The sequence below is a fragment of the Pteronotus mesoamericanus genome, unplaced genomic scaffold (assembly GCF_021234165.1).
Source record: "Pteronotus mesoamericanus isolate MK-2021 breed Mesoamerican mustached bat unplaced genomic scaffold, CSHL_Meso_final contig_20, whole genome shotgun sequence".
Taxonomy (NCBI): Eukaryota; Metazoa; Chordata; class Mammalia; order Chiroptera; family Mormoopidae; genus Pteronotus; species Pteronotus mesoamericanus.
In genome coordinates this window covers 82,400,701-82,469,442 of record NW_026555085.1, presented here as the reverse complement: position 1 = coordinate 82,469,442, position 68,742 = coordinate 82,400,701, and the positions used below count along the sequence as shown (strand labels likewise).

The 68,742-nt window shown below is 39.0% G+C and overlaps 1 protein-coding gene and 1 long non-coding RNA gene across 3 annotated transcripts; one reads left to right on the top strand and one right to left on the bottom strand.

Moving 5' to 3' along the window:
* Positions 1-32,248: 32,248 nt before the first annotated feature.
* TCF21 (transcription factor 21) lies at positions 32,249-35,058 on the bottom strand. Its single transcript, XM_054569996.1, has 2 exons — positions 34,356-35,058; positions 32,249-32,632 (listed from the first exon to the last, which is right to left on the bottom strand). The coding sequence occupies exons 1-2, from the start codon at positions 34,803-34,805 to the stop codon at positions 32,543-32,545; spliced, it is 540 nt and encodes a 179-aa protein (XP_054425971.1). The 5' UTR covers positions 34,806-35,058; the 3' UTR covers positions 32,249-32,542.
* LOC129067789 (uncharacterized) lies at positions 32,531-68,384 on the top strand. Of its 2 annotated transcripts, none has more exons than XR_008528777.1 (4): positions 32,531-32,658; positions 67,527-67,741; positions 67,859-67,891; positions 68,285-68,384. It is a non-coding gene; the product is annotated as an uncharacterized LOC129067789 (long non-coding RNA). The 2 variants fall into 2 exon arrangements; XR_008528776.1 differs by having other exon boundaries at positions 67,828-67,891.
* Positions 68,385-68,742: the final 358 nt, after the last annotated feature.

Here is a 68,742-nt window from a genome sequence, read left to right as displayed (position 1 = left end):
CAGAGTTGCCAGGCCAGTTTCTAAGAGAAATCAGAAGGGCAGAGTCCATATTCAAAGCTTATGTCACAGTGAGATTTCTGATAACAAGTTAATTGATTTCCCCCAAATGACATTGACTGGCAGCCAAGTAACTTTTAAGGTATTGCCAGAAGTTCTCAACCTGGCAAAAGGCATCTGCTGATTTGCTGTCTCAAAGACAATACCCCAGTCTCAGTATCTGGAGAAAGATGAATCCGGTTATCAGGGTAGTCCTTCTCACTATTCCTCTATGGCAGTCTTTGCGGCTAATAGACAAAGGAAGTCTTGGCACTTTGACCAAAGACTTCATTTTTCTGCTGCAGAAGCAATGTCCTTGCCCTTATTATTCTTGTCCAACAGGATATGATATGTGTTCACAACCATTGCACATTGAACCTCCTTTTTGTCCTTTCTTATTAGTTTTTATTATTTCAGTCTTCCCTCCTCCCTTATAATATATTTGTGCATTGGGGAAAATCTCATTACCCATCATTTAGCTACCTGGTTGAGAATGACTACACTCAAAGATCTGAATTTTGGCTGGATGCAACATTGAGTTTCTCCTCCTTCTGGGTACAGATTGAATACATTTTCAATTACAGATGTGACAGTTGCTTTATGTTAAGAGAAACTATGGATAATAGCAAATGCACAAACACACAGGACACTGAACAGCCAAAAACTGATGTGTAGGGAACATTTATTGTATTGTTAGCCTAGACTTGTCTTTTGGAAATAGTATTCTTCTCTCTGGTTTGGGGGAAATACTTCTACTCTTTGCCTACCTCCAAGGTCATGTGGGACCACATGGGAGGCGATTGATAGGAAGGTGTGTTTCTGAGCTAAGCTGGGACAACTACATAGCATTTGCACTGTAACTGAATTACTGCTGTGAGTCCCAAATTCCCTCTTTATGCCTGCTCTGTGAAGGTGAATCTTGACCTTTTAAATATGGCTCTTTTGCTAGCTATTGTAGTGTTAGACTTCTTCATTAAAAGTACTGTAGAGGTATTGAAGAAGGATAGGGGTTTGCCTCTTGGTTTCAGCCTCCTGAAGCATGGAGGTTTCTTTAGAATCCAACTCGTGCAGCACATGTGGCTTCCCCAGCCCCATTCAGAGGTGAAGAAAAATCTTCCAAGCGGGCATAATTCAAACAGTGTATTTCTTTGTCTACCATGTCTGGAGTGGGGAATGACCAGAATCGGCAGTTGCTAATGGTTTTTCTAGATGGATAGGGGCTTGGAAGGAATAGGATTAGAAGAGTGGTGACAAGAACGCGTGAGGAAGAGGTGTATGGATAGACGGATTTCTCTGAGTAAGCAGAGCACAAACTGTGAAGATAATGGTGACCTTTTTGAATGTACACTAAAGGTATCCAGTACAAAGGAGGCTGCTACTATTCAGGGGAACAAAATGGTACACTCTGTGGATGTCAGCTAGCCTCTTTCTCCAGCCACCGCAGTTCTTGTTCAGTAGTCCCATGAACAAAGTGGCCATGGAGGTAGAGGTGCACGCAGGGAATTCACGCAACAACCTGGATTTCTCCTTACCAAGGCTCCCTGTGCTGACACCCTGCCAAGTGCCTAGCTTGTCAAGAGCAAAGAACAACATCGACTCCCTGATGTGGCCCTGTTCCCCAAGGTGATGAACCTCTTTCATCATTGAAGGGGCAAAGATTCATCCTTATTTAAATAATCACATATTCTGGAAGTGGATTGGTCTGTACTGTTCACGTTTCTGCCGGCTGCGAACTCACGCAATGGTTTCTCCACCGCAGGTGCTCCTGCGCAACACCGAATCTGATCACGGAACTCATTTCACAGCAAAAGAAGCGTAGCGGTGAGGTCATGTCTATGGAGTTCACTGATCTTACCACATACACCATTGCTTGGAAGCAGCTGGCTTAACTGAACGGTGAAATGACTTACTGAAGACTCAGTTATGACCCAGTTTGGAGGCAACGACCTGGAAAAATGGGATTCTTTCTTATAGGATATATTTTGATCAGACCACGATGAGGTAGTCTCTCTGCCATAGCCAGAATACGTTTGAATCAGGGTCGGGCCGTCGGAGTGGCTCTTCCCCCAATTTCACCTACTAATCCATTCTCAGTATTTTTCCTTCCTGACCTGCAAACTCGGGCTGCTATTGGTGGGGGAACTTTAGTTCCCATGGAGAGAATGCTGCTTTCTCAGGAGATGCAACTGTGGTTTCACTAAATGGGAAGATGAGACTACCACCTGGCCATTTTGGGTTCCTTATACCCCTGAAACAAAATGTAAAAACAAGGGGTGATTTACTGGCTGGAGTGATTTTTTTTCTCTTCTACAGGTATTTACTGCGTAAGTACCTCATACAAATTAATAAAGAAACCATTAATACATTTATATAAATGAAGAAAGTATACAGAAAAGTTATAAGAAAATTATAGCAATTTTGAACTTTCCCATACTTACTAAATTAATAACAAACAAATCTCCCACTGAAAGGTGTAAACTTTTAGTGAACTGATGCACTCACATGGCGGCACTAACAGGGGAATTGGCTGGTGTTCACACGGAGGAAAGGGGGACAGGCTGAAACCCAGGAGACTCTCTGGGGAGCCTCCTGGTACTTCATGTCTAATAGTAAGGCTGATGAAAATTATAGCAACCAAAAATAAGAGGTAGGGTGCTGGGGGACTCAGACCCTTTGGAAATGAAGGTTTGGGTTACTCCACTAACCAAAGCAACAAGCTGAGGTTCCAGCTGAGGGTAGGGAAAATGCACATTGGGTGGTGGAACAGGAAAGCCGTAGATATTAATTACAGTCTAGATTATTAATATTAATTACAGAAAAGGGGACTTCAGCATCTTTGCATATTTTCTCTTGGCTTATATCATTTTCTTCCTCTCATTTTTATTTTATATTCAAGTTGTTGAAAGTTCTATTAGTTTGTCAGAGCTGCTGTAACAAAGTACCACAAACTTGGTGGCTTAAAACAACAGAAATTTATTGTCCCACAGTCCTGGAAGCCAGAACTCAGAAATCAAGGTGTTGTCAGCATTGGTTGCTTTTGGATTCTCTAGGGGAGAATGTGCTCTGTGACTTTCGACTGGTTTCTGGTGGCTGCCTGGTAATCCTTGGCATTCCTTGGCTTGTGACACATCAGTCCAATCTCTGCCTCCATCCTCATGTTGTCTTCTCCGTGTGTCTCTGTGTTTCAAACTCCCCTCTTCTTTCTCTTAGAAGGACACCAGTTGTTGATTTAGGGCTTACTCTAAATCCAAGATGATCTCGTCTCAAGATCCTTAATTTAATAACATCTGCAAAAACCCTATTTCCAAATAAGGTCACAGTTACTGGGGGCTAGGACTTAGACATGTTTCTAAGATCACAATGCAACTCACTACAGAAGTTAACTTTATAATTAATCTTTAGGCAATACAATATTTAGAATTGTGATTGAATTTGAGGATTAACTAATATCGCCAGCAATGGATACAACGACTCCTAGTACTCCCTATCTCTTTATTTTGGGGGAAAGGTGAGAACTTCACTTGTAAGGCGATAAGAGCATCTTACAATGTAGAAATACAGCATTGTTTTGTTGTGGAAAGGTACGCAGGGAAGCTGGGCAGTCAGGCAGGTTTCTGTAATGCATGGCGCTCCTACAATGCCAGCAATGCGAGCAGCTTCTCAAATGTCTGCCTCTGGCAACACATGCAGCTCCCTGTGCCCCACTCCTGCAGCTCATCCCCCAAACCTTCCCACTTTGTGGTTTTGTAGGAGTGTGCCTCCAGGGAGACATCACCCTTTGAATTGCTTTTCTCACACCCAGAGGACTGGTTTCTAGTGACTTCTGTCTGTCAAGCATCATGGCAATCTCTTCGTTATTCAGAGAGCTATGGCCGTGACCCTCCAGCAAAGTCTGGAGCTCAGCCTTGTTCCAGGGGCAGAGCTCCATCTCAGCTCTAGGGGTAGTGGCTGCTCCTTACATGTGCTCTTTCTATGTATTTTTTAGAATCTTCTTTATTTCTTTCTAGCCAATCCCTCAACAATCCCCTGTTATGGTTAAAACATTTTTATATTGTACTGTCTCTGCTCAAATCACTCTGTGGTTTCTCTCTTTTGATTGGACTCACTACCCCCATTTTCTTACCTCCTATGATTGGTTGGGAAGAGGGTATATGGCCAAGGAGTGTCCTACCCAAGGATTTATTGAATTGCATCTGGTAAAAAACAATTTCCCTTTCTGTTAGTGAAGCTGGGAAGATGTGACTTGACGCCAACAGGCTGACATATCCTCCTCTGTAAGGAAGAGGATGATACCAGGGGGTAACAAAGCTGACATGGAGAGGGACGCAGAGACAGAAGATGGAGAGAAAAGAGAAGCAAGTGTAAAGCTGCCTGGATGAAAAGGATCAATGATATATATATATATATATGTCAATTTTCCTCAGGTGTATCTATAAATTTAATATTAACCAATCAATAGCTAATGATAATTTTAATGAAATTAATCAGATTCTAAATTTCACCTGGAAAAACCCCCCACAAGCGCAAATAACATAGACAATTTTGCAAAAGAAGAATATTAAACTGCCAGATATAAACATATTAAAATCAGTAATAATATAGTATAGAATTGGGCAGGGACGGACAAAAATATGGGTAAAAAATAGAAAATATAGATCTTGTACTTAAAGGAATCCAGTAATGATAAAGGTGGCATTTCAACTATGTTGGAAGAGGATGAACAATCAATACATGGTATTGAGATGGTTGGCTATCCACTTGAGATATACACACACATACACACACACGCACATACACACACAGTCAGCTCTTTATTTCATAAGAAAAATCCATACAAGTTAAAGATCTTTACTGTCTCCCCACTTAATTTTGGGAGAGCACTATGACATTTGTCACATGTATGGGTTTCAAAGATCCTTGGATCTGGTAGGCTATGTCATCCATCTGTCCATCTATCTATCTATCTATCTATCTATCTATCTATCTATCTATATAGTGTAAACTTTTTTCTACACAAATAATACATGAGTACATTTTTTGTGGGAACTCAGCCAATACAAGTATACACAAAGTAAAATTTCCTCTAATCCCCCTGCTTGTGCATCCCACTCCCCTCATCACAGTTAACATTATAGGGTGATACCTAGTTTATGGGATTCAGAAATTCTCCACTGTTCTGCTACTCTGATAGCATCCTAATTTGTTTTTAGTGCTGTAGTGAATTAATTTTTATGTTTATATGTCTCCTGTTAATTGAATTTGAAAAGTTAAAGAAGTATATATGTGTCTTTTAGGCTACCTTCTTGAAACAAAATTTCAACCAGTCATTTAATAAATAATTCAATTCCCAACTAAGATATATAATATTTTTGGGAAATTTATACAACAAAAATTACTTTGAAAGTGCATCTCATTCTTTAGTGGTGGGGAACTTCTTTATTTTTACTCTGGAAATTTTAACATGCATACTTAGCAACCCAGTTAAGTTTGGGTTGTGGGGTAGAGGTTGATGCAAGAAGAGTATTCTTAGACTTGTATTGTTTGAAGGAGTCAAGGTGATTAATTTTAGATCTTGCTGAGTTCAATAAGATTACTGAAAGACCACTACTATTATAAAGAGAATATAAAAATATATAAATTCCCACCTGGCAGAAGGCAAAAATTAAATAATAAATAAACAATTCAACAAATATAAAGAAAGCCAAGAAATGGAAAAATACACAGAAAAAGTGGAACAAAAGAAAACAAAGTGAGATAGTGGAAACAACTTCTAAATTTCAAGTAAACATAATACATGCAACAGATTAAGCTTGCATGCAAAAACTCCCCCAGAACATATAATAATGGATTAAAAATAACTTTACTCTGTGTATAAATATATTCAGTTCACCAAAGAGATTATTCAGATAGATTAGAAGAACAAACAAACACAACATATATTGTCTCCAAAAGATTTTTTATATTTTAAGAACAGAGAGCATGAAAGTTAAGAAACTGCAAAAGTTTCCAGAGAATATTAACCATAAGTCCTAGTAGCTATATTAACATCAGGAAAATAAAAGCAAAAATTAATATTTGATAAGAAATTGACCATATATCAGAGTAGACATGCCAATAAATCTTCTGAATTATTGATAGATAAAGCAAATAAAAATTAGTGTAGCTATAGAGGATTTAGCTAACACAATTAAGCTTTTTATTTGCTTTAGAGGAAAAAGCCTGAAAATTCATAAACTCATCCAATTTAAGAAGTTAGAGAAAGAATCAGAAGAAATGCCAAGAAAGTAGAAAAATAGATGATTAAGATAAAGACATGAATTAATGAAATTGAGAACACAGAGAAAATAAGAGGATTCTGTTGATTTTTCAAAAGAGTAGGTAACACTTGCATGATTCTGACCAGAAAAACAAGAGATAAAGCCTTAATATAAATAATCGGGAACAAAAAAGGGACTCTTCATTTCAGGTATGGCAAAGACCGAAATGATAAAAAGGGAACACTATGGACAACTTTATGTCAGTAAGTTTGAACATTTTGAATAAATGTGCAACTTATTTAAAAATAACAGGAAAAATGACTCAGGAAGAAAGGACTGGACATTGGGATCTAGTAACTGACCAGTTCTCTTGCTGGAAACTAAAAATGCTGGGAGGAAAAAAAACCCTAGGAGCCTTTCTGAAAAGCAAAAACTGAAGAGAAAATAAGAAATGATGGGATCAAATTTAAGGACAAAGAAGAACAAAGAAAGGTATATGAGTATTAGGAGGTGTTTTTGCTCTGTGAGCATTGGCCAATCTTGAGAATTGTGATGTCCTCTCTAGGTGAAAGGTGCAGCAATAGCCCAGGGGCTGCATAGAGTAGAAGATTAAAGAGAAGATTTTCCTGACAGTAAGTAGAGGCGCAAAAGGACTCTATCCTGAGCGTGGGAATGTACCTGAACTAAACAAGTTCTCCTGTGGTTGGCTCCCTCACCTCAGTAGTCTAGGGAACGTCAAACTTTGAATTTATATCAAGATGTTGTCAGATTATTAGTATCTCTATGTGCCTAGAAGAAACACAGACAGCAGTAAGGAGGTAAATTTCTGTCAGGTTTCAAATTATTTCTACAAATAAATTTTCAAATACTATTACCAGCACATATATAAACTTAAACAGGCATTTAAGGAAAGAAGACAACATGAGCAAGAACCAACAGACAACAGAAATAGAGCCACAAATACTTAATATTTGAATTCAGAAAGTTACCATACAGGTAATACAACAATTATGCTTACTATTTAATAAAATAAAAGATACATTTGAAATATCTATAGGAAAAAGCTACATAGCAGATATTAAAAAGGATGAGATGGAATGTCTAGAAATGAAAAATATGTTATTGTCATTGATGGCTTTAACAGCAGTGTAGACACAGCTGAAAAGAGAATTGGTTAATCATAAGCCTGAAAAAAATGTTAAAAATGAAACAGACAAAAGAGAATACAGGAAAGGTTAAGAGACATAAATGACAGAGGAGAAAGGATAAATGTATATTTAGTCAGAATCCAGAAAGTAGAGGAGAGAGAAAATGGGGCAGAATGAAAATGGCAAATCCACTTTAGAAAAACATTTGGCAGCATGTTGAAAGTTTAATATCTATCTGCTATACGATCCAGCTATTCTACTCTTAGAAATGAAAGCATCTATTTATAGAGACTTGAACACATATGTTCATGGCAGCTTTACTTCTAACAGCCCAAAACAAAAAGCAATGCAGATATCCACTAAAAGGAGGATGGCTAAACAAATGGTGGTACCTCCATAAAATGGAGTACTCAAAAATAAAAATAAATAAACTATTGATACAGGCAATAACAACATTAAGGAATCATAGACTAGTTATGCTAAGTAAAAAAAGGCAAAAACTGAGTACATACTGTATGATTTTATTTATATAAAATGCCAGGTAATACAACTAATGTATAGTGGTAAAAATCAGGTCAGTGGTTCCCTAGGGGTGAGGTAGAGGGGTGAGAAGTATCTGCCATTTGTTGGGTATCTAGCATGTGCCAGAAACTTCTCAACTTGCTACATTCATTACCTCAGTTAGCCCCCAGAAGCAACACTCTGAGGTGTGTCGGTATATCTCTACAGTGATGAGGAACATGTTTAGATTGTGTAACAGGATGGTCTGAACTTGCTTTGTCTGATTTCAAAGCTTGTACCCTGAATCATTTTGTTACATGGTTTCCAAATAAATATTAAAAATAAGATATTTCCTCTATAACAGAGATAGCAAGTGATAAGAAAATTAGTTCAAAAAAATTCCTTAGATACTTCTTAAATGGCAAGTGTTATCAAACTAGGATAGATCTCTTATTTAAAAGTGCATTCACCCGAGGTAGACCAAATATATATGCAATAAGATCAAGACTCTCTCCAGAACAGTGCTGGAGAAGACATTTTAAATTCTTTGTATCTTCTTTTTCAGACACTGTAGATAAAAGCAGGTGGCAGACTGCTGTCTCTCTGTTAAATTATTTTTTCTTCAGAGGAGTTACAATATTATTGATCAGGTATTGTTTTTTTCCCCCCTTACTGAAACCATGCCTTGATTGGATTGTGTGGTTTTGCATTTCTCCTCCAAGAAGCTGTTAGAGTTACTTTCATTAGGAATTGTTTTTACCTAGTTTTCCTCTGAGATGGTAATTTTGTACATAGCACTTGATTTTAGCACATTTTCTAGGTTATGGAAATTAAATGCTTATCACAAGTGTGCTCCCCCCCCCCCCCAATCTATAACTTCCATCACAATCTTTCTTAATTAATTTTGTCCTGGCGACCCTAAACCTTCAGGAGGTTTGCTGGGCTTCTTGTCCTGCCTTTCATTTGGAAAATGCTGGGAAACCCTCAGTTGGAGCCCTCCCTCACTGCTAGTCCTACCGCCCTCTTCCCACAATCTTAGTAGATTCAGGTTCGGTGTCAAGTCAGAGCTAGAAGGGACTGTGGAGATCAAATCAGCTTTCTAAATAAGGAAATAAAGACCACGCTACTTTTCCACCCGGTTTCCTCCAGAACAGGATTCTGCACGCGTCGGTTTCTTCTGAAACCTAACACCTATTCGGTAATGGGAATCCCTGCCTTGAAAATACGGAAGAGGGAACGAAAAGCAAGGCTGCCACCCTGTGGTGTGATAATAGAACAGAAAGGAGCGGTTTACACAGAGAAGTGGGAGAACTGCGGAAAGCCTGCGAGGTGAATTCCTGTGAATTAGAACAGCCATTACCAACGTGTGTAACTGTCACTGTGACCCACTTAGTGAGATTGACATTAATGCGCTATCTTCTTTGGACTACACGAGGGGCTCCCCGCACAGCCATTGGGCCTAGCCCTGGGGCCGCCGGAACTCCCAGGAAGGTGGAACTGACATCTGTCCAGGGTTGAGCCATCTGTAAAAGGCCCTTCCGAATATCTTAAAAATTTGTCTAGGTATGCACAATTTTATTTTATAAAATATAATTAAGCAAAATACTACATCATGGGCTATTAAATTCTTAAAATTCTCTTTGTTCCTACTTTCACAATCAGATACCTCTGGTGTGATAGTCATGTTCTGTAAAGGACATTAAATAGAGTTTAATGAATGGTAAATGAAGCAAATATTTAAATATTAAGTCCATTTTCTTTCAGTAGTTATGTAATTTCTGCTCTAGTTTGAGAGTCACAGAATTGTGCACAGAAATCTATTTTTAGTGGACATCCCAGGGGACACACTGCTTGGGTTCCAGAGAGACTTCCCTCTGTGGGTGTCATGCTTCCAACGAGCACACTCAGCGTAAGACACAGGACCATGAACAGTAAGACTTCTGAAAACAGTTACTGTATCAGCCACTGTCCTCATTCGAGACAATTGCAAATTGCTCACATCAGGTCTGCGGTACTGCACTTGGAACTAATGAGAATGGGCAAGGGCTACTGTATCAGTAACTCTTCCCCTATTAATCTAATACGGTTAAAAACAGGCTGCACCATGTAAGACAGCTTAGCATCCTTAAAGGAGCCTAATCATCTCAAAGGAGAAATCTCACTTAGTAAGTGAAAGAAGCTGAGAAGTATACTAACTTTGTTTTATATTTTAAAACTGAAAAATCTAAAACATTTGAAATAAAGAAGGGGTACAACAGACGGCATCCGGATGGCATGACGGTGTGGTCATGGACTGGAGCTCTGAATCAGACTTGTTTGGATTCAAATTCCAGTGCCATCTCCGGGGTGATGACTTTGGTCACCGAATTCAACCTCTCCAGTCTTCAGTTTCTTCATCCAAAAAATGGAGTAGTAATACCTGCCCACTTCGTGGTGGGCAGGATTACACAGAAAAAGGCATGCAGACCCCTTAGCATGATGCCTAGCACTTGCCCAGTGCTTCATAAATGGTAGACGGTGAGGATCCCCCCAGAAGTGGAGATGGGTGTACAGACTAGACCTCGTGGGCTCACAATGAAGCCATCAAATTTCATAGAGAAAACCTTAACTTCTTTGGCATTTTTAAGGCATTCATCTACATGTGTCATCCATAAAGTTGTAGTTGATTGGCAGCAGGATTTCTCAAGCACATTAGTTGAGACACCATGTTTTCAGCCAAGAATCTGAAACTTCTTAGCACATTACACACAAAAGATATAAATCTCTTGGCAAGAAATGCAGGCCGAGTTAGTAAACAGAACACTTACTTTCCCCAGGTTCAGATTTTTATACCCATCATTTACTGTGTGTTCTTAAGCTTCGGTTTCCTCATATGTTAAAATAAATAGAAGTAGCATGCATTTACATGTTGCTTAATATAAAATATAGTGCATATCACATTATCTTACATCAGGGAGATAATATATGTAAGCATTGATTCTAGAGCAAGTGTCAATAATGTTTTCTGTTCTCCTGGGATTCTTTGATGTTGGTGGTGTCTAGAGAAAACCTGGGATTTAGGTACCTGGGAAGTTGGTTTACAAATCCATTTTGTCTGCTGAATAGGAAAATAAAAACACAAGAAGATAATGCTTTTGGCAGTGTTCAATGCATTGCTTCCCAGCTGCAAATCCACTGTTCTGGGACCCACTTCTCTAAGCATCCCTTCTTTGCAGCTGGCACGGTATTAAGCTTTGTCGGTAGAGGGCGCTGGAGGAACACCACAAGAGCAAAGGGCTACTCTTTCTGGTTCGCCCATTGCGCTCCTTCCAGCAATTTCCTTTGGTGGGCCAGCTTCTTGAGGCCAGGCTCCTGCAACATGGGTGGCAGCCAGCAGCATCTGCTGGCTGTTGAAACACAAGATCTCTCCTCTGGCAGCACCTCTTGTGGATGGCCTTCCCTTGTGAAATTCCTTGCCAGGGTTCCCAGTTGGCCAGTCTCTGCTTGCCTGGATCCCAGAGAAGTGTTCCCTGTGTGCTATTCCCTATTCCAATTCCTTGCTTGGGAGCCTCTGCTGAGGCCAGCTGTGGACCAGCTCTGGCGCAGAACGACCAGGGATCTTCTCTGCCCAGTGGACTTTTCCGGGAAGGCCTGGGTCCTAGCTTTGTGAAGGGTGCTTCTCTTCCGCATTTGTTCTCTTGTGGGTAAGCCCCCTGAGTCCCAGGATTCTCCCTTTCTAGTTAATGCTGTGCTGTAGTTAGTGACTTTTTAAATTCACCTTTCCTTGTTCAGATTACCATATCGTTGCTGCCCTGTAATTGGACATGGACTCTCGAGGTGGGTCTTTCATCCAACCTCCATGAAAACCCAATAAATTCTATTTTGCCAAAAACATACCTTTCTGGTGACAAAATTCCTTCTGTCCTTCATATTTTACTGGGAAATTATGAATATAGAATCGAGCTTTCACTTCTTTATGTCAATCATGTCCTTGGACATGTTCACTTCTTTTGTCAATGTCCATTCATGTTCATGTCCAATCATGTTCACTTCTTTTGTCAATCCATTCTTGGCTCAGTTGTGTACATTTTACAAAATAGCCAAATTGTTGTTGATGGGAACCCACAAATACTATGCCTTTTCCAGTTATTAGTTTATTTAACTAGGTAGTTTTGTACTATTTCAGAATTCACCTTACACTGCAGCTAATATTTTCAAACTGAGGTGTTTGGGAAAGGTTTCCTGGGGGAGGTAGCCCTTGAGTTGGATTTGGATGGAAGGATAGGATTTCACAGAACTTGGAAGGGTAGGATATAGCCACAATCATGAGATATTTCAGACATAAAGAAAAGATGCAGAGGCATACTTGTTTACCTGGAACAAACGCATTGGATAGGGAAGACGGAGGCACAGAGCTGGGACGAAGGTAGAGTCAGATGATGAAAGGCCCTGAACGCCAGGCAAGGAAACATGGAGAGACACTGTGTTTGCAGGACAAGTGTGTGTTAATGTAGGTTAGATTCCATTGGAACGTGATCCTAAGGCCAAATCCAAGACACTAATGGGAAACTATTTATATTAACCCAAATAGGATAAAGTGATGGAGGGCAAGGGAAATGGAAAGGAAGGAATAGATGTATAAAAACTTTGTGAAGGAAGGATACACTATTTGGTGGGTAATAAGAGAGGAAATATTGATGGGTATAGGTGCTCAGATTTGTGTAGCACAGAACAGAGGATCATAAGGAGAAAGAGTTAGTGTTAATTTTTCAACTTAGTTGGAATATGCTATGAGGAAAAGAAAGTCCCTGTAATAAATATAACTGGTATGCTGATGTTTTCCAAACTCTTATTTACTTATTTATTTATCTATTCTCCTATTTCCTCTTGAAAAAGTGTTCAGTTGGGAAAGTCCTTCTTATTCTTCTGAATGAAAATTTGGCAAGTCCTATAACTTTTGTGCTAGTTCTTAGAAAGTACACAGTTCTAAATGTTATGGAATCACAATTCAGTAATTTGAATGTCCAACTCAAGACATTAACAGAAATTCTGAACAATATTATGTATTAAACCTTAACTCCCCAGAATAAGCCTACCTGAAGCTGGAAGCAGAAAAGGGAAATATAATTGGCCTCATCTCAGTCTCTCTTCCCTTGTTTTCTCTTCCTCTATCCCTAGCACTGCCAGTTTCTGACTCCCAAAATTTGACACAGGAAGGAGTGGGTCCAGAGACTAGTAAAAGATTTTTAAGAAGCAGGGTACCATTCTAATGTGCTCTCGACCTGGCAGATGTTTAGAGCCAAGCTTTCTCTTATGGACACTGTCCTTTGTCCCAGGCAGATGCATCTCTACTTCTGGAGGCCCTCTGAGGCTCTATCTGTGAATTTTAACTAACTGCTTGGGTCCCTCTGCCCCTCCGGGTGGTCTGCTTGGACTGAGCCTATGATGACCTTGTGCCTGGTACTTTCTCTCCTATGGGGGACAAGCTCGGGGTATATAGATCCCAGCACAGTATCCCAATCCTGGCTCTCCCACAAAAGAAGTTAACCTCTACAACCGCAGGAGGGAGCCACCCCTCCATCCCCAAATAACACACAAAGCTCTCTGAGTAGCTCTAAGGAATCTCTACAACCCCATGAAGTGGCAGGCTCCTCCTTTCTCCCTTGGGATTAGGGTGGGATGGAGCTCACACCTTAGCCCCATACCACATTTAGTATCTTATTCTCTTAGGAGAGGTGGTTCAATATTTTGTAGCTCAGTGTTTACAGTAGCTTTATAGGTCGTAACTACCACAAATAAAGAGACTTGACTGTACTAACAGATGCCCTAGGATATCTCCTGTATATCCTTTTTAAATTTCATTGTGTAGTAGCAACCTACTTTCCTCGTTAATCAGGACAAATCACTCCAGCCAATAGAGCAACCACTTCTGTGGCCATTGATTCATAGGCATAGGGACCCCACAGTGGCTGGATGACAGTCTCAACTTCCAGTTTAACAGAATCACGGTTGTGTCTCCTGGTGGAATCGCTGCTTCCTTTGGAACGCAAGCCTCTAGGCCAGCAAAGTTTAAGGTCATGTAGACAGGTAGCAACATTTTGATAATGAATCATGGAGGGTAATACTATGTGGAGCCATTCCCATTTCCATCCTTTGATGCCTAGATCTGCAAATCCTGGCTATTGGATGCATGGTGTGCATTGAGTGCTGTTTTAGCACATAACCGCCTCTCGGGGGGCACTTCCTGGGCCTGCCAAGGTATTGCCACTTGGCGAGTGCTGTAACTGACTCTTCAAAAGATTGCTCCACTACTGTGTCCAGCTCACTGCTTCAGGATGGTGGGAAATACGGTTAGACCAGTGATTTCCATGAGTATAGGCCCACTTTATTCGTTGTGCTTTAAGTTTCTTGATCAGGAGCAATATCGCGTGGAATCTGGTGAAGATAAGGTGTTCGTTATATACAGGTCTCCTCTTGGACACAGGTTGCATCTTCTGTCCACAGCTGAGAAAAAATTTTCATTTAGAAAACTTCAGCTCTGCTTTTAAGGCCTTCTAACTGATTGAATCAGACCCACCCAATTTATCCACACAACCCTTTTTTACTTAAAGTTAACTGAATACGGATTTTAATTACATCCATAAAATACCTTTACCGTAACACCTACATTGGTGACTGATTGAATAAATGGGGACTTTAGGCTAGCCAAGTTCACATTCCAGAAACACCATGACATCATGTAACATAATATATTCATAGGTGCCAGGGATTTGAAGGTGGACCTAATTCTGCTTCGTGCATATGGATAATACACGGCAGGATAAAAATGAAAAATAAGTAAAAGAAGAGAATATAAAATATGGATAATGGGAGTGAAAAAGCTAAAATGAATCCAATAGTGAATTCCAAATTGGCTACAGGACACCGAATATTTGCTATGAGCTTTCTATTTATGATTTGCCTATAGTCTTTCAAGCTTCTGTGCAAAGGGACACATTACCTCATTCACAGTATTAAGAAGAAAAACAAACTAGTTGGCAGGAGAAGCACAACCATGCCTGATGTTCTGGAACATTAGTGAAATTGGTAAGCACACCTTGTTAGATTTTCCACAACACCTGTAGGGTAAACTCAGTAGCAAAAGAAAACTCCATTTTGCATAATATTTTGTATGTAACCAGCACAGTTGAGTAAAAAAGGTGCTATTAATGGACAAATTGATGTGGTCCACAACTAGCTCTTTGCTGCTCCCCTGTATAACCAACAGCAGGTTTTAGAGTTTTGACAGGATGAATTGCGTAGGCTTTTGGCTATTCTCCGTATCTGTTGATTATCTCAGTTTTAATTTACACACAGCACACTACTTTGTGTTGTCATTTAAGTAACAAAAATTTGCTTTAACAGTCAGCTGAGACTGGGAAAAAAGCATACATTATTATAAATAAGAAGTTGGATATGAATATATAACTAAATAGAAACCATATCACTTTGTCATACAAATAATAGACAGTCCAGAAACAGGTACAAGTATTTGTGAGAATTGCATATGTGATATAATTGGCATTTCAAATAAAGTAGTAAGGAATAATTATTTAATAAATTATTTTGGGACAAATATCCACTTGTAAAAAAGAAGTTAAACCACTTCTTTATATAGTAATTAGAAATTAATTCCAAGTAGAACTGATATTTTAACAAAGTTATAAATGTAATAGACAAATTTTAGATAATATTTTAATAATAACCTTACAGTAAATAAAGCCTTCTTAATAACATGTTGAAATTCTTCTATATCCTTTCTTATTTTAGTATCTATTTAGTGTCTATTATAGTATCATACAGAGTATTTTAATTCATCAACTAAAAATGTTGAGTGAGTGATGTCAAATATTCTGTCATTGTCAATTTACACTTTCAATTCTATCAATTTTTGCTTCAGTTGTTTGGTGTGTACACATTTAAGATTTCTATATTTCCTTGATAGATTTCTTTATCATTATATTAATGTCCCTCTCTCTCTGATAACTTTCTGTGCTCTGAAATCTATTATTTTTAAGATTTTATTTATTTATTTTTTAGAGAGGGGGGAAGGGAGGGAGAAAGAAAGGGAGAGAAACATCAATGTGTGGTTGCCTCATGTGTGCCCTCTACTGGGGACCTGGCTGGCAACCCAGACATGTGCCCTGACTGGGAAATGAACCAGTTACCCTTTGGTTCACAGGCTAGCACTCAATCCATTGAGCCACACCAGCTAGGGCTGAAATCTACTTTTATGTTATTAATATAGTCACTCCTGGTTTGCATAATTTATCTTTTTAAATCCTTTTACTATCAACCTACCTATACTGTTACAATTTTGAAGTGGATTTTTTGTATAGAAACATGGTTGGGTCATGTTCATAAGTCCACTGTGGCAATCTCTATCTTATAATTGGTATATTTAGATCATTTATATTTAATGTAACATATGTCTGATATGTTAAGACATATGTCTGCTATTTTGTTTTTTGTTTATGCATTCTGTTTTTGTTATTTTTAATGACTCTGTGGGATACGTCAGTATTTTTAGAATTTTTTTTTATCTATAGAGTTTTCAGTGTATCTCTTTGTATAGATATGTCAGTGTTTTTCTATGCATTACCTTATATACACATAATATATCACAATCTACTTGTGTTATCATTTTACCAGTTCAAGTGATGTATACAACATTTGACAATGTTTTAGTGATTTTTGCTTCAACTGTCAAACATAATTTAGAAAATCCAAAAGGAGAATGGAAGTCTATTTTATTTATTGACATTTTTACTTACTTTGTTTTTCCTTTCTCCATGATGTTCCAGGGTTCCCTCTTTTATCATTTTTTCCATTCAGAAACTTTCTTTAGTCATTTTTAGGTAGGTCTGCTTATGCCAAATTCTCTTAGTTTTCCTTTATTTGAGATTGTCTTGATTTCTGCTTCATTCCTGAAATAAATTTTTTTTTCTGGGTAAGGCAGTCTGTCTTGAAAAGTTATCTTTCAGCACCTAACAAATATTGGGTCACCTCTTTCTGACCTTTATTGTTTCTAATGAGAAATCCACTGTCATTCATACTGTTTTATCCACAGAGCTAAGGTACCATTTTTCTTTGTCTACTTTCAAGGTTTTTTTTTTTTTTTTTTTTTTTTTTGGTCTTATGTTTTGAAAGCTTTTATTTTGTCTCTGGTTGGACCTCATCCTGGATTTATTTCCTTTTTTTTCCTTTGTTCTGTTTAAAGTTCACACACCTTCTTGAATATGCAGATTTAAGGTCTCTTGCCAAATTTGGGAAGTTTTCAGTGATTATATCTTTAGTACTTTTCCAGTCCTGCTCTCTTTTTCCTTTCCTTCCAGGACTCTGATAATACAAATATCAGATCTTTTGTTACAATCCCAAAGGACCAAAATACATCTTTTTCAGTGTGTTTTCTCTGGTTTGTTCAGATCAAGTAATTTCTATTGTCCTGTATTCTAGTTCATGGTTTCTTTCCTTTGTGACCCTCATTCTGCCTTTGGGTCTATCCACTGAGCTTCTTATTTTGGTTATTGTATATTTTAGTTCCAAAATTTTCATTTAGTTCTTTATTCCTTCTTTCCCTTTCTTTTCTTGCTCTTCTTTCCCTTTTTCTCCTTCTCCTTATTCTTCTTGGTTGAGACTTTCTATTTCTTTTCTGAGGCTTTATATTTTGACACCTGTTTCAAGCATGTTTGTAATTGCTCATTGAAACAATAACTCTAACATCTCTGTTACCTTAGTATTGGCATTTATTGATTATATTGTCTTTAAATGTTTTATTTTTTAGAGCAGTTATAGGTTCATAGGAATCTAAATTGAGAGGAAAGCACAGAGATTTCCTATGTACCCCTTTTCCCCACTTATGCAGATCCATTATCGATACCTCACACCAAAGTGATACAGTTGATGAACCTACATCTTAATCATCCACTGCCCATAGTTTACCGTAGAACTCCTTCTTGGTGTTACACACTCCATGGGTTTGAACAAATGTATAATGGCATGTATCCGTCATTATAGTATCATATAGAGTATTTTAACCAGCCTAAAAATCCTTGGTGCTCCACCTATTTATCCTCTACAACTGGCGATTTGGCTTGCCAAGTTCACACCCCCAACCCCAGTGCTTCCGCTGTCACCGCCGCGCTTCCTGGCAGTCCTACGAACAGAAGACCTGGAAGTAGTGGTAGGGTAAGGAGAAGTCTTTGGAGTTAGATGCTGTTGGCCTATGTGGGTGCTGTGCTTATTCTCCACTGACTTCCCATGGGAAACCAGGTAAGGGAGAGAGGGGTTAGGATAACTGCCTGCAGACATTGAGAGCGCCTTAAAAACTATGAGAATAGCATTTTTTTCACTAGAAGAATTTCTAGGATTTTAGCTCAAGCAGCTGATTCATCAACTTGCCCACGTATCGGTGTGAACAGGGAAAAACAGAATTGGCGAGAGAAGGCAGACAGATGAGAGCTGACCACAGGGAGAGGGCATGTCAGTGGCAAGAGGGCAGAGACTGAGGGGCTGCAAAAGTTAGACTTGAAGATACAGCGACGACCTGCATTTCAGGAAACTGTGCAGGAGGGCAGCTTCAGCCATGCTCTCCCCTCCCAATGCATCTCCCTCCAGAAAAGAGCCTGCGAAAGCACTTACCCTTGAGCCCAAGTGAGAGGACATATTTGGGTCCTTGCCATCCACAGAGGCAAGCCAGGACAAGTGAGAAACAACAACAAATAGAAGACCACAACAGTGAGCAGTTAATAAAGAAGCGTCTTCTCTCATCCTCCCTTTCAAGCTCGACCACTGGAGAAATCAGTTCTTGAGTAAGGTAGAGGAATAGATAATCCAGACCCCTTCCCCTCACTCCAACCACATCAATGACTCGGCAGAGGAAACAAAGCGCAAACCCACTGCAGGTCCCTAAAACAATGGGCCATGGCTAGTGGAGGAGATTAGCTTTACATCAGCTACGAGTTTTGAGTTGTAAACTGGACAGGACTGAATTTGTCCCTTAATAACAAAGTGTTAGAAATGCTGTGGTATCTACTTAAGATATCATTAGGGATCTACTTCCCACTAGGAAAAGGAGATTCCATGCAGCAAGGTATATATCTATAGATGTATGTGTATGTATACTGGTCTATGTGTGTATTTTTTCCTCTAAGCAAAGAGAGATCTGTTCTCCATTATTAACAGTGGTCACAGACCAGCATATATAAGGATGGAATTTATGATAATCAATACTTTTTTTTTATTTAGGAAATAAAAAATTTCCTTTATAAATACGATGTACACTGTAAGTTCCAGCCAGATAAGGACATGCTCATAAGTTTCATGCAGGTGAAAAAGGCTTCACTGATGAGAATCGATCTTTCATGTCTGCACCCCACATATTCCATTGCTCTGAGTCCCCAGTGTCTTGATTAGCAAGATGTGGTCATCAGCTTCATGAATTCCTAGGGGTATGACTTGTATAGGATCACTTTCAGTGTCAGAGTCTTTGGAGGACTGGTTGGGTGGGGGCGGGGGCTGGGTTGAAGCGTGGGGACTGTCCTCTCAAGGTAATCAGAGCTGTGGTAACAGGTTCCCTTAAGCTAGTGTTGGCTCCTCTCCCCTTCCTGCTCAGTGGACAGATGTCACTCTTCTACTTGAACCAGCTTCTTTGAGACAGCTGGCTCCGCCCCTCCCATGGCCTTCTGTCCCTGCCTCTGTTGATCTTGGGGCAGTTTTCTGGTGTTCTTTTCCTACCAGTGGTAGGAAATCTCCTCCTTTGGGTGACTTGCTCCTAAAAACGGGGTTCTCACAGTGCAGTAACTTGTTCTCCCGGGATACTGTTTTTTCAGCCTCAGTGGCTAGCTTAGGGGGTGGTCGGGCCCGGTTTCTCATTCTCCACAGAGCAAATGCTCTTTTCAACATTCAAGCCCTGCCCTGCAGTTTAGTCCCTTCCATTCCACTCCACTATCTCACTGACAGTGATCGTTTTCTCTCGACCTTCACCGTCCTCCCTCCACTCCAGATAACTCCGGAGACCTGCGGACTATCAGGTCCGTACATCTCTCAACTCCAACTGTAAAGAGAGTTCGAGTTATCTGTTACAGGACTTCTGAGTGCCATGCAAACCAAGGAGTACAACTGGGCATCTGTTCTACCTACACCACATTATTTCATAACAGTGAAGTTGATTATGAAGCAATGTGACAGACCATTTAGGGAACCTTTAGAGGGTGGAGGTGCCTCACTCAAGTGGACTACTTAGCTCAGCAGCTGCTCTGCCCAAATGCTCCAAAGGGAAGTAAGTTGCCTTTCAGAGAAATCCTTAAACAATTCTGGGGGCAGAAACTCTCATTGTCCCTCAATAAAAACTGCACAAATAAATAAGTAAAGCTACCAAAACTTGGTTTGAGAGCAACCTGGAAAAATAACAAGATGTCTTTAATAAAGATTTATAAGAATATTCAGTGTTCATAAGGACTCATTTGAGTGCATTTTCTCATACATTGCTGGTGAGAGTTTGAGTACAGCTTTCCTGTAAAGCAATTATGCACTATTTATAAAGAATAATTTCTAGAAATCCATCCTAAAAAATAACCTGGGAGATAATTAAAGATGTCAGAATGTATAAGGATGCTCAATGTAGTATTATTTATCACAGGAAAATTAGGAACAACTTAAATTCAAAAATAAATTACACATTAAATGAAAAATTGCTCAATCTTTAAAAAAAAATCGTGTTTCAAAAATTGTATGCTATGACAAGAAGCTTGCTTTATAAGATTAAGTAACAGAAAGTAGAATATAAACTATATATACAATATTAACCCTATTTTATTATGTTACTTGATATCTTTGGAAGTAAACCTTTCCTTTCCACCTTCAGAAATTACTTTTATATCAGAAAAAAAAGTAAAGATAATTTGTTTTAATTTGGCAACAACCCATTTTTGAGGTTTCTGATTTGGGGATAAAAGCTTTTCCTGTAAGTGATAAAGGTAGACTTTTGTTTTTAAAGGTTCCTAAGGATGGAATGTAAAGGCAAAAATTGGGAAACAAGTTTACTCCCTCTCCCAACAGCTGCAAAGTTATAATAGTTTTTATTTTTTCATGTTCTCCTTCAGCCCGTGCACAAGAGCAAATATTATTTAAAAAATATTGTAGTTTTATCCAAAAGGGGTGATAATATGAATCAGTGGAGAAGAGAGAAATTCATTCATTTCAATACCTCATTCTCTTTATCTGCTCATTGGTTAGGCTTCCTTATGTGGGCAAGAGAAAAACCAGTTACATTTAAGTAGTAACCTGGGAAGTTGATGGTGGGGTGTAAAATGGGAAGTGGTTTGGCAGCATGTACAAAGACCCTAAAATCAGAGCCACCCGTCGGCTGAGCATTTGACTTCTGGAAGATGCAGGCAAAGATTCAAGGTGGGCATCACAGCCTAAGGTGAAACAGTGCAAAATCAAGCACAGTTTGAATATTGAACATCATAGAATGATGATCTAGACGGTGGGTGGAATAAATGAAATATGATAAAAGAGTAAACCTTTGAAGGTTTACTAAGTCTTCAGAGAATGCCCTGCCCTTGGCCATCATCCTACTTTTGCTTATCCAGCTGTTGGGGGAGATGAGACCCAGGTCAGGGTCAGAATAGTAACTAAATACATATGAACGTATCATTCATTTTGCAATTTTCTCTAAATATTATGTAACTTGTAGAAAAGGAAATCATGCTAATGAAAGAAAGTCTTAGAAGGAATTTCATGTTCTCTTTGGTTCTGACAGTCAGGGCTAGCAGAGGCTCCCAAACTTTTCATGGTACCAACAATTCCTGGGGCTTCCAGCAACACCCAGTTGGCACTGGGTAGACATTTGTCTGGCCAAATAGCAGCAGTCTGGCTCAAAAGCCACAGGAAGTTTTCTTTAGAGTCACGACATTTTTCTATTCTTTTCTTTTTTTTAGTGCTAGGAGGAACTTTAGAAATCTTTTTACTGGCAAAGAAACCAAGGCACAGAGAGACTGAACAGGGGTCTCTCTGTTCGGGGAGCTTGGGGTCAGAGCACCTGGCGGCAGAGCTCCCAGCCCAGGCCTGTCAGTGAGCTTTTGAAAATACCACTTTTCAAACCCTTATTCTAATAAATTAGAATGTACTGGATATGAAATATTGAGAAAGATAGTGAAAATCAGCAATGTATTATTTGTGAGTTGATTTGTAAGATTCAAAAAAGAAGGCAAAAGCAAAAGATAGATTCTGGAGACCAAAAGGAGCTGGGAAGTTTATCAGTTGTTTGAGGGGAAGGCCTCTGAGATGATGCAGAAGACTTGGCAGGTGAGACATGAGAATTTAAGCTCAGTGATCACAGGGCATGGCTGAGCCTGATGGTCTATCATTTATAGTTTTGGTGATGATTTTTCAGTGGTAAAGGTAAATATTTTCTAGCGTACCTATCATATTCTAGTTTTTTTAAAGGACTGAGAGCACATATTTGTAAAGTGGCTGCCTATATCAGTCTAGCAAAATGATGGCCCATGATATTCAGCCCACCTCCAAATAAGATTCCATTTTAGCCTTAGGAAAATAAAAACCTCCAGGACAACCACCTTAGATGAAGAAAGGAAGCTCTGAAATCACTTCCTCCTATATTTTCCCATTACTGGGAAGTGAGTTAGTCTGTGGTAGAAGCAGCTGGGAGTATGTCATGCTGGACTAGCTTCACAAATGGCAGGCTGAGGTGCCTGTAGCCTAGTGGCCAGAGTATGGCAGGGCAGCCAGTGTGTCCTGCTAGCCCACCTTTCTAGAAACTGACACACTTGGTGCTTTTCAGAATACAAGGTTGCTCTACCCTTCCAGGCCTTTGCATAGAAGAGATTCTGCAACTACTGGAGAGGAAGGCTCAAGCTAGAGGTCTGAAGGGGTATCATCTTATTTATCCCTTTCCGGCACACAGAGTCCTACATGCAGTGTATACTCAGTGATGGTGTGTGGAGTGAAATGAACTATTGTATATTATCATTCTGAGATGCATTATTTTTCACATTCACACATTTCTAAAACTGGGATGCATCGCAACATTAGTCTCTTTGTTTGAACTATCTATATTGATGGTATCACCCATGCTGGGTTTAACTGCCATTAAAAATGTCTGTAAAAAAAGTATATTCTGAGTCAGTATGGGAGAAATGTTATTTTGTTATGTAGATAATAAATATAAAGTGTTATTCAGTTATACACAGAAAGAAATGGAAATAGAAAAGTAGTGTGCAGGCACAAAGGCACTTGTCACTGAAGGAGTATCCATCATTCTGTGTTTTCTTACAAAGTGACATCTGGGTGCTTTACAGAATTTAAGAAAGGAAGTAAACCATACATAGATGGCCCTGTTACATTTTGTCATTGAGATATGTGCAAAGGATTGCCTATCACATGCTGTATTAGTTTCCTGTGACCACCATAACAAATGACCACAAACTTGTCACCTAGTAAAACAGAAGCTTATTTTTTTCTTGGTTGACCAGAAGTTCAACATCAGTTGCACTGGATCAAAATCAAGATGAAGAACACTCCTTTTGGAGGTTCTTGAGGAGAATCCGTTATTCACTTCTTCCAGACTCTGATGGCTGCATTACTCTAATCTCTACCTCTGTCTTCACATCACCTTTTCCTCATTGCAATGGCATTTAGGGTCTACACAAATAATCGAAGATAATCTCTTCATCTCAGCATCCTTAACTTAAACACACCAGCAAGGACACTTTTTTTCAAATAAGGTAACATTTATAGTTTTGGAGGATTAAAATTTGGTATCTCTGGGTCCACCATCCAGCCCACTACATGTGCCAAGCAAAAGAACTGGAGTCAGAAAAGCACCCAGATTTCTAAGAAGAGGTGAAATGTTAGGGGTGAATAATTTATGTGGCCATTTTCTTATTGTTCTCTTCTAATGAAATCAAGAAACAGAAGCATTTAAATTTGTAGAACAGGTACCAATGGCTTGGAAAACAATTTCAGTGACAATAGAGGAGAACTCTTCTAAGAAATGTTCTTAATAACCTAGAGAACAAATGTGGGTAGTAAACCACTAGACACTGGCAATTCAAAGTGAAAAATGATTCAGAAAGGCTAGACTCTCAACATGAAGAAATTTTAGGGAAACCTTAATATGGCAAATTAATTATAAAAATGGCCCTGAAGCCCCACCCTTCTCTATATCCTTGCTTTATTTAATATGACTTTGCAGCTTCTCCCATCACAAAGTAAAATCTATTTCCCCATTCCTTGAATATAAGAAGCCCATGTGACTGGCATTAGTTAACAGAACACAGCCGAAGTGATGCTTTGCCAATTCTGAATCTAAGTCTAAGAGGCCTTGTGAACTTCTATTCCCTCTTTAGTCTACGTGAGAACAAGTACAAGTCAGCTTACTGGGTGATGAAAGACATGTGGATCAGTCACCCTCCTCACACTAGTCAGTAGCCCTCCAGCCACCAGACATGTGAGTGAGGCCATCCTTGACCAGCTAACACTCAGACAAATCACCAGCCAACCACAGACATAAAACCAAGTCCAGTGAGAACTTGGCAGAGTCCATTCCAGATCAGCAGAACTGCCCAACTGACCTCAGACTCATGAACAATAACAAATGTTTATTGTTTTAAGCCATTAGGTTCATGGATGGTTTATTATACATCAAAAACTAACTGATACTTGCTGGTGGAAAATCACCAGATTTTAATTACAGAGTGAATAAATAACTTGGAATAAATTGAACTCTGAATATAAAACAGTTTTTGGAATATTTTAACTAACTTATTTTACTTATAATTTCTGTTTTTGTGTCCTTAATGGTGGAAGAAGATAAAATAAGTCTTAAAAAGATCTTTAAATAAGTATAAAATAAGAAATTCTATTTGAAAAAAAGCATCATGTTATCCTTTTTGGGGGAAGCATTTCTTTCCTTTTATGTATTAAAATCATCTTTAATTTCTTTTATCCTGAGGACTCTCCTATGTTCAAGGCAGAAGCCCATTTCAGTTTAAATGAAATACAATAATTCTGCACTCAGATTTCTGCTACTTATTCACTACATAATTTTTCAAGATTTACTTCCCCTCTATGAGTTTCAGTTGTCCTATCCTATATGAAAAGTGAGGATGACTATACCTCCTGGTGAGGGTTGTTTTGAAGATGAAATATGAATGTGCTCTGTGTAATGCAAAAGGAGAAGAAAATTAAATGAGCTGAATCTGTGCTGGTAATTCTTAAATATGCCCAATAATTGCATTTCATCGGCTAAAAAGCAGCGGCGATTTTCTCATTAAATTGTCCTGTTTCATAAAGTAGATCACTTAGGTTATACGAATATATGTTTTAATGTTGTTTTCCCTACCCCATCCCCCCCCATCAAAGACACAATAACATCTCTGCACATGACCTTTCTCAAACACACGTTGCTCACCATTGGTGTAGCAGAATAAAACCAGGTGGCCCATAAGCAGAGAGCCCAGCCCTGATCGCAACAAATTACATTAGTAGTAAATGGATTTGGGATTCTTGTTGCACCCAGAGTCTCCATCCCAAAAACTTCTGCCCCAGCCAGCAGCCAATCCGTTCAACCATCCCCAGCCAACTACAGCTGAAAGAACAAGAGGCATACATACCACTTCCTGAAGAATTTAATCAGGGCCTCCTAGAACAAGTTTATAGTGGTCTTATCTCGAGAATTTCAATTGAGATGCTGAAACTAAAATTTTGGGAAGTGGAGTCTGCAACTGAGTGTTCTTATAGAATTGGGGCCACAATCGGCAACCTAACAAAACCAACATGATATGAAAAAGTTGAGGGGTAGACAGTGAGCCAGCACAGAAAATCAGATTGCAGTGGAGAAAATGCTGACGACTGTCGGAGATAAGGCCCACAAAGCCCTAGAGAGGGAGGGAGTTTCACTCCTGACTTTCAGTTTCCCAACAGGTTTTTCTAGCGTTTCTTTTCTGCCTGGAGATGTCAGATTCCTTGGACTGTCTTTAAATGCCGTATTCCCCTTTTTATCTGAGCCAGTTTGAAGGGATTTTTATTTTGTGTAACCAGATGACCCCTGCTGGTTTGAAAAATTCCCCTGGGTTAAGCGATGTCTTGGATTTCTTATTAGTCCTTGGTGGGAAGGGAAAGAATGCTTGTTAAAAAAGGAAGAAAGAGATATTGGGTGGGTAATGAATGCCTGAAAGTAAGATTCAGGGCAGCAGGTGATGGCTGTATTAACATAAAGTACAAACGAAGAAAAATTATTCTAATGAGATTCATTAGTAAATGACCCCGGGAACCAAACAGAAATGTTTAGGGATGATCGCTCTCCAAAAACAGTAAGAATGCTGAAGGGAAAGACACATTGTGTTTGAAATACACTGCTTAATATGAACCCTTTCCTGAGATGTAGAACTAAGAAAAGGAAGCCACATGTGGTGAGAATCGATGTTTTAGGTTTATTTCCCTTCAACAGAATTGATGGTGTTTTGTTTTTTAAATTACAGATTTATTTATTATAGAATAAGTGTCCATTGCCATATTATTGTATAACATTAGACAATATATTTGGCCCATTCTATGGTTATAGCATTGCAACGTAAACTTGCCTAGCAGACAGAAGTACCTCTAAGAAGCTGATTATTAAGCTCTATGCATTCCTTTCTTTTCAAGCACTTAGCATGTGCCTGTCACTGTGCTAGGTGCTGGGGAACCAAGGTTAATCAGTCAGACGTGGAACGAGTGGGAAAAAAATACCAACTCAGTAAACAGAAAAAAGATAATAATAATTACTTGTTACTGATTAGGTGATAAGTGCTGAAAAACAGAATTAGGAGGAGGATCCACTATAGATAATGTGGTAAGGTCTCACAGAAGAAGGATGAGACCTGGGTGATGACCTGTTTCGATCACTCTCAAGATGACCTGAAGCTACTGGATAATCACAAGAATTTAATAATTGTTTACTATTGATGAGATAACTATCTAGGAAAAATGCATGTATTCTTTCAGTCACTTCAGTAATCTAATGATTAGAAGAAGTGGAGAAGAGGGAAAGAAAAATGAAATAAACTAATGCCTCTCATGTCCCAGACATTGACACATATATTATCTTATTGAAGTAGCCATTAGTAGACCCATTTTATAGATGGAAGAACCAAGGTCCTGAAAGGTCACATGTCTTGTCAAAGGACTCAGTCAAGAGCTCTCTCCACTGTACCACTCACTAGATGTTGGTAAAAACTACACCTGTAAAAGGCAAAGTATTACTTCTTTATCACTAACTGGATACATTTTAAAATAAATGCCTGTGAACATTTTATTCTTGTAGTGTTTCAAATGATTTCCTCTCTTCAAAGCACCTGTTTTAAGTGATTGATTCTGCTCTAAGGGCCATATAAACTCAGAACTAACTATGTCATCTTCAGCTGGCAAGGCGAAGCACAGCTTTCACCTGAGTATCAGGGAGGCCAATGCAAACTTCCCCCTCGAGTTGATGCCATCTGGTCCCATCATGTCTGCTTGCTTTACTCTTTTCTTTAAACTTTATTTTTATTGAATGCTTGCTTTATTCTTTTTTCAGATAGGCACCTAGGTTTCAACACGAGAGGTTCAGTGTCAGTTCCAGCAGAGCCACAGTCCTATTGCCAATTCTTAGCTCCAACCGCCTTCTATCTCATCTACTTTCTTCACCATAGTCTGAGTTAAAGACTTAACTTATATCGAGGGGTCAGGCACTACGATGGGTCATCGGTACAACAATGATGTGCTGCCGCTCTCCCGGAGCCTGGTCTCACAGCTTTGAATATGCTGAACGGCTCGTTTCTTCTGCCCTCTCCACCGCCTCCTCCTCCCCGCCGTGCCCTGGGACGGGATGTCAAACCTAAGGCGTCGGGCGGTTTAATCCTTCCGCGAACCGTCGGGAGCGCGCAGCAGCGGAGCCTTCCCGGATCTAAGGATCAAAGGCGCCTGGAGGAAGAAGACCCTGGAGGAAGCCCGTTGGGCTCTCAGAAACACCGCCGGCACCGCCCGAGTTTCTAAGGGCAAAGCTAGCATTTGGAGGGAAGGTTGAAAAGCTAAGAAAGGAAGTTGGACGAGCCAGCTGCGTGGGATCTGCGAACCACCTCCCTAGCGGTGTGGGGTCGTAACCCCAGAACCTTCCTTGGGCCGCGTCGGAGCGCGCAGGGCGGGGCCGCAGCGGCACAGGCACCCGGAAAGGGACGGCGACTCCGGAGGCTGTGTGTGCTGGGGCTCGGAACTCGGAGCCTTCTTCGTTTTCCTCCCGCCTACTTCCCTGGACTCTCCCGGGGCCGGGGACAAGGGAGGATGGGGTGAGGAGTGAGCAGAAAACCGCAGAGGAGGCCTCCCCTGTTCTGCCTCTGGGCTCGGGCCCCTCCCCTCCCTGCCGTCTCCACCCCGAACTTACTCCACGCTGGCCCTCGTTCCCGCACCTCTGCACGCGACCGCTAACCGATTTGCAATGGGCTGGGCGTGTGAGACCCCAAACTAGGAAAACAGACAAACAAACAAAAAACACCTTTTCCCACTGGAGCGACGGGGAAATCTTTGCTGGCTTGGGCCCAGGGACCCTCTGCACAATGAGGAATCGAGGGATCGCAAGAGGATCGAGTCCCAGGTGCCCTGATTTCTCTCTCTCTGGGGGTCAAAACGGAGGCAACAGCGTCTGGGCCCAAATCCAGTCAAGTCTTCAATCCGTCAGCTGATGACTGAACTCTGTCTTTGAGGGCTCAATGTGAGCGCACCCATGCCCATACACCAGCGTAGCACACACCTTTCATTTTGGGAGGATGAGTGGTTTGATTGCCCGACTATCATTTAAACATTAAGAATACATTGTGCCACTGTGAAATGAATAGAAAAGGAAATGAAACTGGACTCCAGAACATACAGCCTCTTAAAAAAAATCCAAATATTTTCTTTCAGTCTGCCTTAACTTCTTTTGTTTCTCTAGTGAGACAAATCCCAAAACAGTAACTCTCAAAGTGTGTGGTTCAGGGATCAGCAGCATTTCTTAGGAACTTGTTAGAAATACACATTCGAGGGCCCCGCCCCAGAGCTCTTGAATCTGGGACTGGGGTGGATGGAGCCCATCAATTGACTGCCACCGGCTGTCCAGGTGATTCTGATAGACACCCAAAAACCACTGGCTTATAAGTCTGCCCTGGCAGTGCCTCTCACTGGTCACTGAATACAGCCAGCCGGTATTGGGCTTTGTTTACCACATTTCTTTTTAGAAAAAAGTCTGCGATTTGACAGTGGGAAAACCTCCTAGGCAAAGGAGTTACTTGTAAAGAGTGATATAAGCAATGGGGGGGGGGGGGAGAGAGAGAGAGAGAAAGAAAGGGACTTCCCCAGCTACAGTCTATTTTCAATATCTGTCCACTTCTCCTGAGAACTCCCAGACACATGCTAGTTTGAAACACTTCATTCTCCTTCCAGGCTTCTACGGCCTGTTTCAGATGTTCTGGTCCTTTCTGAACAGCACCTTCTAAGATAGGTTTCATAACCAAGAGGTCACAGACAGAATGCTTCCCACCCCGCACCCCTGTCTTGGCTTGTGGCAAAGCGGGTAGGCCCTCCTTTCCTTCCCAGACAGCCTAGCCTTCTATTGAAATGAAGACACACCAAGTACCTGGGAGGGTGGGAGGTAGGCTGGGGGTGGAGCTCTGCTGAGACAGACTCCAGGAAAACAGCAACAGGGAGGAGAAGAAGGGTGTGGCTCGTGAGGGGGGTGCAGATCTGGTTTAAGAGAGGGGCTCACGGGGAATGACAGCTGTTTAGACCAGGTGCCCCTGTGGAGCAGTGTGGGGTAGGCTAGTGGCGGCCACAGCACAGTAGTTCCCACCGTGTCACTTGGTCCTTTCAGTGGACAATTGTGTGGTCTCAGATGCACCCTGGTCCCAGGGCTGAGTCCCTGTGGGGAGGCTTCCCAGCAGTCAGACACCCAGGTAGCCCTTCTGTTTGTGGTCTCACACATCATCTTTGCTTTCTGAATTTTTCTGGGTTCAAGATTTTCTAGGAAACAGTAACATTTGTAATGAGCTCTGGATAAATTCAGAGAACATTGGGGAAGGGGAAGGGGGTGGTGGGAGAGAGAGAAATTGTTGAGGTTAAACATAGCATCCAAGGGAGGTGTTTTGATTCATGCAATAAAACGATGACCATGATTGCTTGTACATTGTAAACATACACACTTCTGAGCTCCATGCCTGAGGCACTTTCAGGTCAGGTCTAACATAGACAACTCCCCACCCATCACACCTAATAAAAGTTAACTGATATTTGCATGGATCCCTTCCTTTAGAAATCAATTGCACAAATGTCATCTCATTTGAGCTCTGATAACACTTTGTGAGGCAACGGAGGAAAAGCATCATCATCATCATTATCATCATCATCATCATCATCATCATTATGACCTAAATCCCCATTCGCAGAGAGGAGAAAACTGAGGATCCAGTTGCCCTTAGAAAAAGCTGGACACAGAACTAGGGTTTAAGCCACATGTTTCATGTTTATAACCTCATGACTCAATCTTAAAGCAAAGTTTTCTAATTATAGGTAGGAAGCACGGGAACTTTTTAAAAAACCTGTTTGCAGTTTGGGGTCACCAGATAATGGGCCTGAAGTTTTTTCTCTATGTGGCCGTCTGCATTGGGTGCTCAGAACTTTTGAGCTTTTGGTTTGTAAGAAAACCGTGAGTGGAAACTTAGAAAATACGCCGAACTGAAACATGAAAAAAACTGAATCACGCTGGGCTCATCTGTGATTTGAACTCTGGGTGGGTGGAGGAGAGGTCAGTGTCTTCTGGTCGGAGGGATGGAAGGAACACAGGAATTTGGGGAATAAGGAAGTGGCCAGAGCCTGCAATGCTCATGAAGGTCAAGTGTGGGGTAGGTGAGTGGTAGGATAGAATGACGCCCGGAGAAGTCCTCCGACATGCCTTTGACAGACAAGTGGATGAGGAATCACCAAGTTCCCAGCCCTTGGGGAATGAATTGCACTTGGTAAGGTGATAACTGAGCACTGGCAGAGAACATCCCTGGGCGTAATGGCTTCCTCTTCTTAACAAGCTCCTTCTTTGAGGGCCAAGCTGAGAACTCCACCCCTAAGCCACCTTTGGGGTTAGCAGAAGGTAAGTGCAGGAAGGGAAGCAGAGGAGCTTTACTCTAGGTACCACACAGAACCGAGAAAAAGGAAAAAAAAAAAAATCGAAAAGAAAGAGCAAACAAAGCGGAAGTTTCAAGGCCTTCTGCGAGGAATAACAGTATAAATAACCGAAGACGTCTTGTAAACACTGCGGTCATAACCCCGAACATTAAACAGCCCCGGTGGCATCTGGCTCATCGGCCGCCGCGGGCTGCGCTGGGGCAGTAAGGGAACCAGGTCCCAGGCTCCTCGGCCTCGCCTCTCTGTTTATCTCAACTTAATCTTCCCCAACGAGCTGTTCCGTAGCCTGGAAGATGTTTAAATTAAAACCCAGTCCGCCGGAAGTCGTGGCGGGGAGCTGTGTGCACTGGTTAACCTTAACCGAAAGGCAGGCAGGCGCTGTTGTTAAAATGAATTAATTATTAATAAGAAATACATAATGTTTGATGCAGCACTTTGAAAATCGGAAAATACCTCGTAAGGATTACGGAATTTACATTTTTCAGAACTCCCATTATTTCTTCCCTGGTTTGTAACTGTCTACGTGCCCTCCTTTGGAAAGTTATAAAACACGGTTTACCCTCCTGCTCATGTTAGCAGTTATACTGTGGGAGACATGAAAATCAAATCTGCCTTTTCTGGGGTGCTTATCTCTTGAACTGCGTAACTATGAATAACTTTAATCCTGCCCTTTCTTTGTTTACAGTTACATTATTTCTAATTGTATTAAAAGTAACCTGGAAACCTGAGAGATCAGAGGTTGGTTTGTTTCTTTTTCCCATTTCAGTGGACAACATTGTGTGTACCTTCATAGTGCAAATCATAGTTAATCCTCTTCTATCTCTAGAAGTTTGGATTGAGGTTCAAAAGAACCATTTTTATTATCAAATTTCCCCACAGTTCTCTGCTTTTCTATTCCAAATCATTTTTTTTTAAATCACACCAATATCAGGGCTTTTAGTAATATAAAGAAAGATTTATTTTTGGAAGTAGCAAAACTTGTTTGAAAAAAATATATATCTTTAAGTGAATTACTTTATAAATGTGACTGTCAAAGTCAGCTAGGCTATGATCTACACTTTACAACATACTGTACAAAAGATACACATTGATAGGCTCTTCTTATCTATTCATATATTTATAATTACATATTGCACTTGGACCAGCAAGGCTCGCAGAGTCATTCACGGTACGAATTAATAAAGTTAAATAGATGGGAATCTTTGTAAGTACAATTGATCTCCTCTGGTTTGGAAACGAATCTCCTCGTCGCTGTAAAGTGTTCTCGCAGGGTGGGACAGAGAGAGGAGCTTTGCGGGGGGAAGCAGAGACAGGGAGCAGGGAGGGCAGGGGCCGCCTTCCCGGGCCCGTGTTCCCGGGGAGCACGCCTTTCCCAGACTCGCACCTCCAAGGTCAGGACGCCGTGGTTCCACATAAGCGGCTCGCGCTCACCACTTCTTTCAGGTCACTCTCTGGTTTCCCGGCCACCATAAAGGGCCACGTCTGCAGGAGAGAAAAGAGTGGAGGAGGTAAGTGGCTTTGGGGGTGGGGGTGGGCTCCCAGAGCTAGGGGGAAAAGCCAGGGCGCCGTGGGGGCAGGCGGTGAATCGGACGGACCGGTTATCACTGCAATTTACTCGGAGTCCCGGGGAGCCTCGTGGCTGGATAAAGAAGCAAAAAGTAGCATTGGCGCCAAGGCACAGCGCCGGGTGGTGGAGCATAGAGGAGATCACTTCTAGGGTTCGAAGGGAAACCCAAAGGCGGAGACCCTTCGGAAAGCCCAAAGTGGCTCTTGCCGGGACACAGCCCGGAGACAGACGCCAACGGGAGACTGAGCAGGGAGCCTTAGAAGCACCTCTCGCCGCCTCGGCACCGGGTTGGAGCGAGGCCGCTGTCAGGTTCTCTGGACCCCCAGCTTTTACCTCCATCTCTCTCCCCCTGCCGACTTCGTTTCTTCCATCACAAATGCGGGCTTTGACAAATCCTGCTTCTAAATTAATTGCTGCCTCTTAAGGAAAAAAAGAATACCAATGAAAGAATATACACGCACATTTATTTTAAGGTCGGCTTCCCAGTGGGCTGAGCAAGCATAACCTCCTCTTCCCCTCTCCATGATGTTGTATAAGAAAGCCCACTTAAGTGTCTCAGTCAAAGATGAAGGCAGCAGCAAATTGTAAATGGAGGCAGTTCTTTTATTTGACTTCCAGATTTAAAAAAGCTATTTACTTTCTCATTCAAAAATACACTTTTAATTGGAGGGGGAAAATATTTTTCGAGGCAAAATGTGGTGTTGTACCTCCTGGCCCCAATTCCTGAAACTAACTTAGTGCGAAGACAATTCAGATCTTCAACCCTCTCTCAGGAGTGCTGGCAGATAAGATGACTTTTGAGAGGAAAACCTCTTGTTCTTATCATATATAAACAGAGACGCTAGTAAGTTGTTGTTTTTCTTTAGAGCCTGTAAGTTTTAAAGTTAAATCAAATGAAAAGGAATCAAATACATTTCTTAAACAGCAAAATGCATTTAAGGAAAATATTAGGCTTGTTGAGCATTAGTTTTTAAGGTACAAAAGAAAATGTTCTTAAATCTTGAATGAAAGTGACCTTTTTTGATGTTACTTATTACACCAATACTCGTGAAAATGTACTGATTATGCTGATACTTGCTAGAACTTCTGGGATTTAAAAATGTTAATCCACCTGTAGGAGAAACACAGAATATTGAAGTAGTTGGGGACTTGTATGACAATGAGAGAAGACATGATGTTTCCATGGCTAACGGTCCTATACATGCTTGGGAAAGAAACGAAAGTTGGGTGGTTTTATTTACAAGAATTAGAGGGAAGAATCGAGTTCCACTCTTCAGCTAAAAGAAGAAGAAAAGGATTAATAAAATGCCGTCTTGGCCTTCTGCGTCTCGTCCCCTTCCCGCACCAGTCCCTCCACTCCAGCCCTCATGGCTCGGGTACAAGGGATCCTCCTCTTTGCCAGCTCAACACACTTGCAAACTCCTAAGTGGGCTGCCACGTCAAACAATCTCATAAATCATCCCTGCTCTGGCGGCTCGTAGGGCAGAGAGCAGGGCCGTGCGGGAATCTCCTGCAACGGTCCCTAGAGGCGCTGGGCTGGTGGTGGCAGAGGTGCGGAAGTCCCAGCCGGGCGCGCACACGCACTCACCGCGCTGGGCGGGGGCACCCGCCTCGTCGCAGCCGCCCCGGAGAACTTACCAGGTTGACCGGGTGGATGTAACCGTTCTCGTATTTGTCGTTAGCCAGGATCTGCCTCAGGTGGGCGATGTAGCTGGACGCCAGCCTGAGCGTGTCCAGCTTGGAGAGCTTGGTGTCCGGGGGCACCCAGGGCAGGGTGGTCTTGAGCCTGGAGAAGGCCTTGCTCAGCACCCGCATCCGGGCCCGCTCGCGCGCGTTGGCGGCGTTGCGCTGGACCTGTTTCCCCTCCTGGCTGACCCCGCTCAAGGGGCTCTTCTTGGTGGGCGCCTTTCTCCTCTTGCCCAGGCCGCCGCGGCCCTTTTGGGGAGACCCAGTCTCGCAGTTGGAGCTCTCCTCGGTGCTCTCGTTGGAAGTCACAAACTCCTTGTTCGAGTCCATTTTCAGCCCGTCGCAGTCCAGCATCTCCACTTCTTGGAGGTCCTCCACGTCGCTGAGGGAGCCGGTGGACATGTTCGCGGGAGAGGATGAAAGGGACAGAGGGAAGGGAGAGAGGAGAAAGAGACCCGGAAACCAATGGGCCCCCCTAGTGTGCAGTGTGGAGCAGCCACCTCGTGTGCGGGGTTGGAGTTGGGGGTCTGCTTGGGTCTCACACCCCTTTCCCCTTCGCAGAGTTGTCAGAAGGAACCTCCAGGGCTTCTTGGGGAAGGAAGCCGGCGCTCTCTTTCCCCACCCCCGGAGTCGTGGCCGTAGAGGAGTGTGAGAGAGCGCTGAGGAATTTGGTGGACACTAGGAATTTATCTGGGGAATAGAGAGGCGGATCCTCGCGGCCCAGGGGAGGGGCCTGCCAGGCCCCAGCAACGCTCTTAGACCCCTTTCACAACCGGAGGGAAACTCTCCCTCGCGGGCCCTGATTTCCAACTTGCAATGTAAATCAACTCGACTGCGATGCTTAAATACCGGTCACCTTCTTCCTCTCCGGGCTGGGCCAGGGAGGAGCAGGACCCACCTACAGCCCCTCTCCAGCGCCCAGAGCCCACCTCCTAAGGCCTGCTTCCCTCTTAAGAGGTCATGGATGGTTGTATGCAGCGAACTTTACACAAACGACCAGATCTTTTGTTCTTTCTGGGCCTTCCACCTACAAAGCATCCCTCTTGCCTCCTTCCCCCAAGAAAACACCAATCAAAATCCAGGCAGAAGCCCTGACTGGGTAGCTCAGTTGGTTTAGAGCATTATCCAGAAACACCAAAGTTAAGGGTTTGATCTCTTGTCAGGGCACATACAAAAATCAACCAATGACTGCATAAATAAGTGGGACAACAAATCAATGTTTCTGTTTCCTTCTGTCTCTCTCCCTCCCCCTCAGACAAACAAGCAAAAAAAAATCAGAGGTCAACTACCTCTTGCCAGCACCCTGGTTTATAACATCAGTCTTACCAACATACCTTCCAGTCTTAACTGGGGAAAATCAAGAAAACAAGTGCTTCATAGAATCTTTAGGGTGCTGGCAGAGAAAGTACCAAGAAATTCACCTGCAGCTGGTCACTTTGGCAATATGAAGAAACTGCCTGTGTGTACACAAACACACGACCATTGCATACCCATGCACAACCACACACCTAGTGGGAGTGGGGGAAATGAGGTAGAGTAACATGAGCGTGTGGAAAATTAAAACTTTTTTCAAAGTTCCTTTCTACAAATACATTTAATGTTGTCTTAAGAATGCTAGTTGCTCTCAGACATCACCTGGCCTGGGGTTTCTTGTTTTCTCTCTCCCAGTGTTACCCCTTTGCCTTCTCCTTACGTCCTCTATGCCTACCAGGAAGCTGACATTCCAAAACATTAAACAATATAACCCCTTTGGGAAAGATTCTTTTCCATTCCTGACCACAGCCTGGACCATCTTTCTTAGGGAATAAGACAATCTGGACAGTAAGTAGAAAAGCAAAGGGAGCCAGAAACGAAGGGATGGCATGAAACCGATGAGATGAAATTGGAGAGACTGAACGCATGAATCTCTCTTACTAGTTCTTTGCCAGGTTTTCTTCCCTTGCAATTAGGCACTGAAGAAGAGGGGCTAAAGCAAAGTGTAAGGGTGGCATCTGAGCTTTGGTCTGGGAATCTGCACCCCTCTCTTACATTAAGATATCATATCTCTAATCCGAGGCTCAGCTGGGAATTCACTAACCTCTAACGTTTTGTTTTGTTAGCAGGGTCTTGTTTGCTTTCCCCCTATGCTGTAAACTAAACAGATTGTCAGCAAATCAGTCTTTATTAATGAATTAGTGAAACCCCCCCTCACCACCATACTATCTTTGCCCAGGATTCAAAATTTGTTAATCACCAGCATAGAGATTTATGAGCTCTCTTATTTTCTGTTGTTTGTGCAGGTGGAGATTTAAATGACCATATCCACCACAAAGATTTATTGCGAGAGTGATTGATGTTATAAACCAGGAAAAAGACTCTTCCCACAGCAGGGATGACAGAAATATCAAGTTGAAGTTGCCTTTGTCCTCATGCACAAATGACCCAGTGCTAGAACCCAGAAAGCATAATAATTTAATCTGAGATCCGAGACAGCATTGAGAGAACACCCAGCAGGCCTGTTAAACTTTCCCCTACTGATTCCCAAACTAGTTTTCTTTGACTTTCCCTCCCTTGTCTCAGTCTTGGTAGAAGATGAAAGTTAAAGTTAAATTTAGACTGGAAGAAGTATGTGAAATGGACATTGGTCAATACTTAGTGAAATGTATGTGTGTCTTTGTAGCTATTGAGTTATCTGCAAAATGACCATAGATAATTTATATACTTGGGTCTGGAATGGGATAATGATTAAGAATTAGAAAGATGGCTTTACCATGCATCAGGCCATTAAGCTGTAAAGATTTTGTGTCTTGGAGCCACTCTTCTTTGGGGAAAGGGAGAGGGTATGGTTTTCTGCTACACCTTAGTCCGAAGGCTTGTCAGGTGCTTGGGGGATAGTAGCAATCAGAGCAATGTGTACCACTGAAGAGATTTCTGCTGTCCTTTTCTTCAAGGCCTACAACTTAAAAATAACAATTTCTAGAAGTGGGCAAAGCTAGCTTCATGCCACACACCAATTTTTGTACCTAGCAATTATTACTAATTTTTTTTTTTTTTTAAGATAAGCAAGAATGAAGTACACTTATCCTGCAGTGATACATTTGGGATGGGAAGGGTACATGAGCTGAAAATGAACTTTGGGATGTTTGTAAAAACACCCCAAGGGATGGCTGCCAGTTTGGGAGCAAGATGTGAGAAGGCTATTATTTAGGTATCTTGAGAAATCTTAAAGAAAGTAGATTAATATGAATAATACTTTTTTTCTTCTGACATTTTGTGCCTATTCCTGCTAATAAACACTAAGGGACAAATGGGAGAGGGAAATGACTTATTGTTGGATTCTACTAAGAAAATCAGGGAAGCAGTAACTAAAGCTGTGCCAAATTCTCCCAAAATATAAACTATATTTTGGGAGAAGAGAAGCACTTCGGAGAAACTGTATTAACTCTTTCAATAACAAGAAAAATACTTTGCACATTACTGTTCCAAAGCTATAGGTAGAAAACCAGTGGTTTGAAGGCATGAAGTAGGTATTAGAAGCTCTTACCTTTCTTCTGAGAGAGTGCTGAGGCCCCAGGGACATCTGGCCAATTTGCTGCACACGTCTAACAATTTGTTTTTCAAGAAAGGCTATCTCTGGAAGATTTCAGTGTGGAGGAAAATTTATCTCCACAAGTTGTAAAATGAAGATTAGGCATGGAATGTATCCTTGAACCTAAATCCTGGTTTATCAACTGATACGTTTTCAGGAAGTTCAAATTTGATTCCATTGCCCTTCGACAGGATAATTTGCTTTATTTTTTTATGAGCAGGAAAACATCACAGGCTTCTTTTGAACTGACTTCATGTACCACCATCACATTCTCTTTCCCAGGGAAGAAAATGTGCTTTAAATTCAAATTTTAATCCTTTGCTCATACTTCCCATTATTTGCCCAAGAGGTGCATAGGCTTGCTATTTGGCACAACTGCCAATTCTCTCTTTTTTCTTTACTTCTGATGAACACTTCCTGACATGTGCCTCTTTGTTTGATGGTAACTGACACCATTGGAACAATGTGCTGACCTTGTATACGAATTGGCTCCTCTTTCTCTATTTGACTAAATCGTCACTGTACCCTTGGTTTGCTACTGACTGGTTTTCATCTTCTGCTCATACGCCCACAGAAATCTGACTCTATTTTGTTACATTTTAACTCTATTATAAAGTGAGCATTATATCCCATTACTTGTGCCGAATCACAATGGTTCTGGCCTCCTGTGTTGGCTGCCAGAGTGAATATAGCACTAGTGAGTGAGATTGGTGGCTAGCTAAGGAGGTCAGTAACGGTGATGTGGGGTGTTGCTGTTCCCTTTGCCTGGCGTCATCTATGACCAACAGGACATAAATGCATTCAGTTACCGGAAGTCCTCTTGGTGTTCATCATACTCTAACCCCCTCTTTTCACCTGTAATTCAGTGAATTGTGGGTCAGATGCCACAACACTAAGATTTAAAGCAGTCAAACAACAATAGAGTCTAAAGAAAGACTCACCATGGTTCCTTAGATCCAAGAGTAAATCCTGACTCCCACATCCTCCAAAATAAAACTTTGAAAGCAGGCAAATCTGTGCACATGAAGGTCAGAGTTTACATTAAGGAGCAAGTGGGCTGAAGGAAACTCAAGCAGATAACAAGAGGTAAAAACTTTACAAATCCATTTTAATGTTCTCCTAAATCTTCTAATACTAGGATATTTTTATTAGACCCACTTAATATTAGGAAAGAAGGGAGAACAAATTGAATAACTCTCCATTCTCCCATTTAATGTAGAATCTCTCCTTTCTGTTGTCACTGCTACAGAAAGAACTGCTATATAAAAAGAAGATCCTAATAGAAATGTGTGCTGGAGACTTCCACTCTAACAATCAAGTTTTAGAAAAACTTGCTTGAGGGAAGACTTTTCTGTTTTTTTTAACATAAAGCCTGAGAGCAAAGTCTCCTGAATAAATCTTGTGGATTACATGAAACATACCTGTAAAGCATTTATATGAGAGTATGTTAAATATGGTTAATTGATGGCTAGAAAACAGATGCAGGCCAACTTGCTGTCAGCCTCCTTCCTATCAGGTTAGGAGAAGACAGGCACTAGAATAAGAGACTCCTTGGTGATTATCTCTTTGTGATTATGTTCTTGTGGCAGGTGCTTTTAGCCTGGAGGAGCGAAGAGTCATAGAGTTTAGCTCCTGAGATCATCAGGAAAGTACTGAGAGTGTGAATTCCGAATTTAGGAACATGAAATATTTCCAGTTGATACAGTATTTTAATGTTATAGACTGTCAGAAATGGAAGGGCCTGAAAGCCAAGGAGGCCCTACATAGTCAAGAATTCTGTGCAGGCTCACATAAATTGTCAGGAACAGTATTGCCACTTGAACCTGAGTTGCCTCGTCATACTCCTTCCACTAAGCCAATTATTGCTATTTGAATAATAATAAGAAATATATATGATAATCTGTGTTTTTCATCTTTTAATTCGTAACAAGAATCTGTAACAATTGAACCCTGAATTATATAAATGAGATAGATTTGAACCATCCGGTGGTATAATGATTTCAAACTTGTTTGTGGTTTAAGTAATGTCGTTCAGAATGACCTTGTTAAAGTGAAATCTCATCTCTCCCATACGGGCCTGATGGGCAGCCCAAGGGCCACTCATTCAATGAATATATCCTCAAATTTGTCCTCTTATCCCCAGGTCCCCTGTTAAACTCTGATTTAAGTCAACAAAATCATTTACTCAGATGACTGCAAAAGTCCCCTTAAAGATCTTTTTGTTTCCAGGCTTGCCCTTCTAAAACCAATTTCCAGCAGAATGGTCCAAATCATACCCCTGCTTAAAGTTCCTCAAAGCTTCCCATTGTGTGTAACAGAAAAATCCAACTTCCTTATCATGTCTTGAATGATTCTTTACTTTGCTTAGCACCTTCCCCTCTCCCCCCAGCCACACTGGCCATGTCTGTGTCCCTCAAAGCAAAGTCACTGTTGAGTCCTGGGCCCTTGTCCTTGTCCTCCTCCCTCTCCAAATGCTCCACTCTGGCTTTTTCAGATCTAAGTTCAAGTATCACTCTCCATATAAGAACGTTCCTGAGCATCCGCTTAAGAATATTGCTATCTCATCATCATCTTATTTTATTTATTAATAATAAATAACAGTAACCAACATTTTCTAAATGTTTATCATAAACCAAGCACTGCTGTAAGCACTTTCCAGATTAACTTACTTAGTTGTAATAACAACCTTATAAGATAGGAACCTTACAGAGGAGAAAACTAAGACACAGAGAGATTAAAAAATGTGTTTAATTCACAAAGTTGACATTCCAGTTGTCTACTGCTGTGTAATAGTCCAGGTGAGTGACATAAGTTACTATACTTCCTCTTGGTTCTGTGGGGTGACTGGTCTCAGCTGGATGTTTCCCATGTGAGGTCTCTCATGTTGTAGTTGGAAGGCATAAGGATCTGGAGTCATCTGTAGGCTTGATGAGGTGGAATATCAAAGGTGACTTCTTCATCCACACACCCAAGGTCTCCTCTGGGATGGCTAGAACAGCTAGGGTCTGGCTGCGCATCTCCCTCCATACAGTCTCTCCACATAGCTTCCTCAGCCTGGCAATCGCAGGCAGTTGAACTCCTTACATGGCAGCTGGCCTCCTTCTGAGTGAACATTCCACAAGATCCAGGTGGAAGCTGAAAGTCCTCTTGTGATCCATCCAGCCTTAAAAGTCACATGATATCACTTCAGTCTTATCCTATTGGTTAACAGTGAGTCATGGGGCCCATCCAGATTTAAGGGGAAGGGCCTATACCAGAGCAAGAATATACTAGGAGGTATGGTTCATTGTGTGTATGTGGGGATGGGTTCATCTCAGAGGCTGGTTAGTACAGTAGATAAATGAATAAATGACAAAGCCTGGATTTAAACACAAACTAACTTTATAACCCTTGCTTTAAACTGCTGTTGTTGTTTAGAAATTATTTTGTTTAATTGTGTTTCCTTTGCTCTTGTCTCTCTACCCCTTTCCTCCCTCCTCACAATTATGACAGGTTTACTCGTGCAGGGACTTTTTGTGCCTGGCTCAGTTTGGTGACCAGAGCCTAGAGCAGAGCTGGTACATACTATGTACTTAATAAATAGTTGAATGATTGGATGAGTGTTCTAGATCATAGCATATGGAAGTTACACTGAAATCTCTAAGATATGCACATAATTTAGAGTGCTAACGCAGCTCCAAAAAGCAGTGCGTCAGGTAAACCACAAATTTACTTCTCTCTTTCTTCCAGTGCAGGCCTTGGTAGATGGTCCAGAGTGGATGGATGATTCTCCCCTATAAGGACCGCCAAGGACCCATGTTTCTTCTATTTTGTTACTCTGTCATCCTTTGGGAGGTGACTACATGTATATAGGTCACTCTCGCTTACCCTCGCCAGCCCTCAGGGAGGGGGAAAGAGAGGCTGGAGGGAAAGCAGATTTCTTCTAATAACAGCGTATAGGCTTTATACATAGCACTTCTGCTCCCATATTATTGGCCTCTTTAGTTGCAAGGGAAGTTTGGGAATAAAGTCTCTAAATATACTCTGTTAAAACTCAAGTGTTGGGAGTCCATTAGTAAAAAAAGGGGAACCAATTCTGTTTCTGCCAGTGTATTTGTAGCATAAAGGATAAAATAAAATATTTTTTTGATAGAAAATATACATCACAAATTCTCTATGAAGTTTATAATTAGTTCAAATCAAGTACCAGTGGGCTCCACTTCTTATCTGGAGTTCAAAATTAGTTGGAAATTATTGACCAATCTGACTACATATCTGAGAACACTGCCATTTCAACTAATGTTGTCAGTAACTTAGGCTCAGTAAAAATGACTTTATAAAGTTACTGTTTTTACAGAATTACCAGTAAAAATGTGCAGGTTGTTAAGACTATTTACCAACAAACAATGGCCTCTAAGTTGTTTAATATCTGCCAATCTGATCATGTAGCCTATGTGTTTGTAAGGGTTTTACAGCAAGTGGAAAACTTCTTTTTTAATTTCATTTTACTAATTTACGTTCAAGGTTTGATAATAGTTTACTGTTTTAACTCAAGCTGCTATAGTAAAATCTCACTGGCTGGGTGGCTTAAACAGCATTTATTTTCTCATGGTTCTGGAGGTTGGAGTCAGAGATCATGGTACCAGCATGGTTGGTTTTAGGTAAGAATTTTATTCCTGGCTTGCAGATGACTGGCTACCTTTTTGCTGTATCCTCATATGATCTTCCTTCTACTCACAGGAGAGAGTGATCTCTTTCTCTTCTTTATTAAGGACACTCACTAATCCTATAGTACCCCACTCTATCACCTCATTTAACCTTAATTATCTTGTAAAAGTCCTGTCTCCAAGTATAGTCACATGGGGGGGGGGTAAGGGTTTCAACATAAATTGGGAGCAGGTGGGGGACACAAATCTATTCATAACATTTATTTTTAGAAATATATCTGGAAAAATGGTTTTTATTATTCTTTTCCATTTTCAACTAAAGCAGGATTTTCCTACGACTCTTCTGTCATTTGAGGGTTTACTATAATCTAATGTCATTATACCAATGACAATGATAACAATAAGGAAAATGAACCTCAGGGTTTGTTTGTCCTGGTTTCCTTTCTGGAAGAATCATTAGGATAAAGAGCTTTAAATCCAGATTCATGGTCTATGACGAGAAGGGTCATCTGATACTCATTCCTAAAATTTGCAAAGGACAGTCCTCCAAAGGAGAGAGAGGAGGATCATTCTATAGACAGAATCTTTAAATCAATTCTAAAGAACCCGTTAGTAGAATAATTTAGGAATTTTTCGTCCAATGCATTTAAGTATGCCATATAGCTTCCACATAAAAATAGACATAGGTTAGATCAATTCCCAATTCGGTAATAAAATTTAGCAAATATATTTCTTGGGGGGTGGTTAGTCTATAAACAAAACAAACAATTGATTGACTATGATTTTTTTAAAAAAATCCTCACCCAAAGGATATGTTTATTGCTTTTAGAAATAGAGAAGGGGGGAGAGTAAGAGAGAGAGAGAAAACAGCTATCAGTTGTTGCCTCAGCCCCAAATGGGGGCTGACCCTGCAACGTAGGCATGTGCCCTGACCAGGAATTGAACCCACAACCTTTTGGTTTATGGGGCAACACTCCAACCAACTGAGCCACACCACCCAGGGCAATACTCCTGAATTTTTACATCAGGTGACTGATACCTATTTCCTAAAAAATATTTAGAGTTCCATACAAAGTCAAAATCAAATATCTAGAACAAGTTTTTTTTTTTTTCATAACATAAAAGAAAAATGTACTGCAAACTTTGGGTGATGGCTCTTGTAAGATGGCAGCATACTGTCATCTTACAATTTCTCTGCAGGTAAAATGTGGTAATCTTTTTCTTTTTTGATTTTTTGTTTCTGGAAAGTTAAACTCTACAGTAACACATTTTACTTACATTGTTTCTATACATGCAAAGCCATTAGAGGTATTTTCATCATTAGGACAATTCATGCCAACTTTTTTTCTTCTGAAATGTAAAGATAACTGAGACAAAACTGGTTATTTTGGAAATGAGCTTACATTATCTAAAAGAAGGGGATTGATTTTTACCAAATCATCTTTTTATTCCTGCTGTTCTGTAGTTGGTTTCCTTTCAAGGCATTTGGCACCCAATGTTCTACTTCAGTGAACAACTACCACTTCACCAACCAAACTCAATTGAAAGTTACAAACTTGTGGAAACAAAAAGTTTAAATGCCTCTGACCAAAGAAAAGAGGGTTTTAAAAAGAGCAGGCAAGGCATAAGTTATAATGAAGGCAGTGGGTAACTCTATAGTGTAAGTAGGTACTGACCTGTCCGCTGAATTACTGAAACCTCTCCCGCAGCTCCAGGAAGGAAAATAAAGTGTTAGTAGAAGCTTCCTGTAATCCTTCCTCATCATGACATAGGATCCCTTGGGAAATCTGCTGCTTTTTTAGGATTTCTCTTCTGTGTGGAGCGGTGGTGATCTTCCCAGGGCCATATTCTAGGTCCTTAGCAAGTAATCCAACTCACTGAGATGCCATATTCACGAGCCAGACGTCTGCTGCAGCCCTCTCTTTCCCCTTCTAGTTTTAGTTTTAAATTGTCGCATTAGGCTCTGCATGTAAATGTTAAAATTTAGGAGACCGAAGATGTTTCTTCAGAAGTCCAAAAACACTTATAGGGTGAATTAATTAAGGGAAATAAAGGAAAGAATCAGGTTTAGTATTTTAGAGACATTTAGACAGACGGCATTTCAATTTCTGACAGCTTTATTGAAGTATAATTTACATTACATAATTCATCTTTATAATTTAAGAATTTTAGTGAATGTATAATTGTGCAGACATCACTACAACTCAATTTTAGACCATTTCTGTCTCTCCAAAAAGTTTCCTCTTGCCCATTTGCAATTAATCCTCACTCTTGCATGCAGATCCAAGCGATCTTCAGTCTGCTTTCTGTGTCTACAAATTTGCCTTTTCTAGACCTATTACATAAATGATAAATTATATAAATCGTAGAACGTGTGATTTTTTTGCATCTTTTTTTACTTAGCATAATGTTTTTTAGTTTCATCCATATTATTGCATATATTAGTATTTTGTTTTTAATTAGTGAATATTTTTGAATTTTAATTTTTTACCGGGTATTTGGCATTGTATGGAAACACAGATCCAACTAACAAACAGATGTTTGACTTTGCTATTAACAACTAGATGTTAAGTGTTTTAAAGAGAAACAAGATACTTTTCCTTTCACTTCTGAAATTATAATGGAGTATGAGGACTAAAATAATTAGATGAGTTTTCCTCATAATTTTTGGAGAACTTTTCCCCATAGTTCCTTGCAGTTTCTACTTAGCTTTCTTATGAAGATATCCTTGCAGCTTGTTTTGGGAGGGCTGTACTAGATAGAGTTAGCAGCTTTTTCTTTACATTAATAACTTCTGAGAGAGAAACTATTTTCCCACACGAACATTTCATACAGACACGAATAGTCCCCCAGGTTATATTAGGTATGAAGAAAGAGAAACGTGTACAATAATACAAGGCTTAACATTATAGCTGAATCATAGGAACATAATGTTAAATGAAAAATCAAGCCACAGAAGACTACATACAGAATGATTGTTTAGGGACACACACACACACACACACACACACACACACACACATAATGAAATTATACAGAAATGTAGGGAATGTTGCATATAAGATTCAGAACATTGACTTTCTCTTGGGATAGTAGAGGGATGTGGCTAGGGGAGGACAAAAATAGATTGGCCAGTGTTGGGAATGTTTTAGTTTTATGTTGAATGGTGGTTCCTGGGTGTTTGTCTTAGTCCATTTGGGCTGCTATAACAGAATACTGTAGACTGAGTGACTTATAAAATACAATAATTAACTTTACACAGTTCTAGAGGCTGGGAAGTCCAAGATGAAGGCATTAGCAGATGCAGGGTCTAGTGAGGATCCCCTTCCTGGTACACAGAAGACTATCTTTTCACTGTGTCCTCACAGAGTGCAGGGGGCTAAGGAGCTCTGTAGGGTCTTTTGAATACGGGCACTAATCTCATCGATGAGGGCTCTGCCTCCTTCTGAGCTAATTACCTCCCAAAGGCTCTACCTCCAAATAACATAATATGGGGGATTAGCCTGCAACACATAAATTTGGGAAGGGGAGATAGTTTATAGCAGTGCTTTTTATTACTATGTTTTATAACATATGAATATATTGCAAAAATTTCTTTTGAGTGGATCAAATATTATATAATTACATCATGTGATATAAACCATAAAACAGGCTCTATATAACCACATGAGTGTTAGGAAGTCATTAACTTAGTATGTCCTCTCAAATAGTATGAAAACTAATAAAACCAGTCTTTGATAGTACTGAATATTTCAAATGTTATTATTCAGAAGAAAAACTGCTATCCACTCTCCAGCCCTATGCCAGCAAGAACTACCCGTGGTAACTTCAGTGAGGCCCGAAAAGTTTTTACTGACTGGACTGAATGTCTTAAGGACATCTTTAGACTCTGGGAACCAGAATTACAGTCTCTTTCTCATTCACCTTTGGAACTTTTCACTACTCATTAAGCACCTCCATTAGAGAGGAGGGGAGGAAGGGAGAGGAGGTGAAATTCAAAACGCCCAGTGTTATTTCAGTGTTGGTTGGTAAGCTGTGCTGGTAAGACCTTTGGGACAGACACTGATATTAATGGCCATACTAAATTTTTTGTGGTTATCTTGAAATTTACTTTAATGTGTCCTTTCTTACGTTATTTAGATAGAGTTTCAAATAAAATAGAGCTTTTGGATAGGTTCTGCCTCAAATGACAGAAAACACACCATGATTTAATCAAAGAAGGGAATTTATTGGCTCTTACAGGTGCGTAGTCCAAGGATATACAGTAGTAGTTGGACCCGCACATCAGAATTTAACACTTAAATTCAGCATCAGAACTGAGCCCACGTTTATCCTCTGCTTTCTGCTGGGTTGGGTCTTGTATCAGGCTCCAGATGGAATCAGAATAACTGCCTGAAGTTCCAGTCATACCTCCTCCCATGTATAACCTCAGTGGAAAACGGGGGAATGTTCTCACACAACTCCAGCAAAAGTTCTCATGTCAGTGCAGTGATTCTGACAGGCTCACTGGATACTGCACAGACTTAACTCTGATACATGCACCCCAAAATGATATTAGACCACATTTTTACACCATGTACAAGAATAAACTCAAAATGGATTAAAGACTTAAATGTAAGACTCCAAAATAAAACTCCTAGAAGAAAGCATAGGGAGTAAACTCTGACACTGCTCTTAGTAAATTTTTTAAAAATTATTTCTCCTTGGGCAAGGGAAACAAAATAAAAAAATAAACAAATGGAACTATGTCAAATTAAAGAGTTTTTGCACAATACGGAAAACTATCAACAAAACAAGACGACAATCTCCTGAATTGGAGAAGATACTCGCCAATGATACATCTGATAAGGGGTTAATATCCAAAATGTATAAAGAACTCATACAACTCAACCAAAAAACCCAATTAAAAAATAAGTAGAAGACCTGAATAGACACTTTCCCAAAGGACATACAGATGGCCAACAGACATATGAAAAGATGTTCAATGTCACTAATCATCAGAGAAATGCAAATTAAAACCACAATGAGGTACCACCTCACACTTGTCAAAATGGCTGTCATCAGCAAAGCAACAAATAACAAATATTGGTGAGGATCTGGAAAAAAGGGAACACTTGTGCACTGTTGGTGGGAATACATACTGGTGCAGACATTATGGAAAAGAGTATAGGGGTTCCTCAAAATATTAAAAATAGAACTGCCTTATGATGCAGTGATTCTACTTCTGGGTATATATCTGAAGAAACCCAAAACGCTACTTTAAAAGCATGTGCACCTCTGTATTCAGTGTTATTTACAATAACCAAGATATGGAAGCAACCCAAGTGCCCATCAATAGACAAGTGGATAAAGAAGATGTGGTACATATATATAATAAAATATTACTCAGTCATAAAAAAGAATGAAATTTTATCCTTTGCAACAGCATGGATGAACCTAGAAGGTATTATGTTAAGTGAAATAAGTCAGTCAGAGAAAGACAAATATCATAGATTTCACTTATATGCTGTATCTAAAGAGCAAAATAAATGAACAATCACAATTGAAATAGACTCACAGAAACAGAGAACAAACTGATAGTTGCTAGAAGGGAGGAGGATTGAGGAATTGGGTGAACAGGTGAAGGGGTTCAGAAGTACGAATTGTTTAGTTATAAAACCAGACACAGGGAAGTAAAGTACAGTATAGGGAATATAATAAATAATACTGTAATAACTATATATGGTGTCAAGTGGCTACTGGAAATATTATGGGGACTCCTTTATAAAGTATATAATTGTCTACTCACTATGCTCTATACTTGAAATGAGTACATAATAATATTTTTAAAAATTCTGTGGCTACCTGTTCTCTTTAGTCTTTCTCCAAAGCACAGATAAAAATCTTGAGTAGGTCCTATCTGTGACCACCACTTTCACCTATTCTCACCTTTGTAATTAACATTCTTTCCTCACCAGTATTCTGAACTTATTCTTTTAGCGTTACCATTACATTTCAAAGGATAAACGTAATGGCCTTTTTCTAAATTTTTATCCTTTTTGGTTTCTTCTTATAAGACTGGTTGCTGGCTTATTATATTGGTTTATATAAAACTTATATTTAGTTTATTACCATTGTACCCCAAGTAGTTCATAAACACAACTTTACTGTAAAACTTCAAACAAAGCAGAAGTACCCTAATCAAAATATGAAACACCTACTTCATATTTTTTTCAAGCTCTCGTCTACCATGTGATGGCCAATCTGAAAGTTTACCAAATGCTGTACTCTGTATATTTCAATCAATCAGTGAATTTATCAATTTAGATCTGTAGATATTTGCATAAATATATGTCATATATATTATGCAGTGCTTTTTATTTTCATCTTACATATTTGGACTCACACACTATATATATTTCTGTGATTTACTTGTATATTTAACAATATGGCTTAGAAATTTTTTCATGATAGTAAGCATAGCTATACCTCACTTTAGTGGTTATATAGTAGTTTATGGTATTACTAGATCATAATTTCATCACTTACTGATTGAGGTACATTTAGGTTGTTAACACTTTTTTTGCTATGTCAAATAACTATACATCATTTTCTTTGTAAATGTATTTAAAATTTTGTCTTTGCTTGGATCCTGCAACATTACATAATTTATATTGTCTTCGCATTATCTTTGATCATTTGTTTTATTTTCAAGGTTCTGTTGATGGTTTTCTCATTCCTTCCCTTTGTATTTAATGATCATATCTATTTTCAAGTTTTTATTATCATTTTTAAACATATGGTTCTCCAATTAGGTCTTTACTCTGGATTTAATTCCTAAAGTCTAGGGATGAATTTTCATATGCCTCCTGGTCATTTTCATATGATATATCTCTCAGGCAGCATGTCCACAGCTAAGTTTTTTTACTTTCTCCTTCAGAACAACTTCTCTCTGTCAACACTGATGATTAACGAGAAGTAATAATTGGGATTACAGTGAACCAGACTTTTCAGAAGCTTCTAGCCTGATCAAATTAGTCTGGGCCCAAATTATGCAAGAGGACAACAATATAGTTTTATAATAATGATAAAGCAAAACCTTAAAAAAAACTAAAAACAAGCATCAAATAGAGAAAACAAGATTGTGAGATATCAAAAATTACCTATCAGAGCCTGTATTCTTTGAAAAATTATGGTGGTCAAAATCTAACCAACAAAAGAGGCTCAGTCAGATCATCTTCGGTTAGGGTTCAGTTCATCTTGGGTGGTATGAACAGACACTGTGCCCCGTACAATTAGTCAGCTGGTCAATAAGCCAGCTTAACCTTGGCTTGTCTGAGAAGAGAGACTTTCTTCTCTGAGTCTTGTGATATTGTAAGAAGGGCTGATATTCAGTTGGTAAGTATAGTGGTGGCTATACTAGTGGTTAAAACTGAAATATTTCCATTCAGGTTGGTAAATACTCCAACTTTGTCCTGTGCCCCCTCAATCCTCCCTTGCACTTCTACAGATCTCCCCAATTTAGCTACCAAAGGGCTTACACCTGGGACAACTGAAGGGTCCGGATGGCAGGGGAGCTCAGGAGCTTGCTTCAGTACTGCAGGCATCCCGTTCCGCTTGGTCAACGCTACTGTCTGTTAAATATTTTGAATATCGTCTGTCTAGGACCTGGAAAATTATTTTAAAAAGAGAGTAGTACAAGAATGATGAATGGGCAAATTTAAATTCAAAGTATTCATACATTTTAATCCATTTAAGTACAGTAGGAAGTGTTATAATTATTGTGACCATTCGTGTGAGCTGTTTGAAGTGTTTATATATATCTAATGTATTAGATTTGTGATTTCAATCAAATGTGAGAATTTTGATTAAGTACATTTTAAATCATTATTGAAGTGGTTAAACATTTTTGTTTAGTAGTTCTAAACAAAGTTCATTTTTGCTTTGATTCGTAGTTCTATAATCATGTTTGCTTTTAATAAAACTGTAAAATCAATGAACTGATCAATATACAAAGTACAACAGGTATTATTCCCATCCAAGCAGGATTCTCCTTAAATATATAAAATAATGCTATCAATGCCTATAACAACCCATGCCTGCGCTCCATTCTTTAAGTTTCTTTTTTTCATGAGGCAAATGTTTATTAGAACTTTCCGTGTGTCATGTAATGTACAAGGCCTTGTGAGACTTTATTATTTACATGCCTCCTGTTCAGCTCATCTCCATTTTATTCATTAGGTTGGAATGCTAGGCACTTGCTTAGCCACAGCACACTGTTTAGGGCAGCAAATCAGCAGAGGCAATGTTGGATGAACTTTCTTTTTTCTCCCTTCATTTCACACACATTTTAAACACAAGCATTTCTCTGACTTAAGCTATATTAAAAATTTAAATTTGTGCTCCAGATAAAAATTGAGTTGGTTGACTGCAAAATAAGTTTAAGCAGAAAGAGTTTCTTAGTTTATTGGGAACTTTGTCTTCTTTCAATGAACTGGCTGCTGGAGAGAAATGGGTACGTATAAGGGCAGAATAGCACAGCTAGGTTTGGAGCCAGATATAAAGGAAAGTTTAACTTTTGGAAAACCTGATATTTTAGATTCATAGAAAAATGTATTTCTTAATAAACTGTGTTAGGACTAATAAGCTATATCTCTACTTCACTGTTGAACCCAAAGAAATTCTAAATGAACCAAAGATTTAAAAGTAAAAAAAAAAAAAAATTGAAACTGTAAAACTACTAGAAGAAAAGTGAAGTATTAAAAAAAAAATAATGTGTGTGTTTATGCATCCAAGTAGGGAAGGGGGCTTTCTAAGCAAACATAAAACCTGAAAGTCACAAAAGAAAAGATTGATAAATGTACTTACATACACATTTTAAATATAAACAAAATCAAAAGACAAACTTTGCATAAGGAAACATTTGGAAATATGTGATAAAAAAAGACTCATTTTCTTAATTAAGAATTTCACAAACCAATGTAAAAAAAGCGAACAACTCAAATAGCAACATGGATAGAAGATGTGGAAGAGAAGACTTACTTTCCATTGTGTAATGTTTTGTATTTTAAGATTTTTACATATGTATCTTATAAAACCTTTGAATAAAAAAGTAGAATACCACTACCCTGTGATAAACTCCTGTCATACATATCCTCGCAAAATTTTTCTACAAATATATTTTTCTCAAAAATTGAATTATATTTTATAATAATCTCTTTTGTTACCTTATGTGTTATATCTTTTTATGCCATTAAATGTTCTTCTATGACATAATTGAATGGCAAAACCATTTTTCATATTTGAAAATTGTATATATTTGTTTTCAGTTTTTTTTTGTTATCATGAGTGTTCCCTATGTTAAAACCCTAATGCATATTAATTCTTTCCTTTGAATACATTCACTAAGATAGAACTGCTAGCATAAAAGGCACATGGGTTTTAAAGTGTTTTGGATATTCTTAAGTTGTTCTAATTTACACATTCTCAAGAAGTATTTGAAAGTAACGGTTTCATTGGATTCTTGTCAAAATTAGGTATTACCATTTAAAGAAATCCTGATTAATCAGACCATTGAAAAAACATTCTATTATTGCTTTATTATTATATAAATGACTACTGTGGAGGTGGAATTTAATTATATATTCATACTGACGTTTGTGATTTTAGGCATCTACTCAGGGGAAATACATGCTGTGCTTATTTGGCTAAAATAACTGTCTAGACTAGAAACAAATGATCTGATCATTTTAATTTCCATAATTGCCATAATAGGTATTCTTATAATCTGTTTAGAAATAGTGTCATAAAGAGTATCTTAAGTAGACGTTTAAGTAGCGACTATGAAGCAAATTCACCTAGCAATCAGACAAGAAGAAAAACCTGATGAATCATCACAGAATTTGGATGGTTCTCCATGTTCCTGCTGGTGGTAGACTTTTTGCAAACATTTCCTATACATTTTTCTTATGATTTCTTTACATGCTAAACCGGATAGAATTCTCCCTTCAGCGGGGTTGATTTCATTTCCAACAGTCAAGGGAAGACACAAACAGCTCCGTGTTACTTTGTCAATTAAACCAAGGTGGAAGGGGGGAGGGTGGGCACAGTGATAAATGAGCAGTCATTTCAATGTTTTCTTTCCAGCAGAAATCAGAGCCAGATTACACTTTATCTCGCCCTGACTTTTAGCAAGATAGATAGCCACGCAAAATTTTCGGGTTCAAATAGTCTCCATCAAAAGGGCTGAAACCCTCTTCTTCTGGCCACACTGGACTTTCATCTTTTAACTGAAGGGATCCAGTTTCTTTTACCGAATTAGAAAGAATTTATTCAAATTACTCTCCTAGTCTTAGGTCTTTAACCAAAATAAAGGCAAACAATGAAAGAAATTAAAAGCGTTGCTTGATGCAGAGTGGTTTTTTGTTTTTGTTTTTGTTTTTGTTTTTGTTTGTTTTTTTAAGGGAATGTCCAAACAGGGCTGTTTCAGTTCTTGAAAGCAAAGTGATCAGGTTTACTTGTCACCAATAGTCCAAGTTTCTGTTCAGAATTATGTATTTATTAGGTGTCTAGCCCTAAATTTTTGCATTATCTGATAATGCAGTATTGGCCTTAAATCCAAGGCAACAATAAGTTACATTAAAAGTAACACGCTCTTCAAAAAACAACTTTTTGATTACATTTCAAGTTAGGAATTTACCTATTTATATTTGTTGGTTGGTGCTTAGTACAAATGTCTTGTTTTTAAAGAACTGTAGTTTAAATTTTTGCATATTATTGACAAATAAATTAATAGAAAAAGTACGTTCAGAAATACAGAAGAAAATGAATTTGGAGGTGGCTTGTTCTGTTCTCATTATAGGTATGTAGCGTTGGAGGCTTTTGGAGCGGATCTATTGCAGACTCGATGACACCAAGGTCTAAGTCATCTTCAGTTAAGAACCAGCAAGTACACTATGGTCGCATTCCATATTAAGTGGAATTAAATTTCAGGTTCAAGTCGTCAGTGCTTTTAAAAAAAAAATCCGAAAGCCTTCTAAATGATCCCTCTGATATATGACCAGGATGCTGCCAGACCAAACGATTTTTACCAAGGTGGACCTTCCAGGGTGGGCCGAGGACTGGTCACCTGCAGGGCAACCCGGCTAGATCGCAGACGTGGTGACCTTCTTGAAACGTGACGGTAAAGTGACGCCAGAGAGTGAGCGGAAATCCCTGAAAGGCTTGCGGGTTGCAGCCTGAATCCCTGAAGCCAGGAGAGGGCATCTTGAAGGGCAGGGGCCACGGCACGGCCGCAGGTGGGGACGCGCGTTTCTACCGCCGTGCGCGCCCCTTCGAGTCGGGAGCAGGTGGGAGGATCCTGCTTTCCGCCCCAGCACCGCCTGGGTCAGAGGGACTCTCCTCTCTCGGAGTGCCCAGTCAATTTGTCAAGGCCCAGCGTCGGATAAATAGCTGTCTTCCCAGACCTTTATAGTGACTAATCCAAATAAATCGCAGTCACTTTTACTGAGCGCTTCAGCGGGCAGCGGGGCTTTAATGGCTTTCCTCCCAGACCTCCAGGGAAGACTGGCCTTTGCGCGCACGTCCGCGGCCCTGGCTCGCCCTGGAGCCTCAGCTTCCCTTCCTGTGACTTGGGACCTTTGGGAGCGGTGGCAGCCCAGCCTCAGCACGCTGGCACGAGCTGCCGGCAAGAGTTGCCTTCTGGAGACTTGGGTTAAAAAAACCAGGGCAAAGCCTCTCATCTTCTCTGTGGTCTTATCTGGAATTTTAACTCCTTGGCCTGGTGTTAAGATCTCCCTTCTGGGATCTTGTTTACTCCCTATCTTTCCACCCCTTAACCCTGCTGCTCTAAGCCTCAGAAATTTGAAATATTTTCCGCATCCCACTTGAAGCTTTATGTCCAATCAAACCGGATCTTACCGATTTCCTCCGAGATTTTTAAAGCTTTGATCCCCAAACTTATGGCTTCATCTCCTTCACTCTCATCCTTCCCCTCTGGGATGCCTGCTCAAAATACCTGCTGGCGCCAGAGGAAATTCACTTGTAACAGATACCCAGCGGGTGTAAAACCAACACTCCGCTTCCAGGGTCATTTTCCTTCCCACCTTCTGCCCCATCAACTTGTCCCTTAGCGAGGCTAACACCGGGAATTACTGTGAATCCTGAGTGCCGGCCTGGACGATTTGGAACCACGTTAATAGACCCGATGATTGCTATTTTGCACGTTGCTTCCCGGGCTCTGCCTGCCTTGCTCCGTGCAGCCCTGGATTCTTGGCGTCTGTGACGTTAATGTGAGGTCCAGGATGGGCCCACAGGTAGCTTTTGTGAAAGGATCCAGCAGGTCTTCAGTCAAACCTCAGAATATCTGAAGTAAAACAGAAATATTGCATTTGCTTCTAAAAAACCATTATTGAAGTTAAAATCAAATTAAAGTCCAAATCTCATTCATTTTATTTTGGTAATAATCAAGTACGCTACTAGAAATATTTAGTAGGTAACATAATTTTTCAACAGATTTATTTGCAGATATTATTTACTGTTTATGTGTAAGATGAATCACTCATGAAGAAAGAATCTGTTACATTTGAGAGAGATGATAAATGTAAGAGGAGACAAACTTTTCCCCCCTAAATATTTGTAAGAGTGGCAAGTGGGTTTTATTTGGACAAATGAAAACGTTGTTATAACATTTCTTTTGACAAAAGCAAAACTTAATAGTCCTGTGACAATTTTTTTGACTCATTGATTTTCTTATCTGATATCTCATCCTTTTTCATATTTTACGGTTTGCAAATCATTTGGCTGCATATGATTATCATGCAAAGCTCTTGAGTTTTATAAAACATGGAAAAGAAAGTATGTGTTGTTTTGGATACATCTAGGTGATTTTAGTTGAAAATTGACCAGAAAATTGCTCTCTTTCAAAGGAGAAAGTGTGGCTATGGAGTTATTTTCTGCTTGGCCCTGCCTCTGTGGGGCTCAGCAGTACTCTAGGTTCTCAGTAAATGTGCATAGAATTCATTCTGGTTGAAGGCTAGAGAGGAAAGCAAAAGAAATCTCCTACTCCAACTTCCCTGTCACTTAGAAGAACTTGAGAGAGATTATTAGCTCAGCTGCCTCGAGGTACAATTTTCAGACAAGATTCCTGGTACTTCACATTTGTTTTACTTTCTACTATGGCATTGCTCTTATGGTCATGAACTTCTGAAACCCTGCTGAGCAGCTTCCCCATTTTATAAGTGAGTTTTGGAGGGTCTTGCCTGATTTGTTAGTCAGAGATGGCATTTAAATAGTAGTTAAAGGTAAGGTACAGATACATACTAGGAGTTAGTAGTATCTTCTTGTGGAGAAAAATATGCCGCGTTTCAGAGATTTGGAGCTCTTGGGTGACATATAATTTTTGTTACTTGAAGTATTTCTTGTTTATAAGGTTTTAAAGTTTATCTCTTTGCCACAAAGAAATGGTAGCAAGCTTCAACATATAAAAATTGTATTTTAAAGACAGAATTTTCTAAGTTCCAGGAAAGCTAGGGTGATTTTAAGAATGCCAAAGGGAATGTATTAAAAACTATACAAATTAGAGCTAAATGTCAATGTTATAATTGCTGGGTTGTTTTTTTTTTTTTTTTTTGAACTTGTTTAGAGAAGGAGGGACTAGGAATAGGAGGGAGCTTCTCAGGATTATCAAATTAGATTTCTGAGTTGTTCATCATAGGGCTTATTGACAGTTAAACTGTGCAAGGTCAGTTAACCAATAGAATTTCTTTTCTGACTTAAGAGTATTTTGGTGGGTGACAGAGCATAACAATATTGTTTTTGATGTTATTAACTTACCTTGAAATTAAATCCTTGTTTGACATCACTCAAGGTCAATGATTAGCTTCAGGTTAATCCTGACAAGCATGAAAACAGAGCTTCATTTTGGTAAAGTTAAGGCAAATTATTGTAGAATTAGAACAGAACAACAGCAACAAGAAAGGAATGGAAAATAAAAGATTAAGATAAAAACAATGATTTAATGCAGGTTGCAAAAATTGTACCACTTTTAATTATCTTCTGTTGACATAATTTAAAAAAATTCTGTAACATCTTCAGATTTTTTTAAAAGGGGAGATATAAAGAAAACACTCCTTAAAATAGTTTAGAAATACAGGAATTACATTATCAAAAACAAAAATAGAGCCTCCAGTACCTTTCAAGTGAATCTGATTTGTGTAGTAAACAATTATGCTTCCAAATAACAAATCTAAGCCCAGATAATTACTCAAACCTCCCTTATGTTTTTGAAAACTTTATTGACATATAATCCATGTACCATGCAATGCATTCATTTAGAGTGTAGAATTCAAGGGTTTAAGTACATTCACAGAAGCATGCAAACATTACTATGATCTAATTTACAGTATTTTTATTTGCGTCCACTGCAGAGAAAGCCGCTGCCCATCAGCAGTCACTCTCATTCCCTCCTCTGCCCTGGCTCTAGGCAACCACTAGGGTACTTTGTCTTATAGATTTGCCTATTCCAAACATTTCACATCAATGGAATTATATAATATGTAGATTTTTTTGTTGTTAGCTCTTTTACTTAGAGTAATGTCTTTGAAGTTCATCCATGTTGCAGCCTGTATCAGTCTTTCATTTCTTTTTATAGTTGAATAATATGCCATTACACAAGTATACCACATTCTATTTATCCATTCATCAGGTGAAGGACATGAGATTCTGCCCATGTTTGGACTATTAGGAAAAATGCTGCTATGGATACTCATGTACAAGTATTTGCACTCTAATCTGTTTTGAGTGTATATGCTCCTTGATCTGTATGTTCATGTGATTGTATAAAAGTTTATTCTCCACCTTGAAATTCATACAATTCTTACCTACCTTTTTCTGACTATTTACCAGACTATGAATTGTTTTTCCTCATGTATGCATACAATTTATCTCTGAGAGGCACTGTAGGGGTAAAGAGTTATTTAATTCTCTTTAAATCTGTCTATTCATTTGAACCAGTTAAAAGAAAGTCACCTGAAAAAGAGAAAAAAATTGTTTTTGTTTGCATATAAATAAATAAATAAATAAAGTTAATCCAATTTAGCTATATTCAAATATTAAGAATTAACTATCTTTATTTCTGGACTTTCCATCTGTTGCAATTTGGATAATATTTCTTCTTTTGTTGACTCTGATAACCCTAAATTTTTGGATGCTTGCTTGCTTTTGTGACCCATGTGTTCCCACAGAATATCCATTTTATGCTTTAGTTAATGTTCTCTTTCATTAGGTGACCAGGGCTTCTTTAGTTTTTTAGGTTTGGTTTTAGTAGTAAGCATTGACTTTCATGACTGCAGATTCATTTGCATTTTTAAGAGGGTAGGCAGAATACTTGTGGTGTTGTGACTATCAAATGGCTCCAACACCTATTTTGTAAGGTTTCTTGTTGCCAAAGTAGAACTCCAAGAAAAACAGATGGTATGATATTAGGTGGACTGGACAGCTGTTAGCACTTGTATATGTTCTCTGTAGAAAAGGGTCATGCTTCATTCAACAGATATTTATTGATTGCCTGTCAACACAATACTGATGTTGTTGATATTGATGAGTTTCTTCTATTTGTTTTTTTATATATAGCTGAGGATTTACATTATTCCCATTAAAATAGATAAAATACTGTTTAAGACTGGGCCGCTTTAATTGTGGCATCCTTTGAGATTAAACTTGCATAGTATACTTAAATATAACTTCCGAACATTGCCATTAAAGTCTCTTTGCTTTAGGATATTATTTATCACATAGACTTATTACTGAATCATCTAACACCTCCTAGAATACCTGAGACATTTTTGCAATTCAGAAATTACATGGAACATAATATGTAGTACACAACAATTTACTATCTTTGAAATGCAGTTGATTCTGTTGAAAAACCCTATAATTAACTTAATTCCAACTGAATTAAGGTTTACATTGTACAGAGTGAATTCTAGAGCTGGTGGTTGTTACCACATAGTTAGTAATAATTAGAAATTGTAGATAATTCAGAAAAAGAAAATCCACTTTGGTAGCATCGGCAACACATTTGCAAAAATCTCAATGCATTTGATGTTTCAAAGGAAATAAAATAAATCTCATTCAATTTGCAAGGGAAATTTTAAAGAGATAGAGTCTAATTATTTAGGTTCAGCTATAGTGGAAGGGTTAAAATCATAGTCTCCCCCAAATGCCATTGACTCTTTTATAATCTCAGCACCCCAGATCCAGGATTATATTTCATCTGAGAAAAAAACACATGCACGCGCACAAACTTGCCGGAACTATGTGAGGTGTGGAGTTAATGCAGTGAGATTCAACAGGACTTCAGGGCCTTCCAACTCTCTTTATCTCCTGTGTCACTTTGATTAAATACATCCATGTTTTAAACCCAGACACAAGCTGTATTCCCAAAGTCCCTCTAAAAAAATTGTAAAGACAGGAAGTGACTTTGGAATTGGGTTAGGTGAGTGGTTTGAGAATGGGTTTTAGACATGGCAGTATGAAATCTTGGGGCATGAAGTTCAGGTGATGACACCCCACTCTGTCGACATCTAATTGGCCAAAGGTTTTGACACCCTTTTCCTGCTCTGGTACTTCCTGCACAGAGATCATACCCAGCATGCCTCACCCTGATCTTTGGAAAGCTAAGTTCCAAGTGTGCTCTTGCACAGGACAAACATATTTTGCTGTTAAATGCTGCTTGGAAGGAGCTCTAGTGCAATGAAGAATGCTGAAACTATTTGATGTGCTTAGGTATTCCAGGCATAGGCTTCTTCCCTGCAGAATGATTCTCTGATCATTTTCTTTGCAGAAAGGAAATGAGACCTGATTTCTTTTTATGGGTATAAATAAACTTGGTCCTAGTAGCTGTGCATGTTTATCTTCTTAATTATACAAAAATACATAATTCTGTTTTATTTACATATTACAGGGCAAGTGGCCTCCTGAAACCCTATTCTCATAACAAGATACGGTAATTAATCTTCTTATAGCCATATTAACATTAGCTGCACATGATTCATTCCCTGAAACTTTCATATAGACTGTATTGGTTTCCGGTTATGCTTAAAAGACACAAAGCTGAGTAAGTAAATGAAAGAATGAATGATGGAATGAATACATTATAAAATGTAGACATCTACTGTCTATATAAGAGGGAAGAAAAAATTTAGCATGGTCTTTGGCAATCTAGATATGTAACTTGTATTTCATTCTAAAGATACTTACTACCTTCTCTCTTATTCCCTTGCACTAGAAGAATATTACTTACTATATTATTATCTGGGCAGTTAAACAGTCTGGGCTACTTTACTATATAGGTTGTCAAGGCTCATGTTCTGCAGAAAAGAGAATGAATAGTATTTGGAAAATAGTATTATGTAAACAAAATTTAGAAATGTTTACATAAATCTTTTGGAAATTCTGTATTGATGAAGAGAGGGCTGGATCATGAATAAAATACAGGGAAATGATAAAGCAACTGGGGTAAGGTGATCTTCAACCATAGGCCCCTGGGTGCTGAGTGTTCAGAGGCAGGCCCTGAACACTAAAAAGTAATCCTTTCTGTAGCTTTATGAGCTGAAATCTCACAGGTAGAGTGTCCTTGCCTAGCTCATACCATGACTTTCCAGTGAATTTTAACAATTGCTTCAATAATTACCATGTGCCAAGATATACAACTCTTGGTGTGTGTATGTGCATGTGTGTGTGGAGGGTAAGATAAGGAGGTGGTAGAGAAGGAGGGGATATAAAACAACTTGAACTTGCTACTTTTTAGTAATGAGATACACAAGTGCTCATTTTTTAATTTAGGATTATTAGTATGAAATAAAAATAGAAAACTGTTAAGATGTTAATGTTGTCATGGAAGACAGAAGACACTCAGGTTTTCACTATTAGTACAGTGTTTTAGCAACAAACATTACAAAATATCAGCTGAATGTATTTTTTCTTCTGAAGGGAGGGAGATCTTACACATTTTGTCTTTATTAATGTCTCTGTATTGTTGAGAGCTGGGCCTGGAAATTGATGGTGTTTCCTCTGCCACAGATTCTTGAGACTTTGGAAACCGTGATTAATTTTTTTCTCTTTTTTAATAGGTGCATTTCATTCATTTTGGAAATATTTGAAAATGTAGAAAGCACAGAACAAAGAGTAATTACAGACATGATTCAGTTCTGAATAAATCTCATGATAAGGCTACTTTTTTAATAGATGATCTTTTAATGTCCGGTGAACATTGATCACTTCCTGTGTATTACACACATTATGGGAAGATTAAGCATCTCATTGGGCAAAATAAAAATGTAAATGAATGTCTCTTAAAGCTTCTGTTACTTTGCATAGATAGAGTTGGAATTAGAACAAATAGAACAAATAGATAAACATTTGATTCTTTTATTCTCCAATTTTGAAACTGAGGGGAGTATATCCAGACAGCAGTAAGAGCTACATGCTGTTTTATTTTAGAGGAAATGAACCTTTAAAGTACTATCTGTGTTCCTCTTGGTTGTAAAAATTTCAAAATATGTGCTAAAACAATAAATAATACATTTTTTTCTTTATGGTTCTTACTAGTGTAACAAAGAGTAGAAAGCTGAGCAAATATTTATTTGGTCCACTGAAGCTTTCTTATAAATAAATAAAAAATAGTGCCCTCAATTTTTTAATTTCAAATAACCCAAACCTACCAGATTAAACTCCACTTATGTTATCACTGAAACTTTGGGGAAAAAAACATACACCATGATTTTTAGTTTAAAATACTTACTATGTGCATGATTTTATAAATTATTCAAGTCAAGATTTTAAAAATCTATGTATCACTGAATATTAACTGGACAATTCAGATGACTGTGCTTCCTGTATTTAATATTTGCTCAAACTTCCAATAATTATCTAGATGGCCTTTATTTGTTTTTTCTTGCCACTGGCCCATAGGATATACTAAAAGAAAACAGATCAGCCTCTTTCCTGATAAGAAGAGTAACCAAGAAGACCATCTACAAGAACTAAGCTGTGAGGAGTTTGTTTTTTTACCATGCATCACAATATGTTAATATATATTGCCTTGGGCAGATGAGATAGGTTATTTCTTTAAATTCAATGACATATAAAAACAGTGAACAAAGACACTGCTTTCTTTATCTTTGAAAAAGAACTAGTAAAAATGGAAATTCCAGAAATATTTGTTTTTTAGAGTGAGATCAGTTTAAATTTTTTCCAGTGCATAACAAAACACTTCAAAAAAAATTTAATCATTAAACTTAACATGTTTTAGAAAATACATGAGAACAACCTGGATTTAGGGGGTTTAGACCAAGTCTTTGAAGTATCTTAAATCTCTTTGAGACATAAAAGACTGTTTATAACTAACAGTTGCTTTGTAGAAACAATGTTGATGAGATGTTTTAAAATTTTCTTGTTAAATTTTTATTAGAATATGTGGGTAGGGAAAAGGGAGCATCTGTATTGCAAGATGACTTCATAAAATTGATTTATTTAATCTCAGAAATGGGCAACAGGATGCTTACCAAGGAAGAGATTTATCAGTGGCTTGTATACAGGGAGCAAATGAAAATTTGGAAAGCTATATCATCTTTAGGTGAGCCTAATAGTTTCTGAATATTACTATAAGACAAGTGACACAGCATCTTTAATAGGTTTTTTAACGGGTCTTGTTATATTAATAGAATGCAATATTGGTGTGTCCAACTTTAAGAGGAAACTATGAGAATTTTGATCATATCAAGTCTACTGATATATGTTTTTCTGCTAAGTTTTGCTTTTAAAGCAGTAAGATCTACAAAGAAAACTTATTTGGAAATAAAGTCTGTGTTAGTATTTGGAGCTGCTGACAGGGAGAGATTTTTTCCCCAAGAAAAACATTTCACTGTCTTGCTGTATTATATACGTCCTTTAACATTTGCTTTGCAACTCATCTGCTCTTGGCTGTGTGCTTTTATAAGTGATTTTTGGTCAAGAGAAGGGGAAGAAATAGAGGGAGACTCAACAAAGATATAATCTTATAAAATGTGGACTTCTTCCTCAGCTCTGACTTAGTCTCTTGGTCATTTATTTTACTAATTATGTCCTCTAGGAAAATGTGAACACAAATTTGTACCACTGCTGAATTACAAATTAATGGTTTAAAATGTTATATTATTTTTAATTAGTAAGAGATTTAGTAAAAAAGAAAATTCAAAATACTGGGATTTTATCTATTATATTATTAACATATTTTATTATGTTAGTTTATGGTAAATAATAACATTTATTGAATATCATCATATAGGAACTGTGCTTATTTTTTCTTGCTTTAATCACAGACGCCCTGCAGACTTGTCGGAGGCGGTGCGGTGGCCCTCCCCCCTCTCCATCCCCATTCTCTCCAGGTTCATTACTCAGACTAACAACGTATAACCTCCAGGAATTTGCTCTTATAGCGAAATAATATCCGTCATGATATAATGAACGCATTTTGTCCTGTTTTCACTTAGATTTCTAAGGCTCTATTATCAGAGAATAACACTCCTAGATTTCTGAACATTTTGAAAGTTCTATCTTTAAATTAATGGGTGATTTGAGGAAAGCTGCGTTTTGGGAGGTAAAGGTTGCTTTGCATTTTGTTTTGTTTTGTTTTGTTTTGTTTTTTTGATTCTGACCAGTTAGACATATTCGTGCTTATGTTGTATAAAGAAAATTCAAATTAAGCTTATCATGAGAATTACATTTTTACTCCTTTAAAGAATCACTATTACTTGAATAAATGTATTAAGTAAAAAAAGTCAGACAACAAAAAAATGCATTTGGTATGATGTCATTTTTTAAAAAAATATATACACATAGAGATTTAAAAGACTCCATATCAAGATACTAATGGAATGGTTTAAAGAGATTTCCCTTTATTTATCTGTATTTACTAATTTTTCTACAGTAAATTTTAGTTGATTTGGTAACTAGAAGTGCAAAGTTTTTTTCTTTACATTAAATTAAAAAAATCTGTGTTGTGGAATCAAGTACAGAGAGCTAGTCACACTGGGTCTTGACAGACTGAGGCACCCTTGACCCTTTATTTGGTGGCTGGATCAGGAGCCACGCTCTTGTATGAGAGCTGGTACTGGATGTGGAGGGGATGATTATAATTCAGACTCCACGAATACGCACCCTGCAAAGCACCCCCGGGGTCGTTGCTAAGGTAACCTTCTCATCCATCCTACAGTTGAAGTCACTCGTCCAAGTTCACATGGCCGCATGGCTGACGAAGGTTTGGAGAGGTCTTATTCCAGAGGTCACATATTTGTGAAATGTTTGCTCTCATGCCAGGCCTACAGGCTTACACAATAGTTAAAAAATGTAGAATTAATGTAGGCATTTAGCAATCAGGAATATTCACATAAAAATCAGATATCTAGGTTGCCTTGAAGTAACTTTGAAAAGACACACTCAGTGTTCGTTTGTTTTTTGTTTTTGTTCATAAGTTGACCAATGAATTCGAACAGTAATTGCCCATTTTCTGAGGGCCACAAACTTTTTGTTCTCTACTGGCCTCATAGAAACCACCTGGCCCTGTAGACCTATGAGTTTACAACTTCTGTGTACTGGTCAAAAATCGTGACACTGTGAGGGTGTGACTCCTTATTGAGAATAACTAGGATTGTGAAACACCATTACTCAGAATGCCTCAGTTTTTCTCCTTGTACTTCTGTCATTTGGGATTCACTACTGGGGAGTGGGAACAAAACCAAAAGACCCAAATGACAGCTTGGAGCACTTAGAGTCAAACTAAGTTAGAAAACACAGCTTACGAGTGTGGGTTTGTTAATTCTATGAGCTGACCCATGATAGTCAGGGAAGAGAAAGCATCAGGGCTGATGACATGGCCCATTGGATGTTCCTAATACTGAAGGCCAACTTGCAGAGAGCAGGAGAACGTGACATTGCGTTCTGAGGGTCTTATTTCTTGGAATCATAAATCTTCCACTTATACTTGCTTATACAGTTATAAATAAGTGAACTAAACCCCTGAAGGTACCCTGAAGCAAAGCACATGATGTGAAAAATGCACTGATGCATCTTGACTTGTTTGTTCAAAGACAATGTTTTAGTTTTAATGTCACTTCTAGACTATCCTCTTCTGAAAGCAAATTATTGAGGTTTGTTAGAGATACCTACTCACGTACATCTCAATAAACCTTTTCAAGATGGAAGTGGATCCAACATGGATGTTGGCATCATAATTAAGGGTGAGTGGCAGACATTTTATTCTGAGACAGAGGAGAGCCATATATATTTAGATAGGATGTGAAATACAGTAGGTGTTTCTTCCATGCTCTATAATGCTGACACTTATATCTTGAAGACATTAAAAAATTTGTATTTGTTTTCAGGTTTCATTATCCATTGTCACTTAGGTTAAAACTTTTACATGTGCTGTATTTGAAGATTCCAAAGTGTTTTTGCTCATTTAGTATTTTTCTAAAAACTTTCATATCTTGGCTCTGAATGACAAAATACCTCACTTATGGTAGATTCATCATTATAGCTGCATTGTTTGACCTGAACTCGATGATAACCAGTGTTATTTACAGGAAAACATTAATCTAAGCAGAAGCATTCAGAACATGTGTGTAGAATCATTTCTCTTAGTACACATCTATCTCATTAATTTCACTTCTCAAGCATCTCACCAAGCTTTCTGTAGCACACTTTTCTTGTTATTCCAAGTAGAAGAGTCCTCTTTAGTCCTGTGTGACTGTTTACATAGCCCATTGATCAATTTTTTTTTTTAATTTTTAAAAGTTGTCATGATTAGTTAACTGAAAGATGATATTTAAAGCACATCATTTTGGACATATTTTTTTCTGGTTTTGTTGAAAATTTAATAATTAGGAAATGAAGAACTGATTCCTAAATAGTTTTGGCTTAAAAAATACAGGTTTTTCTTTTTTCTTCTTTTTTTTTAAAACACAATGCTTAGTTGTGGCTTTTGGCCAACGTTTATGCCTTGCATGTCATTTGTGAATACTTTCAAATAAAAAATGTGCAGAATTGCATTTATTTTTTGGCCTCATAGACAGCATAAAAGCTGTTTCCATGCTTCTTCTAAGCCAGTTCAATAGAGATGTAATGCTACTTAAATTTTAAACAAGTCAAGAGTCTTCAACAGGACTGTATTATGTTATCACATCTGGCCATTCTTTGCATTAAAGGGATTATTCTCAATGTTTCGCAATGTTTCCTACTTAGGCATCCAAAACGTCAATAACAGAGTACAACACTAACATGTCACTAGGGGGAAGAGAATATGGAGCGTAAAGAGTAGCATTGAAATACACTTTAATCTCTAAAGTTGTTTTTTAGAGTTTTAGGTTCATGAATTCCTCTAAGAATCCAATAAAAGCTGTTGAGCTCTACAGAGAACCAACTGCAAAATTTAAATATTCAGCAAGGCTCAACATACCTCTCTGTTCATAGATCACAGGTTAGAAACTGCGACAAATGGATATGTTTTATATGCAATATAGAATATGTACATATGCACATATACACTATCAAATATGCATATAGTTTTTTAAAAAAACTTGAAAGTCTTGGTTGTTTCTGTCTAAGGGGATATTTAAGCCCATAGGATACAGGTAGATGTTCTAACTTTTAGGAATCAATATTTTAATAAAATAAAAGCTATGTTGAAAACAAAAAAAAACAACACACAAATATTGACATAAAGGTCATTTATCTAACGACAGCTGATGAAACCATCTTACCCCAATCCCTTTAATATTCCTCATCTCTAGTCTTTTATTTCAAATGTTTATGAGATGCCAATATTCTACATAAGTTTGTAATACGTGAATGTCATATCCTTTATGTACTCAGTAACATTCAGTTTAAAATGTTTATACTTTTCCTTATAATTTTTTCTTTAAGCACAAAAGAAATTTAGAAGCCTTTTGTGTAATTCCAAAATTACTTAGAAATTACTTAGAGTATGTTTATAATTTTCAGATATTTGGAAGTTTTACTTGTCTTTTCTTATTGCTTTATTTTTAATTCCTTTTTTTTTTTGTTAGAAACCTTATTGTGTACAATTTCAGTACTTTGGGATTGATTGTCATGTGGTTTTTATATGGCCTATTTTGATGAATGTTTTAGGTGCACTTGAAAGATTATGCATTCTGCTGTTGTTGGTTACAGTGTTCTGTATATGTCAGGCTGAGTTGGTCGATATGTACTTATTGATTTTTGTCTATTCATACTGTCAGTTATTGAGACTGGAGCATCAAAATTCCCGTAATTGTTGTACTGGGTTGAATGGTATTTCCCCAAATTCATGTCTGTCCAGAATCTGTGAATGTTACTTAATTTAAAAATAGGGTTTTAGCAGGTGTAATCAAGTAAAAGATGAGGTTGTACTGGATAAGGGTGGGTCTAATACAAAGACTGACGTCCTTATAAGCCTAAAGAAATTTGGACAGAGACACAAAGGGAAGATGGCCATGTGAAGATGGGAAGAGATTCGAATTATGAAGTCACAAGCCAAGAAATGGCAAGGATTGCTGGCAATTACCAGGCACTTGAAGTGGCAAGGAAGAGTCTTCCGGGGCCTTCTGACCTTGATTCTGACATAGGCCCTGCCAACATCGTGATTTCGAACTCCTAGTCTTCAGAACTTTAAGACAATGAACTTCCTCTGTATTAAGAAAAAAAAGTCTCTGGAATGTTTCAGAGTTTTTAAGAAGCAAAAAAATGTTCCTCATGTTGTCGATAAATCAAGAAATAGGTGCCTATCCAGTGTAGTATTACTAATATGCGCATATAAGTATGTACGTGTGTATGAGGTGATATTATAAAGACTTCGAACAAGACAGTAAATATTTGCTTCATTTTGAATTACAGGGTCAAATTCGAACAGAAGTAAGAACACAAAGATGAAAGCTCTGGCCCAGATCTTGACTTAGATCATTATTTATCAGTCATAGAGTGGCTCTGTGTTAAGCCTGGGCTGTGTGGTGTATGTACCTCCTGAGGATTCAGACGGAATGGAAGCAGCCCTCTTCTCCACGTGCTCCCAGCTGTGTGCAGGAGAAAGACCTGTAACCAGCGACACATAGGTGATCAGTACTCTACTTACGCAAACAAGTGCAATATTTTGGAAATACTTCCCAATGAGTGTTTTATTGTTTTTTTTATTGGCTAGCTAAATTTCTCTCCCTGCTTGATGGATCCAGGAAAACGGGTGGCTGAAGCTACTGGGAATGAAGGTAAGGACAGATTGCGACAAGAAGAGGGAAACCCGCCCTCTCCAACCTTGGAGGGTAACAGAGGGAGGAGAGGATAAATCCAGCAAGCGAATGGGATATCTGTGTCCCATCCTTTCTCCCCGGGTTTCAGAAAATCCAGGTCTGGCGTTTCTTTGGCTTGGGAAAGACCTGATAACAAGAGGGAGGGGCGGGTTGCGGTTTTCCACCCAGGGAGAAGTGCTCTTACAGACTGCTGTGGGCATCTTGGGGCGCCAGCAGCGCAGAAGCGGGGAGCCCCCATTAACCCCCGACTTAACAGAGCATAGGCCAGTGGTGCCAGGGCACAAGGGGCCAGAGAAGGCACAAAGGCTCCCGGCACAGTTGCAAGACAGCCTCTTTCTCCGCCAAAACCAGAGCCCTAACCCAGGAGATCGCGGTGAGCCCCCCTGGAAATGGCGCCCTCTGTAGGAGAAGAGGAGAGAGGTAGAACTTGTAGAGACATCTTGCCTGAAAGAGAGGAAATAAAAGCAAGAATTCCTATTTTGTTTGTCAGTGTATTTTGTTCATTAGGTTCCACATATGTAGAATTGTACACCTGAAACCTATATAAATTTTTTAACCAATGCCACCCCAATAAATTAAAAAAGCAAGAACTCCTGAATATTTGTGTGAAAGAGACTGCTTTTAAACTAGGCAAGGAGAAGCCCTGGATTGTGACATTAAAGCCACTGCTTTATCCTTCCTCCCTGCACTTCACACACAGGGTAGGAGTGTATTAGGAAAAATGGAGCCGATGCATCCTCACATGAGACCTAAAGAGGCCACATTTTCTTTTCACTTGTTCTCAGGTCAGCTGGGAGGATAAAGACAAC

Excerpts from the sequence above, each read along its gene's own strand:
- TCF21 (XM_054569996.1), bottom strand. The coding sequence starts at position 34,805 with ATGTCCACCGGCTCCCTCAGCGACGTGGAGGACCTCCAAGAAGTGGAG. Across the intron at positions 32,633-34,355 it reads ACATCCACCCGGTCAACCTG|ACGTGGCCCTTTATGGTGGC; the intron begins GTAAGTTCTCCG and ends TCTCTCCTGCAG.